At 44.2% G+C, this 71,879-nt stretch overlaps 1 protein-coding gene across 2 annotated transcripts; it reads left to right on the forward strand.

Annotated features, from left to right (window-relative positions):
- Positions 1–23,295: 23,295 nt before the first annotated feature.
- On the forward strand, positions 23,296–56,910 carry JCAD (junctional cadherin 5 associated). 2 transcript variants are annotated; one of them, XM_067291846.1, is made up of 5 exons: positions 23,315–23,331; positions 29,141–29,200; positions 36,478–36,836; positions 43,771–47,426; positions 51,333–56,910. In XM_067291846.1, the coding sequence occupies exons 3-5, from the start codon at positions 36,538–36,540 to the stop codon at positions 51,365–51,367; spliced, it is 3,990 nt and encodes a 1,329-aa protein (XP_067147947.1). In that variant the 5' UTR covers positions 23,315–23,331; positions 29,141–29,200; positions 36,478–36,537; the 3' UTR covers positions 51,368–56,910. The 2 variants fall into 2 exon arrangements, with proteins under 2 accessions (XP_067147948.1, XP_067147947.1); XM_067291847.1 differs by lacking the exon at positions 29,141–29,200 and having other exon boundaries at positions 23,296–23,331.
- Positions 56,911–71,879: the final 14,969 nt, after the last annotated feature.

Below are 71,879 nucleotides of genomic sequence, written 5' to 3' on the forward strand. Positions count from 1 at the left end.
GTTCTGTATATCATGTGCCCCTGGCTCCTAACACCACAAAGGATTTCTTCAAGCCTTGCTCATTATCTCATTTTATACTTTAAAAGAAAAGCTAAAATGCTGGTGACAAATGGCCTCGTTTATCACATTTAATTGACTGACTGTTCTTTTAAGCCTCTGAAATACACACTTTGGGCCAAAGCACTGGAAGAAGAACATGCCATTTACCCTGGTTTGCTGCCAGGTCACATTAAAAAATGTTCAGGAGGCGTTTGCTAGGCCAGTACATTGGGTGCGCTTTCTCCAGCAGTGTGTCTCCAGCTGTATAATGTGTTGCTCTCTGGAAAGGAGGTTGAGCAATTACATCGAAAATACTTTTTATCCTTTGCTAACTGCACCAACAATTTTCCTAGAAATCTGTGCATGTGCAGTATAAGGACTGTGGCCTTTGCAGGGGGTAGGACTTGGTAAAAGGTGCAAGGGTGCATGAAGTAGAAACATAATCATCCATACTTCTGGAGGCAGCCAGCCTTATGTACAGCTCTAATCACTACGGGGTTGCTTATTTTTATTATGGGAGCAGAAATCAGTTGCATTCACTGAATGAGAGACACATGGCCCCTATCCCATGCTTCCCAGCCCCTCACCTGCTTTGCCCTGCAGCATCAGAGCCCTTGTCCTGTTTCAAGCCCCTGCCTGTGCCAGCCAGCCATGGGTAGTGTGTGGCCTTGTGGGATACCACGATGGTGGGCTACAAAGATTTCTTGCAGCAGGGCCCATGCTGTGAGTGACGCAAGTGACTGCAGCACATGGGACACATCCATTATGGTTGCTCCCAGCAGCCCCATAGCAGCAGCTTTCCTCTCACTGCTCCTCACATTTCTGAAGCCCTCTTCTGCCTCTCCTTCAGGACTTGGGTGGTGGCAGCAGCAAGTAAAGGTAGGTGGCAGAGGCATACTGGGTCGCCTTCTCCTTTTCCCCCCTCTCTGCATGGAGTGGGTGCAACACAGCCCCCATGGCCTCCCCCCTGACTGGTGAGCTCTATGCAGTGCTATCTGCTGTTGGTGGATTTTTGTGTTACCCCACACTTTGCTTGTAAATTAAGTGTGATGCACTTCCATCCCAGTGGCCCTTTATGCCTGGTTTCTGCAAACTGTGACAAGTCCATCACTTACGTGACATTTTCATGAGCAAGCAACAGAAATACGATCAAAGTGAAACTGTAATGGGGAGGGTGAAACCATTAGAAAGTTGTATTTGGAAGCCATCAGCACTCCCTTGTTGGCTAGAGGAGTGGTTTGAATGAGGCTCCCTGGGGGAGGGGTCTCCCTTCATCCCAAGACTAACCAATATTTTCATTGATAGCTTGGACAATGGAAAAATAGAGCATGTTCTTGTTAAATGTAAGGTGGTTGCTGAGTCAGGTGCACATTAGAAGAATGACAAATTGGAGCTATGTATTGAAAAGAAATAGGATGCAGTTCAAGAGGGATTAATGCACAGCTTTTCTGAGAGCTGACAGTGTCAGTGACAGCGGGTGGGGAATGACTGCCTGGCAGCAGTTCAGCTACAAGGACCTGCAGGTTGTGATGGATCACAGGCTGCATGTGTATCTATAATGTCATGTTGTTGAAAAAAAATCCATTGTAGAAAATGTAAATAGGAATACAGCTTTCAAGACCTCCTTTCTCTCTGTTTAGTTCCCTCTGTTAGTGTAAAACTTCATCCAGAGACTCTTATGGATGTGGTGCTACTCCTGAAGAAAGGTACATACCAATAGAAAAATAAACAGAATGATGCAGGAAGGCAGAATTTGATTAGAGAGTAGATGGCTGAAGGGAGAAATAATGGCCTTCAGACACATAAAAGGCTGTGCAAAAAGAAAGTAAATAACCTGTTCTCTGTCCCTGCTGTAGGTAGGAACAATGCATGAAAAATTCAAAAAGAGTGATTTAAGAAAGCATTTCTAATAGTAAGGATAATGAAACACTGAAATAAATTGTTTCATGAGACTGTCGAGCTTCTGTCATTCAAGGTGTTTAAAAATAGTTATGCAGGCATCTGTAAAGACTGACTTAGGTCTGGGCAGGAGGATGGGCTGGGGAAAGCTTGAGTCCCCAGGACCATTCTGCATGTCATTTCAGCAAATTCATTGGACCACATGAGACTCCTCTTATAATGTACTAACATACACACACTCTCTGGTCTCTAACCAGTCCCCAGAATAAGGGTTGAGGCGAAGCCAAGCCCTTCTCCAGTTCAATGAGGGAAACCTGTCTTCTCCTTTCCACATCGCACCCCCAAGGCAAACCTGATGCAATGGGGACAGTGAACACTGAAATCACAAAAATCTTTCCCCCCTTCCTGCCAGCTGGTGATTTGGGAGACCAGAGCTTCTAACAGTAGCGGCAGGACCCTTTCCTTTAGAGGCATCAGGGTCTTGGTCCTTGGGAGAGCCGGTCCCCACCTTCGCTCCTCCCTTCCCACTGTGCATGCCAGCACGCACGCAGTGGACCCTGGGGCAGTGCCATTTCCGACAGACCTGCCTGCCCCTTTGCTGCTATAGCCATCCCATGTTCTGCTAACTTTTAACCCTGGGGGACTCAGAATCTCATCCTAAATAAGAGATTGACACAAATCCCACTGTCCTGATTAGCAGCCCATCTAATCCCAGTGATGTCAGTATGGTTTTGCAGGGCAGGATTTGGCCCACTGCCCTCTTAAGGGCACTGCTGAAGAGCTTTGATTTTTATTCCCCCTGCCTTCTAGTTCATCGTGGGCAGGGCGAAGGCTGCAGGTGTTATTCTGAAGAAGGAGATAGCAGTGGTATTTGAGCCATCCAGCAAAATTCACTGCCAAGTTTTCCTTATCTCAGTGGGAAAATGGGACAAAGTGGTGTTTCCTGAGGAATGCAGGAAAATCACACCATGCAGTTCCTCTTTAGCTGTGCAGCATATACATATATGAGTTTGATTATATATATACGTACATGAAACATGAAAGCAAAATCTTTGCAATATACATATATATACCTATAGAACAGATTTTGCTTTCATACTTCCTACTTCCACAGTTTCTGGGCTTAAAAGAAGGTACATACATGGGAGGGAGGAGGGAGAGGAAGAGGGAGAGTATGAGGGAGAGGAAACTGTGATTGGATACCACGGCTCTCCTCTAAGCTCCCATTTTTTACTCTGATGGAATGTAACCAGTGACTGTTTCTACTATTTAAGGAAAAAGGTTCCTATACAAAATCCTGTGGTTTTGAAGTGATCCTTTTATAGGCATAAAGAGATTTTTCCACATCCCTTTATTTGATTTCTTTTTTTACTCAGACCTGGCTACTCAAATAGATATTTGCAGAATATCATGCAGTGGAATGAGACACTTCATTCCTATTCTTGGTACTGGAGATCAAATAGCCCACCAGTTTACCACATAAAGCCACAGAGATGCAAACTGTGGACCCACAGAGAGTAGAATTCGGTCCCATGCCCATCCCAAAGGATTTTGAACTGGAAGTGCCTCATCACAGAATTTACTGTGCGGTCTGTTCTGCAGTAACCACTTACCATAATCGTAGCACTCTGATGAATTGTCGACTCTCATCTTCCTCAACAGCAGTGCATGTTAATGGCATTTGTAATCTCCTTGATTTGGGATAAGACTAACTATACGTTAACCTTGACTTAGGGCATTTATCCTAAATGGTAATTGGATAAAATGCACAATCCATGACTGGAGCAGGGATCTGAACACCCATCTTTCCTTTCCCAGGAAAAAGTGGAAAGGGAAAAACTTTCCTGGAAGTGGAAAATTTGGTATTCATATTCATTCAGGCCAAGAATAAGGTGACCAGAGGCTTCCCACATCCTGGACAACTAGTTCCCACCACCAAGGTGTGGGACAAGGAGGTGATCTGGGGTGCAAAGGGCGCTGTGGGCATGTGTGCTCCTATGGGAAGGCTCTGCCTGGCAGCATGCATGAGGTCCGGGGTCTGCCTCAGGCAGAGACGCGCGGCCCGAGGGCTGCTGCCAAACTGCAAGGCTGGCCAAACCAACAGCAGCTTAGGGGTGCAGGGAAGCAAGGCAAACCTTAGAGATTTACAAGCAAAACTATAGACACCTGACAACTACCTGAGTCCCTCTTTAGGCACTGGTGTCCCTGAGGGCATCTGGGCACAAGTGTTAAGCTGGGGATCTGAAAACAGCATTACACAACTCAGTGCCTTATAAGGACCAACTTGATCTTTAATTTATTACTACAGACTACACAAGCTGGAGGTAGCTTTTCTGTGCATAACTACAAAACAAGGGATTTACAGAGTTCCAGTAGCTGCTCAGGGCCAGATGTCTATTATCTCATCACATACATATGCTGTGCAAGGATGCTGGTGCTAATACTTCCCTTCACCACTGCAGAGACATGCCTGGTACCACCAGTTTGCACTGACATAAATAATAACCTGCTTAAGCATCTCCCTATCAAGTGCTGGGGGAAAGGGGACAGGACATATGTTCCAGATGGAAATACAACTAGAGTTCCTTCCCTCATTGGCTTTCAACTTATATAATTTTATCTTGGAGAGGATCTGAGTCGGAGCAGTTCCTCCACAAACTGCTCCATATTTGATTGCTTACACACTTACTTTTTAATGAAACTGGGGGGGGGTCAGTAATAGGAACAACAAGAAAACTACTGCAAAGCAGCAGATGATCCCAGTACGTAGTGAAAAGAATTAACTTGCTACTTCGTTCCCCCTTGACAGAAGAAGCGTGTTCACTTATTCCTGTTTTAAAATGATGCAAATGTCTGATTTCGGAAGAATAAATCCTGATTTACTCCCACACTGAATGAGTGGAAAATGCTGAAGTTTGATCCTAGTTCAGTGGTACAGGTCTTAGCTCTCAAAGATTTGCACACTTTTAACTTAAAATCATCATTTAACTGTGTATGAACCCACAATGAAAAATTATGTGATCCGGATATGCTTACAGCTCATCTAGCAGGAACGATTAAGGCCAGGCTGAAGATATATTGACAGAATGGGGATGGAAAACTAAGTGATGCCTGTCCACAGAGGGACAAATTCATAGCGCTATTACAAATTGTGGGTGGTCTATTGTACATCACTCTAGTCAATGAGAACACTAAATTCATACATGCAAACCTAATTTGAAAAAACATTATTTAAACTTAACAATGAAAGTATTGTAACCTTATCATTTGCATATATTGAGCCTCAGATCTCTGTTCCTTTCCAGTACATAGAAGTCTCTTCAAAATCCTGCAATTCAATTAAAAAAAAATGTTGTAGGCGTAATGTTAGCATAGAAGTACACAGACCACTGATGACTCTATTTTCACCCGCATAGAACATAAGGCAACCGGATGATTTATTTTCATTGGCACTACAGGCAGATAAGCTGCCATTATTATGAACAAGAAAAGAACTGGCTGGCCTGTGCTGTCAGTCAGGGAATATGCAGCCGAAAGACTACAAAATACAGTTCAGTAATTACAAACTGCTCAAATATTTATTGCTCAGGAACACCAGAATCTCTGGGCCTGCTTCTTCTCCCATTATGCTTGGAAATAATCAGAAGTGCTTCTAGTCAATGAAGTCACTGTTTTCCCTTGGAACGATGCTTATTTTTGTAAATGTTGTGGCATAGCATGGGATATTACAGCTAGACCACAACCGGATCAAAAATGCCCAACTTAAAATAAGAGCTATACAAAAAGGCTAAAAAATGAAAATCCTGTATAACCGTGCCAGCAGCATTGTTTGCTTGGTCGAAGTCAGTGTGCCTGAGCATGGCTCCTTGGATGAGATGCCACAAGCAGTTGCTCTGGGGTGTAGGGGAGATAGCGGACGCGCCTCTAGATGGCACCCAGCACTTTTAGTGCTAGCACCAGCTGTGCCACCAGTAAGGTCTCATGATTTCCTAAGGCGGAAAGGAAGGAGCCAGCACTGTCGCAGCACTTCTCACGGGGCAAGCCGGTAACTCTCGGGAAAAGGCGGGTGAGCTTCGTGGAAGGAGCGTAGGCGACTGCTGCAGCTCGGGGAGGAAGGAGGCGGGGCGGGCACGAAGCTGACTGACTATCACTAGCCCCCGAGCGCAGGCCCGCAGGGCTGGAAGGGGCCTCAAGCGGTTGCTGTTCACCCCGTTTCCCAGACAGGACCAGCCACACGTGGGTCCCACGGGTGTTTGTCAGACACGTCCTCGCACCCCGGCAGCCTACCCCAGGGCTGTCTCCTCTCACCTCTGCCTTCCCTATTGCAGTGTATGCCTGGTGCTTCATCTCCTGTCCTCCACAGGCACGGCGGACAGATTATGTTTATTTCTCATTTTGCAGCTGCTTTTTTTTTTTTAATGAGAAGACTTATCCTGTCTCACCTGTGCCTTTTCCTTACACTGGATAGCCGCAATTCTGGCTGTGTGGCAGGGGCGGTGGCTCGTCCTCTCTGCACACCCGCACCCGGCTTTCTCACTTCCCTTGGCTCTTCCTCAGGCCAGGCTTCACCGCCCAAGTACTCCTTGACCTCTCTGTGAGCTCCTCTGGCGTTGGGTTTCTGTGTTCCTCCCACTGACCGAGGGCAAGGGTCCCCCAGCCACGATAACACAACTTCCCGGTCGCCCTGAGCCTCTGCAACTGCTTCGGAAGGGCTTTCCGCTATACAGATCTCACTGTAAAACATCTTCTTCCTTTTGCTGCTGTTCTCCTAGTTTTTACAAAACAAATACTTTTTGATCACCTGGGCTTCGGAATTAAATGAACAACTTTTGATAGATATCCTTACTCTTTCTGGGTTGTGGCTAATTTATCTAGTTCATACACTTTCCTTCAAGGAGACCTTGATTATCATGTAAATTACAATTTTGCCCAGTTCCTCTGAAATCTCAAGTGGGAAATGAACATTTTTGAATTAGAGATTGCTAGAGAATTCCAGCAAGTAAAAGGATCATGAATATAAATGGATGATCTGAGATGAATATCAAATGAGTAACAGGCTAACAGCACTGTAGAATGTCTCATAGCTTTGAATTCAATTTCACAGGTCTGTGTGCACTCACAGTTGTCCTTGCACTTTTTGGACAGTAACATCCCACTTTGTATCCCCTTATACTGAAGACAAAACAAGGAAGTTCTCATGCAGCTTCAAGACCAGTAAAAAAGACCCTAAAGAAAACCAGATTACAGCTCCATATAGATATGGACATGCTTTGGGCACATCTTCACGCATTCACAGCAGGGAACAGAGCTACTCAGACTTCTGTGACTTAAAAACATTCCTGCCAAAATAAAGGATTTAATCATGGCTTTTTTAAGCCACTTGTTGCAGGAAAATGTTGCTTTTGAACAAATTTTTGAATTGATTTAAAAAATGACATCTGTAACTTTAAATTTCCAATTTTTGAAAAAAACAAAAAACACTGAAAAATTTGAATTTCATTTTTCCATTTCTGTTACCAGGTATAAGAGACTGAAAAATATCAAAGAGGGTTCTTTCCAATATGTTTTTTCCCTCTTTTTGTCCCTCTCTTTTTGATCTTTAAAGCATTGCAACCTCACAAAAGAAGTCTCCAGCTTTGGTAAACTTAAGGCGGCAGACGGAAAAGGGAAAGGCCATATTATCACTTCTCTGAAACTTTTGGAGAGATAGTAGGAAAGGAGCCAGTGGGACTGAGTTTGGGTGAGGCTACCTGCTATTCTGTTGGACTCAGTAGTGGAAAGGTAAAGAAGAGGGAAAATAGGAACTGCAAACATGGAGCTCCAAAGATGAGTATTTCAAACATTTAGTCTGGTGTGAGCTGAAGTAAAATGAAAAGTTTCCAATGAAAACAATATTTAACTCTGCTTGGGATCTTTGCCGGACAAAGAAAACCTGTTCCCTGGGGCTTTGATGAGCCCTGCTGCAGGGGACAGGACGAGGTCTCCAGGTCCTGGGGAGATGGTGGCTCTTTCTGGGGTTGGCAGAGAGGAGGCCGTGTGACACTTCTTGGATTTTAAGTCCCCCCAAAAGAATCATAGGACCAAAGCTGCATGCTCTGAATTTCAGCTGGTCTCCCCACTAAGCAAATGGGCCTGTCCTCAGCTCCACCAAGCACGGCCTCAGGGATGGCCTCGGCAGCACTGCCGTGGATGAGCCACGTGCAGAGCGTGTCCCCTCCACCCAGCTGCTCTGCCTGGCTGCCGTCACGGGCTGGGCTCCCACCCAGCAGAAGAAGGTCTGCGTTGGAAGGGGCACCTCCTATGGGACTGTCTTTACGCCCCATGAGGGGGCGGGATGCCTGACCAGGCACCTTCTTCTGGCACTGTCCTTTCCAGACCGCCTTCCCAAACAGGCTGGCCTGATCTGAGAGGGGCCTCACCGCCCCATGTCCCCCTGCCATGGCTCGCATTTTCAGGGACGTGGGGTAGGGGAAGAGCAGCCCTTAGCTGCCAGCTGTGCAGAGGAGCTGTGCCAGCAGCCGTCTCCTTCCTTGAATGCCCATGGGGCAACCTGGCCCCACAAGGTGCCTGTGTCTGGCCAGCTGCTCCCGTGTGCTTTCTCCTCTCCTTTCTGCAGCCAAAGTCTAGCAAAGGTCTGCATTTCCTTCTTCTGGCAGTTGCACATCTGTTATTGGCATTCAAAAATCAGGCCTCGGATGGTAATGTGCTTTCCATGATGAAATCTGGTCGGAAATGGTAAAGATCTGGGGGTTCCCTCAGCTGGAGAATAAGATTAGGCTTACCTGGGCTGTGAATGTCAGGCTGTCTGACCTGGAGTTAATAAATAACTCAGGACTGATGGTGATAAACGGTAAACAAGTGGCTCCACATGCCATGGAGCTTGTGAAGCTTCATTTCCTATGGGGCCGTGACCTTCATGCCCTTCACTACCTCAGCCTTCACCCTATGGCCCCCGCTGTCCGCCCCGTCATTCAGGTGCTTCCTGGGCACTTGGAAGCCTTGAAACTTTGCTGAAAATGTGACTGCTGTGGCTGTAATCCTGCCTTGTAACCCTACACTGCTGCAGTTAAAAGAAAAGAGATGGTTCAAAGCAGCAAGGTGCCCACAGTCTGCTCTTGGCTTATGCCTTCAGATGCTCCAAGGGTGGATGCGTTTCCTTTGCCAGACTATGGGCCTTGGTGACTGCAGTTTGCTGGTCGCATCCAGATGAAATGCAGCCAAGACAGCGGCAGTGTGAGATCTTACCTTGTATTGCTTTGACTCCCCTTAAAAAGGGTATGCCGCTCCTGGCAAAGACTGGTCCATTTTCTCTATCCCCCAGGCCTGGGTCTCCCTGCAGAGGCTGCCAGAACCATTATCAGTCAGACAAGACTCTCCTTGCTAAGGGACATATAACTGGAGGGAGCTGGGAACAGGGGGCGATGCTCTATTTGGAGGGATCACTGTCATGTCGTGGCTCCAGTCACACTGTCAGCTTGTCCCCGCTGAAATCCTGCTTCTCATTAGTGCCTAAGCTGATCATTAATTTGCATTTTCAGTCTATACTTGATCTTTGCTTCTGCAAATTCCTCAGCGTGACCCCCCTTGAAGTCCCTGGTGAGAGGCTGATGATTGCAGTAGCACAGCTCTGAAGTGACAACTTTTTATCCCAGCTGAAAACTGTGGCAGTGCTGAAACATGCTCCCAGGAGTGTTTCTATCTAGCAGGCAGTCATTACTGAAGTGCTCCTTCTGACTGATGTTTCAGAGCCGAGTATGTCCAATTATCACAGCCGCGATTCAACCTGCACTGCCGCTGAGGCAGCAGTGCTCCCAGAGCCACAAACCCACAGTCTGTGCTGGATCCCCCACTCTCCATCCACCTCCCTTCAAAAGCAACATGGGCACAAGCAGTTACCATGTTTGTTCATCATTTATAGTCAAAAATAAGACTACTCACTTCAGCTGCCAGAGGCTGAAAAATATGTCTTAGATCTGATTTTGTACAATTCTAGTTAGATTTTCTGTACTGTACATCGGAAACAATGAAAGGTGAAATCCCTGTAGGGAAGGATTTGTGAAATTCTGCAGGAAATTGGTATTACTGATAATTGTTTCCTGCTGAGAGGGATCTAACAGAATTTTGCAGAAAGCTGCCCATTTCAGCAATATCCACTGCAGTATACCTAGACACAAAAGTTTGTCTCTGGCATAAATATGTTTCACTGCACGTTTTCCTGTTACACATGGAATCTAATATTGCTTAATTCTACTGGGATTTTTTTCTAAAGAGACACCATAGTGTAAATGATAAATCTGTTAAATTGTAAAGGAGGTGAAATGTTGCTTTGGCCTCTGGAGCACAAAGACTTTGACTTTTAATGGTAGCTAACAAAACTTACCTTTTGAAAATGTGCAGAGAAAATTTATTGACTGTCAAAAAAAATCTCCTATCCTAAACAGGACAGTGCTGTCAGAAGGCACCAACTTTGTTTCTGAATGTTTGGCTGAGGATGAAAAAGACACTTAGAAGTAGCTCCATTTTTATATCTCATTCCCAATATTTTTAGAGTATGTCCATTATTTCTCCCTATTAAAGAAATCCCATTAAAATAAGATTATTAACAGAATAACAAACATGAAAGTCCAAGTAATACTGACTTATACCTTTATATATGGTTATGGAAATGCTTGTGCATCTCCAAGAAGAAGCATTTTTTTTCTCTAAGCCAAGATGCCCTCGGTGCATTATTATGAGCTGGAATAGTTTTAACAGAGGATGGGAGAGCTCATGCAATCTCTCCTCTTCATTCTCCCACAACATTTCCAAAAGTAGACTGATGGTACTTTCTGAATTGGATACTCTTGTCCACTGAATGTAGCTGTTTCTTATTCAGCTGCCTCTGACAGCTCTAAACTTGAAGCAATTGAGATTTCAAAATAGATAAAAGAAAACCTCTGCATGTAATTATTTCAATCAGCAAAAAACCTAGAGCATTGTAACTGTTTTATTAATACATGTGCTTTGCTGTTTCCAAACTTTGCAAAATCTGTGTATCTGGCTCTCCAAAAACATTGCTACTTGGACCTATATTGTATGGATTGCAAAGGATAATGAAATTCCTGAAAGCTCACTTGCCAGCTCTGCTCCTCTGCTAGCACCAGTAATTTGAGAAGGAATGATGGTCCCTTTGAAATATGTATTGCAATACGACTGGAGCTGATGACCAGCTAGATACATATGCACAGACAGATCTACAGGCAATTCACCCTCCTTCCTGCGGCAGCCCTCATCTTCACTCTTCTGCTGTTCTGCAGTTTTCCTGCCAATGTAGGCAGAGAAGACACCAGATCTGATCTTTGAAATCCTTTCAGAAACATGCTGTCACACCGGGATCTGCTCCTGATTGTAGCAAAGCAGCAAAGGGCTGGAGCAGGAAGAAGGTCAAGTCTCACATTTTCTTTATGTGGCTCAGTCATAGCTTTAGGAAGAATTGGGACATTTTTGCAGGATTGAAGGGTGCTGATGGCATCTGGTTTAACATGAAAAACCTTGACTGTCATCCCAAATTTACCAGGTATCAGATCAGCTCATCTGTTAGATTGTTATAGTCACTCCCTGACATCACCAGGAGTGAATGTGTTACATTGATTAAGCCTTTTACAGTCCAGCATGGATTTAGGTAAATTGCATTGACTGAAGGGCTTAATGAGAAAAACAGCTTGTTCACATAGAGCCCTACCTGACACATATATTTGAAAAGTGCAAGTGTCTGTTACATGGACCCCTAAGTGCTTTATCAGATGAGAGGAGAAAACCTGGCAAAGCTTAATGAGCTCATGGCAAAACATATGAACTCAGTTGAAAGATTTTTGTCAGATCACCCAAACAGATACTCAGACTCCAGGAAGAGGTGCTGCCATCAGAACAAATGAGTTCTGAGCACACATTTCTCAGCAATTTGTTTCTCCAAAGGGCTTGTTGGAAGGTAATTGACTTTTTCAGGTGCAAAATGAATAAACTGTAGTAGAATAGCAATTGCACTCTCTCTTTCTGTCAATCACTGCAGTCTGATAACCGGATTTCTGCAACTATTCTGAGCTCTACCTTGAGGAAGGAGACACGTGGACAGACATACTGTGCACTGCAGAAGACGAGTCAGTTAATGGAGGAATTTTATGCCATGCTAAGAATGACATTAATTTGTTCCTGTATAGCCTTATTGACGGGTTGCTGTATGACATCCCATGTCTCATGATGCAGCAGCTACCAAACTGCAGAGTCCAGATGGCACCACCTTCCTCTATAGGGCCATCAATAGCAAGGGCAACGTTAGAGGGACTTCTACCCTGGACACCTCTTAGAGAGGAAGAGAAGGGAGTGCTACAGTGGGGCAAACATATCAAGCCTGGCCAGTGTCCACCTCCTCCCTGCTGCTCTTTCCTTGACAGCGTACAGCCACCCCTGCATGATGCTCAGCTTGAATCTCCAGCTGAGGAAAGACTGGAGAACCAGCTAGCACCACCATCCCCTGTGGTGGCTATACAAACGGGGCACACCAGCACCAGCTGTGGTTTGAGCAAGAGCTGCTGCAATTGCTGAATCCAGCGCTCAGGACACCGACACAGAGCCGAGCATCTGAGCGAACCTGAACACAGTCACCTTGTGTGGGTCCTGACTGCAGAGAGGCAGGGCAGGCTGGCTGCCAAGCCCAGCTGAGCTGGCAGCACCCAGGGCCAACAGCCTCCCTTGAGCCTTGGCTCTTACAGAAGTTCTGGGAAGGGGCAGACGAAAGGGGGAACCTAAGTCCTTAGGCATGTGAATTGCTGTCTTGGATTTAGGCACCTAAGTGCTTTTCTGGACCTCATCCCAAACACTTCATTGAGTAAGTGTTGCATTAGCTTTAACAACAGTCCAGTCGGAGGATAACCAGCAACACAAATGCTCCAAGCTGCTCTTTTAATGCATCCTAGGATGTGAACAAATGATCACTGCAGAAACAGCTGTACTGGGTTATGGTGTCATTGCCCCAAGCTGTTTCCTTCATCACTCCTACAAGGAAACACCCCTCAGCAGAGTTTTCCTCCTTGGCTTCATTGCAAAACCTAGTGCACTTCAGAAAACCAGTTGAGCTAGTACCACTGGCTTTGTCTTGAAACGGATGAGCAGCTCCTACAATCAGTTCATCTGACCCTGTTAGGGAAGATGATGACTTCTTGCAGGTAGAAGGGAATAGCATCTTAAAGCAGCATTGTTGTTTCTGTAGAGATTGTTTGCCCCTTTCCTTAAATATAAAGTGGCCACTTGTAAGTAATTGAGCTACTCTCTGAGCTTGGCAACTCACTCTCAAACTTTCCTTCTAAGATGTGTTATGTAACTGCATGATTTGTGGTGCTGTTCATGACCACAATGTTCTTGTTAAATAGAAGGAGAACAGAGGCTCTTTTTAAAAAGATGGGAATTAAAGGGTAAGGCTGTGTGAGTCATTTTTCACTTTGGGCAAGTGTACTTTGACGTGAGAGGATACACGGTCACAGGTGCATGCTGCCTGCAGGGCACAAAAAAAGACAGAGGTGAAGTAAGAAGACTCAGTTCTATTTTAATTTTCTGCTCGAAGTGGATATAATTCAGTGTCACCAGTGTTGTCTGCCCGACTATAAGTTGCATGTGCACAGGAGTGTTTAATCTCATTTCTAATAGCAGTTCATTCAGAGGCTAGCTGGCTGCTTTTCTCCCAAACTTTCCTGAGTACAAACGAGGTCCTGCAAAACAGCTTGAACTAAGAATCTCCTAGGCTCAGGCTTTTGTAATACCTGTGAGCTGAAAAAAGCTGAATGTGGTTTCTGTCCTAGATCCTCTGCTAGGTTAAACTGTCCAACTCATGATGGTTCACATTAATTGAAGGTTTGACCTTCCACCTTCAGTTACTTCCACCTGAGAGCAACCCCCGACCTGGGGCACAGCTAGGAAAGTTGCACCTTTTTTTCCCTGCAGAAGCTTTGGTACTGATCACGGTGGGGGCACCACTGACAGCCTCGAGAGAAGGCAGTTGACAGGCTGGGGCATCCCTTGAGGAAGTGCAGTCTCCAGAAATTATTCACACAAGTGGTGGGCACTCTTTCACTGGACCAAACTGCCTGAGAACAGCATTACAGCATAAAGGGCAGAAGAGCTTTTGGGCAAAAACCCAGAACAGTTGTTCTGCACTGGAGACCACTACTCTATAAAGACTGTGGGTGACAACTTTGGTATTAGTGTCTAGGCTTTTAGTGTTAAGTAGTGAAATACTTAAATATGCCATTATTAATAATATAAAAAAATGTAAAGAGAAATGAGGATGTTTAAAAAGTGTGACAACCTACTCTGAGTAACAGTCACTTTAGTGACAGACAGAGGGCCAGGAGCCTGCCTTGCCCAGCAGGGTCCAGGGCCTGTGGGACCCCTCCAGTAGCGTGAGGTATCTCCACCAAGGCCAAGGAGGAGACATTGTGAGATGTTCTCCAGGGTATTTTTGCCCTCCGGGGGATGACTGTGTTTGGGCAGGGTGGCTATTCATCTGAAAAGTGTGCACAGCATAAATATCTCACCCTGCTCCTACCTTTAAACAGCCTGCCTCCCCATGAGAGGTTACTTGGCAACTCTTCATCACAGTGCTACAATATACCCAAATACAAGAGGTGAAGCTTGAGCCCATGAAAGAAAGGATGTGACGAATTAAGGCTTTCATGGTGTGTGTTTCTGATCCAAAGTACAGAAAATGCAGCAGCTGGTATAGGTGCAATTTCCACCCATGAGCCTGAAAGCCTTCGGTGAATCAGGTGGGCTGCATAAATTGTACAGGAGGCAACCTCAGATCATAAAAAGAACCTAGTAAAATGCCTGCCGACTCCTGATTAATCTGAGTCAGACTTTGCCTAATAAAAGATTTTTATTATTTTGGTGCTTGGTTCCATTTTCCCGCTAGTCCTGCATAGGAGGAGGGAAATGGAAGAATTCAATTGAACAAGAAAAGCATTTTAGCAAGAGAGCTACAAGATCTGCTTTGATTGCTCTACCCTCCAAGCAAGATTTATTTGTAGTATCAGTATCAGCTTCCACAAGATTGTTTAAAGAACTGATAGATTTCAGTGACTTTCATGTTAAAATATGGTCTCTGCATTCACACGAAGCTTTATGGTGCAGAGAGACATTCTACTGCCAGTGCTGATTCTTAGCGCAGTTGCTGTGACTTTAAAGGTTATCTAGCAAAACCATGCTTCCTTGACACAAATACCTTTCAGAAAACTGTCTCTTCTTCAGTCCTTCCAGAAGTGCTTCCAGTGGAGAAGAGTTAAGAAATGAGGATGTCAGCAGTGTGGGTGTAAGTGCATACCCTGCTGAAAAATAGTATGAGAACAAATGAGGGCATGGAGTTAAATTCAGCACCTACATACATGCACAAGGCAAGTTTATGACTGTGGGTCTAAAGACACATCCCCACTCACTCCTCCATACCTGTACACTACTGGGCGTGAGGGGGAAGGAAAACAGCTTGTCTGGTGTATCTCTCTGTGATCGGGATGCTTTATACAGCTAATTTTTTTTAATGCAGCTTTTTTTTTTCTTTTTGGATTCACACTTTAAACTGAGATGGGCCTGTACTACTCCCACAGATAACAGAACACTCCTCAGATGATTTCATAGCTTTATGTCAGGCGTTGTGAGAAGATTTTCTATTAAGACTGGATTTAAGCCATAATCCTTTGACCTGCTGGCACATTAGAGATCACGGTGACATGTCACTCCTCTCTGATAACAATTCCCAATGCTATCTCTGCCTGTCGCCATCACGGTGAGCTGCTCCGGGGCTGGGACGCCTCCCTGGCCTCCCTCCAGGGCTCTGGGATCTGGGTAATCTCCAGTGTCAAGAAGTGTTTGGATACGGAAAACTGTGACATTCTGGTCTCTATCAGCTAGATAACAAGAGCTTCCACCCACTGAGGAATTGCATTTCTAGTGCTCAGGGTTCATCAGCTAAGGGCCTGTGGGTTTTCTAACTGCTCTTTAACCCTGCATCACAGTCACATCTTCAAGGGGCTGCTCTTTGGAAGATAAACACAGCTTTTCTAGTTCAAAATTACAAGCCATTCTCACATTTTTCTCTTTAACAAAGAAGGCCTGTAATTTCAGCTACCTGGGTGAGGCTTTTTGTGGGAACATAGTGGCAAGAAGGGCTTTTGCAAACTTTTGTTGAACTTTTTGAATATACCCATTACAGATATGTTCAATTTCTGTTATGAGAAAAACCCAAATAACACACTGTAGAGAGCTTTCATTTCTAGCTATCTCTTAGAACCAGTTCATGTAGATCTGTAATATGGGAATAATATTTCAGAAGGGACAGTACTGCCCTTTGAAAAATGTGATTTATAATGTAATGTTACTGTAGCTAAAGGCTGAAATCGGTGAGTTCAAGCTAAATAGCTATTATTTAAGTCCTTGCGGAACTAATAGGAACTATAGCACAAAGCATTTATCAAAAGAGCTTTTTTACTGTGTGCCAGGGCTGTGTATTAAAATGTATCACTTAAGCAACATTCTTCCCTCCCCTTTGGGAAACAGTTATATTTGCCAAATGGCTTGCTATCGAGGCACCAATGGGAGCGACACTGAGAGCTGCGCTGGTCACCACATTGGGCAAAGTGACATTTAAGCGACCCCCCCAGGCTCTATTTTTTGATATTTGCTGTTGTAACTCTAGTTTCTTTTGCCATGAGCATATATTTTTGTTTGTTCCCTATAAACCTCAGGGCTTCAGGTATATCCTACAGCAGTGCTTTCTGCAACCTGTGTGCAGCAGACATAAATAATAATCCCTCTACCAGTATTGTATTTGCCATCCTCTAGTTAATTGATTGTACATACATGCTCAGGAAAGGGAGGAGACGTTCCTAAACTACCTTTCCTGTTCCTACATTACTTTTCATACTTTTGTCACCTTGCTTCTCATGCCTCTCCTCCCTCAGATGACCCGCTATTTCAGACTCTTTTATTCTTCCAGATAAAGACCTGTTCAGTATACGCACTATGTGTTCGTGAGTTAAATTATTTATACTGCTAAGAATGTATTTGCAGCTGTTCTGAAGATGAAGTTGCCTTTTTCAAAGTGGCTTTGTAATTAGTTTCATAACAGAGGCTAAGACTCTTTAGCTAATGCCTATGGGCAACCAGAATTTGCTCTCATCGTTCACTGTAACTCCAATAGGTCAGCACCTGAACTTGCTAGAATAAATCTGGAGTCATAACTTGACGGCACTGAGGTGTAGCCAGAATCTCTGCGAGAGGACAGGGTGCATCCTATTGCCTCGCTAGGCCTGTGCTGGATACCAGACATGACCCTGCAGGCTGCTGGGTGCTGGCTTGGAGCTGCTGAGCACTCCCAAGCAACAACGAAGTGTGCATTTCCCTGGAGCTCACTCATACCTTGCTGGGTGAGCATTCTTTTATCTTATTTGAGGCGTGTTTTTCGTTAGTACTCTTCCACACAGTGTGTGTTTCTCATTTGACCTTAATGGGTTCCACATCTCTTGCTAACCACCTATTTTTGACCAGAAAAACCAAGCTGAAATCTTGCCTGTATTTGGAAAAAGACCACCTCCTGGTTGCACGGATCTGAAATACCTATTCTCAGCGATGACATGACTTGCCAGTGTCTGCAAGACTTCATTCCTTAACGGGTTAAGCACAGATCACGAGCAGAAATGCTAACGTGGCCTTCACAATCCTTCGCCTTCATACATAGCCTTGTGGAGATCTACGGAGCTGCAATAGTGTTTGTACTGCACTTACACTTAATGTATTAAATCTACATTTCCTTCATTCGACTAACACAGGTATTAGCCTTCTGTATGGCAGTAAGCTTCCAAATTTTACACTAAGAAAAATAGTTCAGATCCAGGACCACTATTGTTTGCTACTGCATAACTGTTTCCCCTTTATCCTTCCCTCTCTTTAGGGAAGACCCTCTCCATTCCCAACACCTTGTTGGGAGGCCAGTTGAAACTCCTAATCCATCCTGAGAGCTGAACGACTGTGCAAATATTTTGATCAGGAGACTCTTCTGAAAAATTAGGCCTTAGCTGTTCTGTTCCTCGTCTGAGCAACGGGGGTAATTACTGCTATGACTTCCCATCTCTTCTGGGTGTTATGATGAGAAACTCATTAATATTTGCTGAGTACTTTGGGCCCAGACCTTGAATGAAGGAGCTATAAGGATTACTTTAACAATACTGAGCACTTCAAAAGTTTTGGAAACACTACCTAATTTTCCCAAATGTAAAGCAGCTAATTTCTAAAGGGTAATTTGTGGGCCACATCTCTTGATTTTTTCAGCAGTCTTCAATGATCAGATGTCTTCATACACACGGTATGTGTGTACATTTATTTCATGTTAACTACTCTTTTCTTTTTAGCTTTTGTCCATTTTTTTCTCCTGCCAGCATGTATCCGTGTACCATGCTTTAGGGCTCTGAGGTAATTCCAACAGAGAGGATAGCTGAGTCCTTGCATTTAGAGGGAAAACACACTCAGCTCATGCCCTGAACTACCACTCTCCTGCAGCATTGCTGTCTGTGCGTCAGTTACTGTGTCACATCTGTGTCCGAAGGAGCGAGAGTCCAGGTCTGACAAATTACCACAGCCTGTGGCCCAACACCTTTCGCAGACCCTAACTGCTGTGAATTAAATTGGCCTCACAGAATGGTCGGCACGTGGTATCAAGAACTATTTCCCATCTATTCAGCACACACCCACACCCATCCCATCCGCTTCTCTGGGACGCTTAGGAAGTGGTAAAACAGTTAAGAAACTGAATCCCCAAACGCCAGCTCAAAGCACAGCTAAAGGAGCACCAAAGAACTGACAAACAAAAACATCTCCTCTCCATGGCAATGCTTAGCATTTCCCTTGATGTAGCTATAAAATACCTCACGCTCCTATGCTCCAAATTAAAAAGAAGTGCCAATTCTATAAACAGGTGATTACTGACAGGATGGGTAATGCGACATGTTTTCTCGAAAAAGCATAATAGCTATTTTGTTTATGAATAGCATCTGTTCTAAGTAAGTTTAATATATCGTGGTTGTAACATGTGCCATATAGGATAGACATGAGGAAAAAAATAGGCATGGTTTTAAAGACACATCTGTGGCTAGTTAGTTATGGTAAACTTCAGGTATGTGGTGATTTCAGCATATGTTCTTAAATACATTCCCGGCAAGTAGAGCTAAGACAAAAACTGTCACACTATTTCAGGGAATAATTCAGGCACCTAGTCCCTTCAAACCACACCAAAATTTGAACAAAATCTCATTGATTTCACTGAAAAAAAAAACCTGACACAAGATCAGCTCCAGAACTGAGGCACAACATTTGCAACAAACTAGGTGGGAATGGCAGGAAAGCACTGGCCCTGAGCAACAAGGCTAATGATGGGACATAAAACATAAACAGAGGACTCCCAATTGGGGAGATTTTTAGCCCAAAGAGAGTTATAAAGGCATAAAGCAGCAATAACTTGCACTGAGCAGAGCAAGACTTCCCATTCACTCATTGCACAGTAATGGCAAGCAGCAGTGCAGCTGCCGAAGAGCTGGATGATGTGCAGTATGCGTGTGTGTTTTTCCTTCTCTCCTCCCTGTGTATTATTTCATCTATATTTCCTCCATCTGGACTGCTTCTCTTATGTTTGCATGTTTCTGTTTCCCATGATTTCTTTCTATAATGGCCACTAACTCAGACTTTCAGACGCTGCTCTTCATTTCCTTAGGAACTGAGCCCTGGTGGTCCTGTACTGTGGTCACCCAGACACGTGGCGCCTGCTCTACCGCATCCCACAGGGTATTTATCAGAACCTGGACTCTAAAGAGAGGAAGACTTTACCTCTTGCCTGGTTTGTGCAGCCTTTCTGCGTTCCTGACCAGATACCCTCCTCTGTCACAACCACTGTAGGGCTTTGATTTATAGTTTCTTTGCTCTTTTTCTTGTCCCCACAAGCCAAACTGTGGTCCTCTTGTCTGGAAAGAGCCAGGAGGGGGAGAGCTCCCCATGCCGGCTGCAGGACAGTGAAATTTGCAGGTAAGCAATGCTTGATCATTCTTGCACTTCTGCTCTGATCATAAAAAAGAGAAATTGCTTTCCATGCCTCCTCTGCTTGTCTTTGCCCTTCTCCTGAGGGTCACAGTTTATATTGCAGTAGCCACCCGAAGACCACGACCCCACTGATCTGGGCGTTGAGCTTAGGCAAAGTTAGAAGCAATGTCTGCCAGAAGAGTTCATGCTATAAAAAAACCAAAGGATAAGAGGAAACAGGAGCAAAGGCTCAATGCTAGGCCTTGTGGCTTTAAGGAATTCTTTAGCGACTGTACGACTCCTAACAAATCTTTGGAAATGTCTTTCTTCCAAGGGCTGCGCTTTCCTTCCCAGCCTACGAAGAATTCTCAAAAGAAGTGTGACAAAAATATCCCCAAAAGCTGAGATGCAATTGGCATATGGTTCTGAGGCGTTCGCCCCAACATTGCTCAGTAAACGATCAAAATTTCCGTCTCTGGAGTGGCAGCTCCAGCTTGTGTGTTCTCCTCTTGCCAATCCCTAAAGTCAATGCCACAGCAGCTTTCCCCCATGGAACCACCAAAGCTCCTGGAGCAAGGACTTTCTCAGCGTATTGCATAGCAAATGCCCAACAGGGAGTGGAGGCTTTCTGGCCCAGGAAGGAGGGATGTAAACAGGACTGTTTCCTGCGACCAAGGACAGCAGACAGCTCCTAGCTGAATAAAACCGCAGCCATTCAGAGGAGAAAATCATCCTGGAAATATTTTCATACAAGACACTAGAGATAGATACTAAAAAAAACCCTTTCCAGTTTGCCTATCAGAGTCAAGATATTTAAATAATCAACCTTAACCAGTGCCAGCCTGGCTTCTTTGTTGGAAACATATGCTATCATCATATCTACAAGAAGCTGTGCTGTGACAAAAATCCAGCCTTTCTACCAACTGGGTTGCAGACCACTTGTCTGCTACAAGGATGTGCCATGGACAGAGCATGGGTTTCTCTAACCAGCAAATCTAAGGAGAACTCCTCAGATAGCTGCACATATTAGGTGTAATGTGCCTGCAAGGGGCCTTGCTGAAGGCAGCGGCGTCCCCCCGATGCTAGTGGCAGGGCTCCTGTGTGCACAGCCAGGTGAGCACCAGGGATTGCAGGCTCAGAGCCTCACCACTAGAAGACGAAAGGAGAAGGTGCCAATAGAAAAGCAGGTCAATGATGATACAAAACCAGGACACTGGGAAACCTGTACTCTGGTCTGGGCTCTCCTGCGGACTACTCCAGTGACCTTGGACTAGTCATTTAACTTTGCTGCCCCTGTTTTCCCAGCTATTAACTACAGCATGTATCAAATAGGACTCAATTTATGAACATGTTTTTAAAGAGCTTTGATAGCCTAGGGTAAAAGTCAATTAAGACATGGAGAACAGTTGATGGACCCAAGCAATTGCTGAAGTAAATGATTCACAAGCATATTTTTTCAAGAGTGTCATTAAACTACATTAGATTTGCAAATTATTCCCCTTTTTTCAGAGGCTGAATAAACAATGGAGAGCAGAGAGGCGGGGAAGCAGGCATCCAATAATGCTTCAAACAAGCTCATGAATATCATCAATGAAAATAGATCCTAATTGCACCAGCTTTGGTAGTAGTATTGATAAAAGAGACAACTAGGAATGTGAACTCAAACAGGCCTGCTTGGGAACAAACTAAATCATCTTGAGCTCTTCTTGGTGAAATTGCCAGTGGATGGATTCAGAAGAACAAGGTTGTCTCTCCTGCCATTGCCCACGTGCTGCGATTCACCCTCTGGCTGCCAACGACTGGGCTCCCGGGGCCCGCAGCCCTCACTGGTGCCTGGAGGAGCGCTTTGTGGTGCGGCCTGGGCGCTAGCCCAGTCTGTCAGGCACTGTTTGCTTTAAAAGTATATCCTCTGATCGTTCTTCCTCCTTGAGGAACCCCCGTCTTCTGTTCTGCAGAATTTCCTTGTGCGGAGAAAGCTGATATTTTTCCTATTAACTGAGCAGTGTGCGCTGACTGCAGCCCTAGAGGGAGGGGGCTGGAGGTGACTGTTGGTCTTTTCAGAGAAAACCTGCCCCACGCACAAGGGTATTCCCAGCAGGGCTGCTGCTGTTGGAGGGGTGGCCGGTGCCCTGGGTCAGGCCTTGCTGTGTTATTTTTCTGGGAGGATGCGAAGCTGCAGTTGGAAGTCTGTCTGACCCAGCTTTGCAGCTAAGCGCCCGCAGAGCAGGCCTGTGTGGCCGAGACAGACGGGCTCAGGGCTTGAAGCTAACCAGATCTTCTAATACTTTGTTTATTTAGCTTGCAAGTGCACCGTGCAATGCTTTACCACTGGTGCAGGACGTGCGCTCTCTGTCGCACAAGTAAGCATGTTTATAGGGAAGGATTAGACGAGGCTCTGTGGATCCTGGCGCTGGCTGGGAGGAGTGCACATTATTTCCATAGAGGTTGGTGCCCTCGGCTTGCTCTGTGCAAGCAAAAGCTTCTCTCAGCCGGAGGGTCACGGGGCTGGGACCAAGGCACAGCTCTGCAGGGCCAGCAGAGCCCAGCTGGGGCTGGACCCCACTTCCCAAGGGAGCTCCAAGGTGTCGCTGTCCCCCAGGAACGGCCGAGGAGGGCTGGCGGCTGCGATCCCCGGCCCCAGGGAGGGGCTGGCGGGTCCCCTGGCTTGCAGGCAGGCTCCGTGCCCCCGCGCGGCCGCTGTGCCCCAGGCTCCCCTCCGAGGGACGGGGCGGGCTCCGCGGGGGCCCTTAATCAAAAAAAAAAAAAAGAAAAGAAAAGAAAAAAGGGGGGGAGGTGGGGGGAAGCTGCACGGTTTCTTCGGCGGAAAAACTGGAGCCTCTGAAAGCGGGCGGCGCGGAGGCGGGGGCCGGGCCGGGCCGGGCCGGGCGTGCCCCGCGCCCGCGCTGCGCCTAGCGCACCCCGCCGCCCCGACAAGCCGGAGGCGCCGCCCGGCCGCGCCCGGGGCCGCGAGCGCGGGAGCGGCGGGGCGGGGCGCGCCCGGCCCAGCTCGGCCCGGCTCCGGCTCCCGGCTCCCGGCTCCGGCTCCCGGCTCCCGGCTGCGCGGCGGGTCCCGCCTCGGCTGGGCTCGCTGCCGCGGGACCGCCCCGCCCCGCCCCGCCTGCCGCGGCCCCGCCCCGCCCCGCCTGCCGCGGCCCCGCCCCGCCGCGCCGCGCCGCGCCGCGGGGCCCGGCCGGGCGCTGCGCCGAGGGTCGCGGCCGCCGCAGGCTCGGCACCGCCCGCCTGCCGGGGCCGCGCAGCGCCGCCGCCGCCGCTCGCTCCTGCCGCCCGGCCCGGCCCGCCGGAGGGGTGAGTCGCGGGCAGGTAGGGGAGGAGGCGGGCGGGCGGGCGGGTGAGTGGAGAAATGTAGCGAAATCCCTAAATCTTGGCTTTTCTTGTTTGTGTCTGAGCACATGGGGGGTGCCGCTGAAGAAGACTAATCTCTCTTTATATATACATATATATATACACTCACTTATATTACATATATATATGGCTCTTTGAATTCTTGCCTGCTGTGCTACTGAATGTCTTCTCCCTTTTTCTCTTTCCTTCAATGACACAAAAGTGTCTCGTTGCAAGAGGAGGGCTTGCGGCTCGCCGCCGGGGGCAGTTCGGCAGATTTCCGTCCCCGCTCGGGTCGCTCTGCACCTGCTGGTTCCACTCACTCTTCCTCCTCCTCCTCCTCCTCCTCCTCCTCCGCGTTCCCCGTGTTCCCCGCGTCCCTGCAGGGAGAGGGGCGCTTTGCGGAGCGCCGGGGCCCGGCGAGGGCGCCGCCGTTCCCCGTTCCGCTCGGTGAAGTCCCGGGGAAACCTGAGAGCCGCTCGCTGGAGCTGCCGCCGGTACCGCGAGGGCCCCCAGCCCGCAGGCCGGGGGGCGCAGCTCCCGCGCCCCCCGGCGGCCCCCTTTGCCGGCCTGGGGTAGCAGGACGTGCTATCAGGGTCTGAAGCATCATTTGCCACTGATCGTGGTATTTATTCTTGTTGTGATATTTGCACAGCAGTCAAATAGACCTTTTGGTTTATTTCCCTTTTTTTTAAAAAAAATCCAATTACTGTTGCAAAGGAGATGAAAAAAGCTGTTATGTCAGAAGGAGAATTGTGCTGTTATGTCATTTCATAATTGTCGCAGAACTACAAATTATGGCCTTATTCTGCCACTGGATCTGTGCCAAAGGACATTTGCATCTATTAAGTTTTTCTTTTGTCAAGAGTTGAGAATAATGGCTTTTTTGTGGCATGGACCCTACATGTTAAGTTACTCTAGCTCATGTTCGTAAGTGAAAATATGATGTAACTGTTCTGAGTAGTAAATCTGATCCACACGGTCAAGACATTAAATCTTAGCTAGTGACAATGAGAATTGTGTCTCGCTGAAAAGCATTCAGCTACACTTCTTAGCACAAGCTGAAGGATTTTCTCCGTTACTTTAAAAGTCCTGATTCTGTCCAGAATGGGTGTTGCTGTTTGTGGGTAAGACATGCACAGAAAATAGCAGCCTTCCACTTTCCAACGGAAGAATATCAGGCTAATGACAGAAAAGGTTTGTGCAGTTAGGAGATGCAGGCTTCAACCACCACGGCAGCCTGAATTTGTGCCAGTTCTTACGGTCGTTAGTCTCAGAGACTATATCTGCCCACCCTGCTACGTTCCTGCAGTTCCACCATCCGCCACGGTACCGCTTTGAGGAAAAACTTTGGTCCTTCCAGTTATTCCCTCCGCACCAGGCAGCGTAGCTCAGCTGGGACGCAGCGGGCGGCAGGAGCCGCATGGGAGCAAGCGCAGGTGGCCACCTCCGGGACAGAGACGCGGGCAGGACGGCACCTCCCGGGGCGGGATGCCCTCCGAAGCTGCACGCCGCCCAGCACAGCACACAAATGCCAGCCTGGTCTGTCGCTGTGAGGCTGAGCCTCGCCTTGGCATCCTCCCTGCCTCTGGTGATGTTCAGAGTTGCTTGCTGCTACGACGCGCATTCACCAGCACGTGGAAAATACTGATCTTTCAGTCTGCCTGGCTGCGTGTATCGAGTGCCATATTACAGTAGTATATTGTTCTTTAGATGCATAATTTCACTGGCCTCTTACGACCTAAAAAGCACACAGAAAATAAACAAGGGCATATTGTTCAGTGGGAAGGATGCAGAAAATTTTTCTGCCTTAGCTGTCTGGTTAGGGGAAGATTACTTTTAAGTGTTTCTCCTGATTGCCAGAGAAACGACATGGCACAAGTGAACTTGGTTTTTGCCAAGACAGACTTATTTCTGAACTTCTCGGTCACCCTGGAACTAGTTACAAGTACATAGCAAAGTCCTGCCCAAATCTTCTATTCTAATTAATTTGGCCAGAGTCCATCCTAATTAACCTTGAGGGAGTTCAGGGGTGGGAGAGCTTGGTATGAAACAATTGTTCTCTTGTAATTTGCTTTTCACAATATGTTGACCCAAACCAAGAGCTGCATCTCTAAAATCCTCTGGGTCTCTTGCTGAAGCCATTATACCAGTTTATTTGTTTCTTAACAGATGTTGTTTTCCACTTCTTGAGTGGAAAGGGTCATCTCACTTTCTACAACCTTGTTGTTGTGCTTTGTTTCAAGAGTCAGTGGACTGGTGGCTTGCTGGGGAAGCTTACTCACTGCTTCCAGCTACAAAGGAAGGGGCTGGTCGGCCCTTCGGCAGCCTTCATGTGATCGTTAAGGTCTCTGTGTGAACTGACAGCATCTTTTCACATCTCGAGTACAGATAACCCACAGTCCTTTTGGTATTGCTGGTGCCTGCAGAGAACAGAAGTTGGCAGTAGCATCTTTGTTGTCTGAGCATATTACAGTTAGACTATTAATAGAACTTATCAGCCATAACTTGGATCATCCCAAAATGTGGGACAAGGGAAGGTGTCTTGAAATTTGGGCTAACCTTAGGAGAGGAAAAAATAGAGTTAAAGGTTGAGTGCATTTTTGAAAGTGCTAAGGGCACCCTAAAAGTCACCAAGTGGATGACAAAAAAAAAAAAAATCACTTTTGAAGTTTTAGGATGGTTCTTCTTCTCCCATGATGATGATTATCTGTTGCTTGCCTTGTTGGTCCAGGAGGGCTTGTCTGTGCTCAAGAGCTGTGCCGCTTCTGTCCAGTCCATACTTTGCATAAAGTAACACACATTTGCCCGGCACATGCAATGCATCAGCAGCATAGTGGGACTTGCTCTATAGGTTTCTTGAGTGTCTGTCTTATTTTTTCCTACACTAATGCTTTCAAATGCTACTTTGGTGTTTATTTTCTTGTAGTGCAACAGGTCAGGGGGAAATCCTGCTGAGACTACAAGGCAGGACATACAGACACAAGAAAGAAAGATCAAAGATGTCTGTAATACAGGAAGAAGCAGAGGGTCAATCCAGAAGAGAGGGCATTAGATTATACATACAAAGGGTAATATAAAGGGGATAACAGCACAGGAGAGGATGGTAATGTCTGAAAATGAGTAAACAAACAGATGCATAAGACTGTGGTGAGAATTTATTTACTGCAGCAGACACAGTCCTTATCTCTTTGAAAGAAGAGAAGGCCATACCAACCTTGGACAGCCTCTGTTCCCAGCCATATTTGTGAGCAGGAGAAAGTGTTTGTTTACGGATCTTTCCTCCTTGAATGCTGGCCCAATCAGCCCGCTGATCCTGCTGTGATTAGTAGGATGCTAATGTGTGTAATCCTTTTGATCACAGAGCCCAAGCTCTATAAGCCATGTCACTGTCACCTCAGAGAAGTTCAACTATGTGATGGATCCCTTATTAAAAATTTTTACTTCAGAAGACTGGATACAGTTATTATTGTGATCCCTTCTTTGGTTTGTACAAATGGAAAGCTTTTCTGTTTAAAATAATAATAATAATAATAATAATACAGGTAGTCCCAGCACAGGAGTAGATTATTAGCACTTTGCCTGTAGGTATTTTAAGTGGGATAATTGGCCCTTAAACTCTTAATTTTAAGGTATGAACAAAAAATGTGATTCCATTTACTTTGTTCCACCACAGCCCTGATGGATTGCTCCATACAAAAAATGTCATCAACAGCATGAAAATGTTCATTTGGATTCTAAAAATTATATTCTTCTATAGCTCCTTTTGGGGAGGGAGAGAGTTGGCTAATTATGCTTTGTTTAATAAATATACTATTTTGTTCTTCTGTTGTGACAAACAAAAGCTGTCATTTGAGGAAATACACCATATGCTGCCAATTGGTCTAAGAACTCGTTATATCTTTAGTACAGAGTAGCAGTGAGTGTTCTTTAACAATTGCTCCTTCTCTGGAAAAAAATCTGGACTGTTTTCAGAGTAGTAATGTGCTGCTCTGTCATCGGCAGACACAAGCTGTTGACATTTTGAAAAACAGCTAAAACGAGCAGCAGTATTTGGGCATGCTTGGATATTTCCTCTCTCCTTATATGCATCTGCTTCTGTCTGGTTGCTTGTGAGCCACAGTAAATGAGTGCTTAGTCGGTGCCGGATTGGTCTATGGCAAATTTAAAAATCAACCCTCTTTCAGACATAAACTGACACCCATGCACCGTCAGACATGTATTTTATCACTGTGTGAGCCTTAAAACGAAACTAGTACCCTGTACGCAAATGACCATGTTATTAAAAAAAAAAAAAAAAAAATGCAGCTCTCCAAAGCTTTTTCTTGGCAAGTTTGGGAAGGCAAACTTTGAAATATGACCCAAAACCTAACAAACCAGGGCTGTTACACCCCTGGAGAGACATAGTCACTCATTAAGGTCTGGGTCCCCAGGGGAGGAGGCTCTTTTTGCTGTCTCGTGCCACAGTGGGTCTGCTGATGCATCTGCTGATCCAGCTGCCCCTGGTAAGACAAAAGACAGGAGTAACTATCTTTTTGTAGTTAAATAAACTCTTTCTTTAACACTCGCTTCTCTTCTCCTTCCCACTTCGTAATTTTATTGGAGATGCATTGTATCATTAATTTATTTTCTGGCACATTCCTCAGTGATTTCTGTGAGGACTTTTGCTCAAAGAATGCAGAGAGGATGTGAGCTATAATTTTCACTGTCTGTGAATCACTGTATTAGAGAAAATGTGAACTCTCCTGCCCACAGGTAATGAAAGTTAAACACAAAAATCACAGATTTTTTTCGTCTCTGTGAGATGAATGAGAGACGTGCAGGCCTGGGAACACTTGTGGAGCCAACATAAAGTTGAATTATCTCCCAAAAATGACTTTAGCATGTCTTCTCTACTGGTACTCAGCAGAGATGATTATTCATTATTCATTTAGCACTAGTGTCTTTGAAGACCTCAGTATGGTGTTGGCTGTACTGCAAGCTTTCTTGGATCTTTGGCTGGTGTGTGTTCATGATCGGACACGAGTCCTCTGGTGGGACCCTGCTGTGGTGTCTCCACTCAGCTCATCTACCGGCTCTTCTCTGAGGGGGATCCTTCAGTGTGTAACATATTTCTTGTGACCTCAGGCAGAGTCGATCCCTCCCATCCCTGGCGGAGAAGCAAAGTTTCTGTTCCTACATGAGTGCTGTCTTCTACCTTGCCAGGCCTGCCTGCTCTTTATATCCTCCTTGCGTTCCCCTGGAGTGCAGAATACGTCAAGAAGGGGACTGCAGGGTAGCTCATTGGCGGCATTTTATAATACTGTTTGTTTTACTTTTGACAATAGTACGGGGGAAAAAGCCATATTGTAATTCAGGTGAGGTGTCTATTCATAAAACTGGGAATTGTGTACAGAAGGGGGTTTGATTTTCTTGGAAATGTGTTATTTTCAATGAGAAAATTGTTAAACGGTATCTCATGGATGGTATATTATCTTAGGGAGTTATGCTCCTGACCCTTGTTCTTTGCCGCACTGCGGGATCCCCAGAGGACTTTTCCTCCCAGAAGGCAATGCCCTGGTTGTCCTCAATGGTGTGTGGTTCATTGTGGAGGTACATGGCGTTGTTCATATTACAGTTCAAAGCCAGAGATCCAGGCGCGGGGAGAGGATGGAGACCAACAAAACTGCAATTGATGAGTCAAGGTGGGAAATACTCAGTACTTGAAAGTCCAGAAACTACAGGTGAGGGACATTCTGACAAAGCGATACTTTTTTTCTTTTTTTTTTTTTAGTTTGAGGAGTGGAGGAATGTCAAAATATTTCACTTCCATCCCAAATCCCTTGGTTCTGAGGTAGGATCTGCTTTATCTGCACTGTTCCTGTTAGATGTTCGTTTAGCCTCTTCTTGAAAACCACTAATGATGGAGATTCACAGTCTCCCAGGGTACCCAGTGGTTAACTATTATCATGCTTAGACAGTGTCTCCTAATATCTAACCTAAATCTCCCTTGCTGCATACTAAGCCAATCCCTTTTTTTTCCCCACATCTGCAGGGAGCAGGACAAGATTCTCTCCCTTTTAGCAGTCTGATATATTGGAAAGTTGTTATCATGTCTCATTCTCTCGCTCTCATTCCTCCTCCCTTTTCTTGCAGCTAAACAAGCCCACTTCATGTAGCCTTTTCTCAAGGGGTCATGCTTCCTAAACCTTTTATCATCCTTGCAAGCAGCTGGGGGAGAGCAGCATCTCCCTTGGTGTAGGGCCCCAAACTGATTCAGTGTTGGAGTGCTGCAAGGGGAGAGCAGCCCCCTCCCATGCCTTACATGCAGCGCTCCTGGCAGTACAGCTCCGAATGTGCTTGCCTCTTCATCCCAAGCCCTGTGGGACCATTGATGCCTTTTCTGTTTGTGGCTCTAGTCCCTGAGACTCTTTTACTGTACTGCTCCATTTTGCACTTCTGCATTGCATCCTTCTTAAGCATGGTGTTTTGCCGCTGTGTTGGATTTCAGTCATTGATTTCAGACTGGCTCTCCAATTTATTAAAATTTTATTCTAATTGTAATCCCTGAAAATGCTTGCAGCACTCCCTGCAGATTTGTAATTGTAATCTTTATTCTAACTTAAAAGTCATTAATGGAAATATTGAATAGAGCAAGACCCCAGGCAGACTCCTGACGAGTCTTTTCAGATTGACATTGAATTTACTAACTACTCCTTGAATACAAATTTGAAACATTTGTATACCCACCTTCAGTAAATTATACCTAAATTGTATTCACCTGGTTTGCATATAAGATTATCACATGCATCTATCAAATACTTCCTAGTTCCAAATGTGTGACTTCTGCTGTTGTTTTTCCCCTAGTCCCTATGCTACTTATTCCATCAAAGAAGAAAATTAAATTGATTAGACTTAATTTGTTCTTGACAAGTCTGTGTTTTCTCTGTTCTCATTACCTTTATCCTCTGGGAGTGGATGCAGCTGCTGTGCGGGGTGGAGAGCAGGGACTGGGAAGGGTGCTGCTGTTCCTGCTGTGTCACACGACTCCGTCCTTTCCCCTGCTCACTTGTGACAAATCTACATGTTATAAGTATTTACAAGTGGACTGAATAATTTGTCTGAGTAGATATCAAAGTCAGGCTGTTTGGTCTATAATACCTCAGCTCTGTCTCCTTCCCTCTTTTGTTTGAAGTTAGATAATATGTTTGCCCTTCGCCCATCCTTTGTGAGATTCTAGGAGGTATTTGCTAATGGCTCGGAGGCTGCTTTGGCTAGTTCCTTACTTCTGTTGTACATTTAATTAAGCCCTGTTGAGTTGAATACATCCAACTTTGTTAATATTCTGAAACCTCTTTGTTTCTTTTCCTGGTCTATCATCCTCATACACCGTTTGTATTAAATATCTAATATTTGATCATAGCAAACTTTATTGTTGAAGACTCTTGAAACAGTTGAATTTTATCTTTAACATTTGAATGTCATCTCTTAAGCAACTTAATGCACTGTGGTGATGATTTCTGTACTGCCTTGTAGCTCTAAATCGAGGGTACAAGCACAGCATGCCAGGTGCTGTACAAACACAGAGCATCAGAACAGTCTGATCTGACTTTATTGTCTTAAAAAAGATTAAATGATCAAGGTAAAAGTCTTATTTAATGTATTTGTTTTTGATAAGCTGTCTGGTATGTACACATGCAAAAACAGAGTGAGAAAACAGAAGAGATTACAATAGCCAAAGACTAATGTATTCTCCTGTGATGTAGCAGAGGGTTATATTTAGACTGAGCTAGTAATAACATCTAGTTTTAAAACTTCTACTACAAGAACCTGTTTTCCATTGCTGTAGTTTGTCAGGCTTTTATCACTTGATCTAAGACTTTCAGGTTGTCTCTCTCAGGCTAATTTTATTTTAATATCGTCAGCTAAACCAATTCAGCTATTTCCAAGAAAAACTAGAGGGTGGAGGAAGGGGAGAAGGAATGTTGTTTTGCCCACATTGAAAAGGAAAAAGAAAGAAAAAACAAATCTTACAAGTGTTTGATTGAGAGCTGTAGTGCCATCATGCTTGAGAACAGGACCTATGGTTGTAGGACTTGGAGAAGTCCATGCATGTTCCCAGCAGACACTTCTGATTCTAGCTGCTCCACTTTCTGAAGATTTTCTCCTCACATCCACCAGCATCCCAGCTTCTGGTGCTGACCAGCCTGCACTTGACCCACCCCACTTAGCGACGGCACTCCATGCCTTACCTGCTCCTATATGTGTGTGACCGGGCTGTGTTTGCATGGTTCCCAGAGGGGTGCTCCTGCCCAGGGCTGTGGAGGTAAAGCTGGATTTTTCCCAGTAATGACTGCTCACGGTGTCTCCAAGTAAGGGTGAGATGGAGCTTTGGACCTGGGAGCAGAGGGCAGGTATAGAGGCAGCCTCAGGGAGGAGGTTTTTCTGCTTGAAATGTAGAAGGGCCAGAAGCTGGTCTTCGGAAGGGAAAGGAATAAACTTGGGATGAGTGACATGAATCAGGGACTGGGGGGAAGAACCTGTAACTGGGAATAGGAGGGAGAGGATGCCAAGAACTGGGGAGACAGGCTGGCTAAAAGGATGGGAATGGGAGTCTGTGCAGGAATAGCAGGAGCAGGAGTGGGACCTCGGGGAGGGATGCTGGAGGGTAAGGCAGGAGGGGAGTGTGGGCCTGGCTGGCCAAGAAGCCTGGGCATTGGGAAACAAAGGCACTGAGGTACATAGAGGCGAGAAGCTAACATGCTGTGAGGAGGTAAGACGGGCCTGGCTGGACAGGAACAGCACTGATACTGGATTGATCAGGCAGAGGGACAGAGGAGAGGGAGTTAGACAAACTACTGCAACCAGCTTTTTTACACTCCCTTGTCCTCATTGTGTTGGCACCTGACTCACAACACTTGGTTTGACTTGCAGAAGTGCTGGGCACTTGCAGCAATAAGTCTGTGAGAGCATTGTTTTGAACGTACCTAGTTCAATATTAAGGCTAACTGCTTAGAACATCAGGTTGTAGACACCTCAGATTGGGCACCTAGAATGGAAAGGGGTGTTTTTTACTTTAGTCTCTCCACATAAATACTTCTGTCTGACACACTTCTGATATGAAATGGGAATAATATCATCCCACTCTACAGAACTGAGTGAAGATAAGCTAGTTTAATGTGTGATCCAGCTAAATAATACACTTTGTGATTCAGATGCCTGCTAGTAATTCTGTCTTCAGAGCTGTGTCTGGATAGCTGCTGTAGATGAAGGCTATGGAGACCAGCATCACCTACCCTATGCATCAAAGGAGGCAGGAGTCCTGCAGGACTTTTGTAGCCTGAAGTCATGTAATTACAGACTGTGGTAACTTACGCGTCCATGAAGGGTACCTTAATTTTGCCAATTCGTGTTTGTATGGTTCATTTTGCAACATGAATAATGTTCTTATAATGTTTTCTTTTCTATAAAGTTGTATAGGATTGTTTACAAAATGTTATAAACAGTTATACAGAGATGGACAGGAAGAAAGCAAGCACTTTCAGGGGTGGTATTCGAACAGTTGAAGGGTTGCCATGTTCCTGTTTATTTCAAGTAGCAGAGGGAGGGAGAGAGATGTAATGGAGAACAGCCAGCTCAGTGCCAAATTCTTTGTCGCTTCTGGTCTCCCACCAAACTACGTGGGTGCTCTGCAAGGACGATCTCAGGAATCGGGAGTAACCAAAGGAGCAAGCCTGGCAGACTTCTCTAAATGCCATCCGGTGAAGATTCCCAAATGGTATGCAAGCCATTTGAAAGCCTGGAGATAGGACCTGCTTCTGCCACTGCTGCATGTGCTGGTATTTGTTGCCACTGCCAGTAGTGATGATGGTGGTACCCACAAAAAAAATAAGAGGGCTTAGGAAGCCCTGCCACAGCTACAGGCAGTACATGAACAGAAATCAGTGTGTTTTTCCCACTGAGAATGGGCTCTAGAAGCAGCTCAGAGGAAATTCTAGAATCAAATTTCTTCACGATCCTTCAAGATTGTTAGGGGCTTTTCTTAGCAATGGGGATGAGATCCCTGGTCTTGGACAGATTATCCCTGAAACAAGGTGTTCTGATTACGTGTCTGTCCCCTGGTCCCATTGTATCCAGCTCCCCGCAGCTGCAGGTCCCCATTGTGTTTGTGCATACATGTGCTAATGCAGATGTCCGTAGTTCAGCATATGCTTGTTTCTTTGCAACTGATAGTGCTGCTGAGAAGTTTCCAGAAAAACGTTTGGCCCCTGTTTCCAGTGTAATGTGGAGTTGTACCGGCTGACTGGGACAAGTCGGAAACACTGGCAAGATAGCAGGCATCCTCAGGAAGCAAACCCTATCAGAAAACACTGATGTCATTGGCAAACAAAACAAATGAGCGCTGGGAAAACAAACTGTTTTCCAGCATTGTTGATCTTACCTCAAATTAGAAGCTCTGCACAGACTTTACTCTTTGGCCTGGTCTCATAAATTATTTAGAAGACAGCACAGCAGCAACAGTTTAGTTAGTCCTGCCAATACAATTCCTTTGATTTTATTTTTTAAACTCATTTGTTTAAGGGCAGGCAGGAAGAACGTCCCAGCACTGCTCCCTGATTTGACAGCTGGCCAGGCTCTTTGTGGATGTCGGGTGCTGCCGTGGTGGTCTCCCACAGGCTTGCTTCGGGCGAGGGCCTCTGCTCTCCCACCCAGCCCTGGGCCGGTGCCGGAGGACAGTGGCTCCTCGTGACTTTTGCAGACCCTCTTGATGGCTCGTGCATTGACACCAGCCTGGCCAGCGGGTCACCCGCAGCCCCTGGCGCAGCTCGCCGGGGCTCTCTCTGCGGGCGGTGCAGCTGGCAGGTTGCCCTTCCCTCTCCAACCGCCCTTTGCTGCAGCGGGTGGCAGAGAGGGGGTTAACAAACACACCAAGCCAGCCTGACAATAACAGCAGGAAAAGCACATTTCTTCCATGCACCTGTGAGCGCTCCAGTGGGCTTTCTGCTGTTCGTGGCAGTCACAGTGGATCTTTCTCCTTTCAGAAACTGAGCAGCTCTAGCAGCCAGATGTTCCCTTTGCTCCGGTCATACCTGGTGCTGTGCACAGTCTTGGGAGGGGGGTGTGTGTGTGGAAAAACAGCCTTTTAGGTCAGCATTCAAAAACAACCCACCAAATCTTCCTTTTCCCTTGAGAGAGAAGGGTTCCACCTCTCCTTGACTTTTGCCTAGCTGTACCTACTGCTGACTCTTATTCAGGGCACTTACTGGGAATTTGGAGTTCCTGTTCTAGGAAAGCCATACTCCTAAAATACCTTCCGCACAGAGCTTTATTTCTCAGTTTAAAGGGTGTGTTTGTGTAAAAAGGGAAGAGTCTCATTAAGCTCTGAAGACGAACTGGTCTAAACTCTAAGCAGGCTCTCAGGCTGAAAAGCCACTATTTGCAACGTTCTCAGTTACACATTAAAGAATGGCTTTGCATAAAAAACTGTGTGTTTTTCTACGCCACATCTTGAGGGCTGTTCTCAAGACAAGATCTGCCGTCTCTGCAGGCAGCACACATGAGACGTGGCCAGAAGGCGCCCAGCAGCGCCCCAGGAGCCGGTGCACACGGCATCCAGGAGACGGGCTGAGCCGACACTGGAAGGGACACTGGAGAGGCACAAAGCTGCCATAACACATAGTGTGCTGCTCTTCAACAGCTGGTTTAAATTTTATGCCCACTCGTCAACTTCTGGGTATATGTAGCTGGAGAGCTTTAATACTGATAAATGTATAGCAGCCACCTTGGTAGTTGTTCCATCTAATTTAAATTAATGCAAAAAGCAGTGAACAGAGTTCTCCCTTTCTTCTTCCTCAAAAGCACTTCAGAGCCCTGTGTGTAAAATGCACTTGCTGGTCATGATCTTTGCAGAGATGATCTCTTTTTGAGTAGCTACCAATGCTGGGCTATGTTCCCTCAGATAAGACCTACTACTCCAAAGGATGCACAATACTCACCAGGCACATTAAATGAAGTCTTTATGCAGGTAAAATCGTCTTGAGTGTTTTACACAATGAATATATTTCTTTGGTCTGTTTCACTTCTTGTTCATACACTTTTTTTTTTTTTCCTTGTAACACCAGTCAACCAAGGAGGAATGTACTAGAATCTGTTCATTATTGTGTATAATCTACAGAATAGATCATTACATTCTGGTCATTTTAAAACTATGGAAGAATGGGTATTCCATAATTGTCATAACAAGCTAGAAGAGTGGTATAGACAATAGAGATCGTTTTCAGCCAACTAATTCAGTTTGCTGAATCTTTGCTGTAGTCAGTAAAGAATTGAGGGCTGTCACTGGAATGAAAAATTTTGACTGTCCTGTGGCTTGGAAATCAATGAGACACAACAGACACAGGCATCTCAGGTTGTTTTCCGTCATTTTACAGAGTTAAATTGTGCTGTAAAAATAGAGCATACTTGAAAACTTATTTTTTTTATTATTCCAGTTGAGGATTACTGATTGCCAGCATGCCAGCCTAGGCCAAAAAAAAATCTTCTACAAAGAAGAGTGTTTAACTGGGGCATTGCATGACATTACCTGGGCTTCTCATGTGGTAGCATAATTAATTTTTGTTCTCATGCATATTTTTGTCCTTGTTCATGTGATCTTTTTTTTTTCCTGGTTGGAATATGCAGAACTGTAGGGAGAGGCTGTATTGCCCTGTAATCTAGCCCCTCCTCCTGCAGCTAGCTAAAACCCAGTACAAAGCACATCTCCCCATGACTGGAGGAAAAATTGTTTTTTAAGCAAGTGCCTGCCTCAAATTGTGTGCTTACCTCTGGTGCAAAGATTTTTTGAGATCACTTAGTGAAAACTGAAGGCTGCAATCATCACTGAATTCTTCAGTTAAATGGACTGACTCAGCAGCAGCACGGCATCTGCTCCTTGCCTGAATAAATGTAGGTGTATTGTCTAGGGAAGGTCAGCACATGATTCATCAGCATCTGCATGCACTTTTACTTAATATGTTTTATTATAGGGGTGGAAGACTGAGGCCAGGGGATGAAACTCTTAGTTTCAGCAGCCTACCAGCTGAGCAAAGATGTTTTTCCATGTTTAAAGCAGCTTTCTGTTTCTTTTTCCAGTGATGGGTCCTGCTGGAAAGAGCTTTCTGATGGCACAGCTGTGACTGACACCAGCACAGTATGTTCAGTGTCGAGGACCTCCTGATTTCTCATGGATACAAATTGTCAAAAAATCCTCCTGTTTCATATGAGAACAGATATGATGGATACCGGCATGAAATCGCAGGGAGTAGATCTGGTCAGAGAATGCTGAATGGGTTTGAGGCAGAATCAAGAGCCAGTGCTTACAGCAAGAAACCTCTGGCAAAAAGCAACTCGAGCAGCACCGAAAGCAGCCATGGGAGCCAAGGAAGGCAAGCAGGTCCTGGTTACCACCATGACCTTCAGGGTTTGTCCACTTTTCATACTTCAGAAGGGGGGTAAGTTTCAGCATCATGCCATGGCTTTGCTTTCTCTTCCTTTTGGTTCTGGCAGATAACTAAGCATGACCCTAACACCTGATACCATCTTCTTGTGATCTTTTTCTGCTCCCATACATGTGACCATCTCCATGCACTCCAAGTCCACACAAAGCAGTGGTACGTCCATTCACCTTTTGCTAGAGCGAGGCCTTTGAGAATACTGGGGTGGTGAGAAGTTGCCAGGTGTGGGAAAATTTAATTTATTAATATGGTCTATATCAGAAAGCCTTGTGGCAGGTTTGGAAAAGCTCAATTCAAGTGCAGTAAAAATGGGGCAAAAGCTCTTCCTTTCAAAAATGAATAGTTAAAAAACTTGAACACAGCTTCTTCTGTCACATACATGCCCTGATTCTTGCTGCAAATTCAGCTGTGTGCAGCTCTCTGTGGGTGTTCCTAGATACACGGAGTGTTTCTTTTTTTTTTTTAAGGCAGTTCTCATGGAGTAAGCATGAGAAGGTGCCTGTATGTTTCTTTTTAAAACAGCCCAAACCCAATGGAAGATCTTGTCATCACTTCATAAAACATGCTTGTACAACTGTGACTTGCTTAATACGGAGGACGCGCATTTGAACTGGGGCGGGCTGGGCAGGAAGAGCTGTGTGTATACAGCTCAGCCTCAGTCATTGTTTTGCAGCTATTGCAGTGCTAAATATGAACAAAGGAAGGGGGCTAAGGCCATACTGGAAGCAAGCCCAAATATGATGATGCTTTATAAGGAAAAGTCCCTTCCTCCTGCAGAAAGGGCTTGAAACTGAAAGCAGGACAAAATACCATACCCTTGGGATCTTGTCCTCATATGAAGACCTTCAGTAACACGTGGCAAAGACATGTGTCCCCCAACTGCTGGTCTCGTCTGCTCTTTCCCTTCATATCTCTTCCCCTTGCAAGCCTGTTGGCCTGGAGCAGAAATGATTGCTTGTTGCCAGCTAGAATAACAGGAAGAACAAATGTGTATGCTGTAAAGCAGCATTAGGGCAGCAAGTCCCAACCATGGTGTGTAATGGTTCTCTCTGTTCCAGGTGGGGCTCTGCCTAGTGCAGGTGGGTTAGTGCTGGAGAAGGAAGGAGAGGACACACATTTTAAAGATAATAAGGAAGATCCTTTATGGTGTTCTTTGAGTGAGGTAGACCAGAAAACAATGAAATGAGGAAAGATTTTGAAAAAGTAACAAAATGGGGAAAAAACTTTGAAGCAGGAAAATGGGGCGTACAGGGTGTGAAGGAAGAAGGTGGCACTTGGCCTTGGAGCAGAGTTTACAGTGCAGAGAAAAAGCAGTGTGAATGAAGTATGGCTGTGCAAGGCTGGAAGCAGCTGTAGTGCTGCTGCTCCCACATCCTAGGAGGCCGAGCATGCTTTGAGTGCATGTCGGCAGTGGGAAGACTGCCGCCTCTCCCATTCAATCTGCAGTGTGTCAGTGCTGCGTGGGCTTGTTCAGCTGGCCCACGCTTGAGATGTGGCAAAGGTATCTATAACTGTTAAATGTAGGCTGGGAAATACATTACAAAATAATCCTCTGTGACAGTTTAAGTGTCTCTTGCTAACCTCTCAAAATGCCAGGGGTGGAATCTGTCAGCCTACAGTGCAGTTTAATATTATATCTTGGTTTTAAAAAGCTGCTTTTCCCCATAAAATAGAAAACAAAACCTTGCACTGGAGATAACTTTGTCACCCCTTAACAAAAATAGAAACTTTTTTTCACTATTATTATTACAGCACTAATTCATAGTGACCCTATTGGGAACTCTTACAGGGTACTAGAAATTACGGAAAAAAGGAAAGCCTTTTTATCAGCCCTCCATTTTTGTCATCCGTGGATGTGCAGCATACTTCTGGTGCGGTCAGAGAGCAATCCTGGAGCTGTCCTGCTCTTACTGTAAGGAAGGGTGAGATTCTTTGGGTGAGATCGAGTCAGAATGTCTGCAAGCTCAGTGCTGCAACACCTGTGTTTAAGTTGCCAAGCTCCAGGGTGATAATCCCAGGCTCTGCCTTGATACCCTCTGAGGGTAGACCCAGGCCTCCCTTGCCCAGAGCAGGATCTGAGGCAGGAGGTGGTCATGCAAAGGTGAATTGTTTTAAAATGAAAGAGAAGAGTTTTTTGTGAGAGCCCGCTTTTGGGGGCTTAGGCCTGTTATGGGCTGGCCTGTAATGAGCTCCACCAGGGATTTTGATCTCACTCTGTCTGGTTTCTGGATTATACTGGGAAACAGGTTCCTGGTCTTAGACTGAGACAGAACTGCACGTTTCAGAGCCTTGGAGAAAATTTCGGCCAAAGAGGTGGCCTCTAGCAAGCACAGTGGTTTTTGGACTTAACAGACTTCATATTACCAGTTCCTTTTTCTAGATCAGCCTCTTAAAAGCTTCCAACTGGTAACAATTTGCAGAGAGGTTTGCTTGGGTTTTCTGTGTTTAGCAACTGCTGTAATTAATGGTACTCTGTAATTAGGCTGAACTTCAGCACCAACTTCTGTCACCCGCCTCCAGTTCATCCACTAACCAGGTCATGTGGCACAGCGTGCCGGTGCACACAGAAGGTAGTGATGCTGCCTTGCCAACCTAGCAGATGTTGGCACTGTGGCAGGAGAAAGCCAAAAGAGGTAGTCAGTAATCTGACTAGCTTCATAGACCTTGACCAGGTCCATGGGAATTTAGAGAATGACTCAGACTACTCAGCGGTGGCAATTTGCTATGCAACATTATTTGCTCAAAGTATTGGATGTCGAAGACCTACTCACCCTCCAAAAAGCCACAGAAAAAAGCAATGTTTCCCACTTCATTGTTGTCTTCACAGACAGGTTGCAGAGCTGAGCCTGTTTCGTAATGGCCAGGGGGTGACACAGAGCAGCTTTGCAGTAGCTGCGTGTGGTCACATCACACGGCGTTGCAGGTTGTAAGAGGCCCTGCTCCTATTGACTTCTTGCTCCATCCTGTTGTTCTTCAGGCAGGCTATGGTGTGTGTGGGGGGGGGGGGAGGCAGGTGGTCTGAGGGAAGTCCTTGTTTCACTGAGGGTTACGAGACTGCCCAGTAAAGGCTTTAAAGAGTTAGACGAGGCAAATAAAACAGGGAAGCTGACCCTAGGGGTAGAGATGAGAGGATCCACAGGAGAACTACCTCCTGCTTCTCTTCTGAGTGGAAGACAAAGAACAGAGGTACCCTTTGTTTAGTTTTTGCATGGGAGGAAGGGCAGATGAAGGAGGGACTAGGTTGGTAGCAAATTTAGACATAAGTAGATACTATCATTAATGAAATCACCTGCTGGAAAAATTAGAAAACTAAACTGATGTTTCAAAATATTGGGAGAGTGTATATATAATGATAGGATCCCAAACAAGAACAGAAATTGCCAGAACCATTCTCTGAAAATCATGTCCCCTTGCTGCCAAATCCTGGAAATTTCTGAACAGTGCCTTCCTGCTGGGGACAGTCCCCTCTGGTGCCAGCAGCTCGTGCATCCTGAGCACGAAGGTGCCTTGTTCTTACGGCTTACCCACTGGGAGCCAGAAACAAGACAGAAGCTTCCATGGTATTGCTGGGTAACCCAGAAGTGGCCTCATTCTACAGGGTTTTGACTTCACAGCCTGTGCCATGCTCCTGCACTTCTGTTCCCGTTACGTGGGTTGTGTAAGGTCCTGCTGGTCCAGCATCACTCCAGGGGAGCAAGGCATTTTCGACCCATTGCTCTGATAGCTGCTGCTCGGGGAAATGCAGCCAATGCAGGGCAGGGCTGATGGCCTAGTTTCTTGCAAAGGCCTAAAATTCATAGAAAACTAGCAATAGTTTATTTTAAAACAAGTTTTCATTAGATTAATTTTATATAGAACCAATTCATAGCACTTTATCACATGGCAAATGTGACATCTCTTAAAAGCAGACCTTTTAGAAAAGAGTTCATAGGGTTCACATCTTCCTAGCTGGTCCCATGGACTACTCCAGTCACAGGCACCCTGTCGGAGAGGTAGCTGTGAAGCACTTGAAGGCTGCTGTCTCTGCGTATGCATTTCTTCCTGCATCAGTGCCATTACGTCAAGGGGTAAGGCAGAAATTCACAGTGGTGAAGTATTTTGAACTTAGGATGACTCCTGGATGCTTCCCCTTCCACCTTTCCACCATTTTATAGGACTGCAAGACCCAGAAGTGACAGATACCTGGGAGGAGCTGCTGCACACCCCAGTTGCTGCCGGTCAGTGCAGTTATGCTCTGAGGCTCATGCTTGTCCGAAGGGCTGCCTGCTGGCTCACGTGCTGGGTGCAGGTGCGTGGGTAGTCCACTTGCTGCTCCGGAGAGGGGTCCAAGGAGTCTTCAGCCTGGAGTCAAGTGAGAGAGTCCCTGAGGAGACTGCAGTATCCCCTTCCTGCTGCACAGTGTATTGGCTTCCTCTCCAGCAGCTTACCAGGCCCAGGAAACAGGCTGCCCATGTAACCACCTCTAGCGCCTGAGCCCGCGGTTGGAGAGATTCTCTGCTCTGTGAATATATCGTAGGAAAGACAAGGTTTTAAATGCCCTCTTTTAAATGTCCTATCTACTCTCGCTTTGCACTCATGACATGGTACAGGCCACAGGGCGGTTTATATCATGTTTAGAAGTTTATTACTGTAGCCTAGTTATTAATCTTTTAATCTTTTAAAGGAACTGTAATCCTTTAAACAGCTTTAAAATATGGAGGAACATGCTTTCTGTAACTGAAGCTAGACCATCCTAACTTACGGCTAATTTAGTAGAATGAAGATTTGAACTTGGGTTTTGTTTGTTTTTTAAAAAAAGCAAACTAACCAAAACTCTTCTGTTTTTAGTGGCTTCCTAGGAAAGAATCAAGTAATGCTTATCTATTACCAATTTCCTATTAAACCCTTTAAACAGCCAGCCCATTTCATTCCTCTACTTATTGCAAATCTCAATATTATTGTTTGCCATACCTCCTTTCCTCAATATTTTTTATATTTGGCTGGATAAGAATTTGTTTTCACTTCATATTTAGTTTGGAGGTTTTTTTGTTTGTTTGTTTGTTGTGGATTAACCTTTGCAACAATTGTGATAGTTTCTCCATCAATGGAAGTTTTGAGATTGAGATTTTTACATGCTTCTCTATAAGACATGCTGCCATTGAAACAGGCCTGATTTCAGGAAAGTCTGATGGCACGTGTTAAGCAGGATGTCAAGCTAAGTAATTATAATGGACTTTTCTGATCTTGTAATCTATGTCTCTTAGTTTCTGGGGTTTTTATAGACCCTTTTACAATGACTGATAAAATCACACCAGATAATTTGTGCTCCTAGTAGATCTGGCAGAACAGAAAGAACAATCTCTCCATTCCCTCTTTGCTATTGCTAGACCCTGTTTCTCACCTCTTTTTGTAAACATGGATATAAATGGTGCCATAACAGCACGGGAACAAGATGAAAAGGTAGATTTGATAATCTCAGAAGGCAGCATTTGTTCAGTTGCATGCTTCTGCATGCTGAGAGGCATAGAAATGTTCATCATTACCACAATCAGCTTTCCAATATAGGAGGTGTCCTGTTATATCTCATTGATAATGACGACTTTTATTACTTCCTGGGGTTCACCAACTGAACTGTACTTTGTGTTTCAGAGATAGAATGTTTTGTTCAGATGTTAAGTCTTAATCCAGTGGATTTAATAGGAACAAGATGCACCTTATCCCAGTTTGTTTTTTAAGCTTTCATATTCACAGGATGAAGTTAATACACTTTAAAAAAATTATTGAATAGTGCTGTGAATCTGGATTGCTTAGTTTTGATTCTGAATTTTGAACTGTGTTATGCTTTCATAAAGTAGTATTTAAATAAATGATTGTTTTTTAGTAAAAAAGCCAGATGAAACTGTTTTTATATCTTTGGACTGAGGGAAGAGGAAGAAATTCTTGGGCTCTATCTACATACTTGTCCTATTTATGTCAATTTTGATTTTTCTTTCCAGTCTTATGCTGGTGACAGCTACGTTGTGTAATGGCAGTTATATTTGGTCACCTTAGGTACAAGAATAGCAGAAAACGGTTCAAATAGAAGATTATTTACATAGAAAGGTACCAATTTCATTCAGCAGTAATATATAAAATAATTTACAGTCTGTTCAGAACATATGAAGAACCTATTCTATTCATGTAAATCTGTGTTCTGAATTTTTTATCTGCAATAAAATTTACTGTCTTTCATATTTCAGTGATGCATTGTTGGAGTTAATCCCTCTTTAAAAATGTTATACTTCTCTTAAGGTATTTCAGATTTTAAATATTGGCTCCATCTTATTCAGAACTGTACTAGTACATAACCATGGTTGTGGTATGTATCATTTTATTCCAACACTTTAAAGAAATTTGTTTCCTCAGAAGGAAACAAGCATCAAAGCAGGAGATGACATGTTCAGGTTCAGCCCTTGTACTAGGATGCAAATCATACTTCTTGCAGAACATACCTTATGAATTAGCCCTCTACCTGTTCTCTCTATCCTCTGCTTTTTAGCTTTAAATTCTTATTAAACTTCTCTACCACAGTAGTCCCCTTGAAGTCAATAGATTTCGATGTAACAGAGCGCAGAAATCAGTTCAACGTAATCATTTCTATTTTACTAGTGTCCGTTGAGGAGGGCTGTACATGTTTGCACAGCACATAACTGTGTGTATTTTATTTCTCCTCTTAACAGCTTTGCATAGCTAACAACATGCAAGCAGAGTATAGGTTCCTTCGCCATTCCTTTGCTCATGTTAATGACTGACTTTTAAATCCTCTCATTAAAATCATAATGTCTTCTGGTTGTGAACAGATTACAGAAACCCCATTGGCATAACTCAACATTTGACCTCCTAATAGAATTACCCATAAGGGAAAGAAAGGACATCTGTATAAATTGCCTGTGACACTGTATTTCTTTTTCAGGATTGATGACAGGCCTCAATTAACATGGTCTTCCCAGCCCAAGACGGATAAAGATCTTGCGTACTGGAGAAGAAGAGGACAAGATTTTAGTGTGTTACTGGGCTACTCCCACAAAGGAGGCTCTGAAATGAAAGGACCGTCCCCAGCGCATGGGGCACACAGGCATGCTAAAGAAAGTCAGCTCAGGGTAGGAGCAGGCCCAGAGTTTGCAAGAAGTGGTTTGCAGGAGAGCTGTAAAGCGCCTGGTGACTGCAAATGGCAAAGTTTAAGAATGGACAGCTGGCACCAACCAAAAAAAATAGGAAGGCAAATGTCAGATGGTGACAGGGAGAAACTGCTTCAAGATCTGTACTCATTGACCCTGGGAGACAATGTACTGAGCGCCCATAACAAAGGGAAATCACAGTCATTGCCAAGAGTTCTTTCACCAGAAAGCCTGAGGTGTGTGGAAATGCCCTCCCTGACGAACAGTAACAGTTCTCGCAGTGGAACTAAAACACCTTCGTATCCCCCAAACAGACTAACTTTGGAATCAACGAAACACCAAGAAACAGGAGGCCATTTCCTACCACTGGCAAAACCCAAGTATGGAAGGCCTCTGAAACCTCCGTCCTATGAACTGCAGCGGCAAACCAGGACACCTGCAGAAACCAGTGCTTTTCAGGACCACTATCAAAAAGAGGAACCTGTTTCATATTTAGCCAAAGTTAATGAGCCAAGGCAAGATGGTTGCATTCAAGACTCTGGTTTGGAGCCCCCAGTCTATGTACCTCCTCCATCTTACAAATCCCCACCTCACCAAAGTGTGACCCCACATTCCCTCAATGAAGTGCCTAACAGTGATGTGTACACTAACAGTGATCAACAGAATACTGCAGAAAGGGCTGTCACCTGCCAACGACCAGCCACAAATGCTTTTGAAACAGTGAGTGAACCTTGCAAAGACAACCATCTTTCTCACAGAAAGCAAAGCCATGCTAGGCGCCCTGCTGACTACCTGCCTTCTGTTCAGTATATTCCCTTTGATGATCCTCGAATACGACATATTAAAATTGCACCACCAGAAGGTCTCCAGGACAACACTAAATACACTGAAAATGCATGTAGTCCCAGTTCCAGTACTTTGCAAGATAGAGATCTTGAAGTACAGTACAACAGTGCCTTTTTGGATGCATCAAACTTATCTAATTCTGTAAAGGGAGAAAGAACTTCTGACAGCTCCACCCACAGTAACAGATGGTTGGCACCATCCATCCGAGATCAGGAAAATTGTGCCTTGTCTGACCAAAGAGACAGTTGTTGCACAACTAACCACAGTCCCCATAACGAAGCCAGTGCAGAGTACACAAAAGGCAAACCTTCTGTAAGAAATTCACATATGGACAGCACCTGTGAGACTGTTACAAAAGTGAAAAAGTTTGAACCTGGGACTGGGATACAGAGCAAAAAGAGTTCAAAGAAAAAAGTGAATGAAACTATATTTTGTTTGGTCTCCATCCCAGTTAAATCAGAACCAAATCTGCCAGATACAGATAGGAACAACAACATCACCCTGAGCCCTGATAAGAACGGGTTTGATAACAATGGGGCTTTGCAAGAACAAAGTCTCTTAAGTATGTCTTCAACGGACTTGGAGTTACAAGCACTTACAGGAAACATGACCAATAAAAATGAGTTACAAAAACAAGAGCTGTGGAGACCAGAAGAGTTCAAACAAATGAATGACCTCAGATTTATTCAGCCTACAAAACACAGAGAGCTCAAATACTCTGGCTCCTGGCCAGGCGATCAGTACAAAGACCAGCAGACGCAGACCAGTTTCACTGAAGAACCTAAAAGCCCACAATTTTTCCATGGTACAAAGCCTGGGCAACCCAGTAGTAGTAAATTGCTAACTCCAAAGCTCATAGGATGCACAGCATCCAAGATAGGGTCAAAACAGACAGGGTTACCTTCTGATGAGAGAAACAGCACACAGAGTGCTTACATCATGAAAGGTCAGATGTACCTCAGTCAATCTAGCAACAGTGCATTTTCAAGGACTGCCATCTCTGTCCTTCAGGCTCCTTTGCCAAAGGCACATCAGAGCCAGCCTTCTGGGCCCAGCAGAAATGTGCCTGCCTGGGAAAGGGAAACTAGCCTGGTTTCCAAGGGTGATGTAGTTAAGGGAGAAGCAAGCGCTCCCTGCAACAGTAAAGAGCTGTTTGGCCAGTTCCTTTTGAAACCTGTAAGTCGCCGCCCTTGGGATGCAATAAGTCAGCTAGAAAGTTTTAACAAGGAACTGCAAGGACAGGAAGAGAGCACAAGTAGTGAAGAAGACTCAGAAAGTGCTGCAGCTTCTCCACAAGAATGTGGCCTTACAAAGAGAAGGGCATCCAGAAACGAGAAGTCAAACCGGGAACCAAGACATGGTGGGCAGCTGGAAACCATTGTTTCTGTGTTTAAGTCAGGAAGAGTTAAAAGCAAGTCTGAAAGCTGGAGTATGGGGACAGAGTATGGTGATCAGCAGAGCTGTGTTGGATCACAAAGCTCTTTGCAGCCAAGAGAGAGCAGTGAAGTAGTCAGGCCAGCAGATGGAAGTCTGATAACAGAAATGAGAAAAGAGGAAGCCAAGAGCAGAACAAACAAACAGCTAGTTAGTGCAGGCCCTCTCAAGAGAGTTTTGACCAGTAGCCCAAGCAGTTCATGTCACAGTAATCCTTTCAATAACACTGACTTAAAGGAGATGAATGAATATCAAAATTACATAGACTTTGTTAAACCGAACAAAGGTGCAACTCCCAGAAATGATACAGTATTAGAGAGAGGCACAATAGTGCACTTATCGTTAACAAAAAGGAACCAAGGGCACTCTGAGCCGGATTTGAGGTCAGTGGGCCTTGATACAACCCCAGGACCTAGCGTTAACAATTCTGATCATTCTTCAAATGCAAATGCAGTGGAAATCCCTCCAAATGAGTCATTGCAGGCAAGAGCTGCAAGGATTTTAGGCATAGAGATAGCAGTGGAATCTCTCCTTCCTGATGAAAGAGTTGGACTCCACTCAGGCACTAGCCCTGCTAATGATGCCCAGGACTTTGAATCATCAGTGGGCAGCACAGTAAGTGGCAAAGAAGGAAAAAAAGATAGTTCTTACGAAGGAAGACGAAAGTGTGGCTGGACAGAGAGTGTGCTCTTTGTTGGAGAGAGAGGCCGATCTTTATACCCTGATGAATGCCAGACTGCTGACCAAGAAGCTAGTGCTAAAACTGAGATAACTGAGCAAGCTTTTGAACAACCTGCAAGTCCCAGCCAAGGTGAGGACCAAAACTTGTCTTGCAAGTCAGCTGCGTATCAGCATTCAGAAAAGAGAGTGAGAAGCACCTCAAAAGTGATAGAGACACTCCAAGGCAAACTCACTTCTCCACCTAGCAGGACTGCCATGGATCGCTTAGTACGAATGAAGGAAGTTGACTCTGTGTCGCGGATGAGACGTCTGAGCATTAAGAGTGCAGACTCCGGAGAGGACGTGGATGAGGAGAAGCTGTCAAGGGTACAAGAGGAGAGGGGAAGCAAATCAGCAAGCTCAGGGCGTGTTTCCAAGCGTGTTATCTCTCTCAGTGAAAATGGATATTTAGGTGGAATGGACAAGAAGATTGACAGAGATTTTTGTTTAGGTAAGACCTCATTATTTGAGATCCAAGTGGGTACTGTTTTATTATGTAATGGGCATGATCATTTTTTTCTATGGTCACATAATTCCACTCAAATAGTAACAGACTGTGGTGGTACTACCCGCATCTGGTTGTCATCCCGTTTGTTTTCCACATGGAAGAGATAACATGAGTGTTCTCTAACCCATGTTAGGAAAAGTTACTGTAAAACTTAACTTTTGATACTGAAACTCATTCACAGAGACTGGAGCATTCCCCAAGGTCTTATCCCTGTCTAATTGTTTCAGAGAACTGCCTGCTTCAAAAAGCAGAGTTCAGAGATGGTCACTGTTGTGCCAGTGTTTGAGAACACATGGTGATATAATCATAGCCTCTCCCTGAATACCCAGTTTTCCCTCTCTAATACTTAAATGGACACATACTATACATACTTTTTCACTGAGCACCTTTTTCTTTTTTTTCTTTTTTGTTCCTCATCCCTCAAAAGCATATAAACTTACGTAGCCCATATGCATCCCCAGTGTAACTTGAGCTGTTCTCTCTGAAACAGTTTTCATATGATATTGTGTTGAACCACTAAAAACAAGTTGTTGTCATAGATTTATGTAAAAAGATAAATCTCCCAGGCCACCTGTCCAGTACATTAAATTAATTCGAGTGAGCAAATGTATGGTGTGAAAGTTGTTAAATTAGTATTAATCTCCTTGCTTTTCCCAGCCTCTCTGTAACAGCTGACACTGTACCTTGAAATTCACACTAGTTATTCATTAAACCCCATCAATATAAATCTGTTTACAGATTTCCAGTACAGAGGCACTGAAATTAAATCAAGCATACTTTAAAGTGGATTTATTTATTTCTCCCAAAGAGAAATGATTGTATGAATTTTAAGTATTGACTCCCATTTTCTTGCAACCTTTCCCTTCATGACCTTTTCTGCACCCCACAGCTGTGTATGTCTTTCTGCTCTGAACTGTATTCTCTAGACCAGATTTTCCAAACAGGCAAATTCAGCTTCCTTGTACCCATCAGGTCTAGTATGCTCCACATGTATCTCATATGCTTTCCTCTCTTGAGGTTTCTGCTGGAGAATAACTGTTGTGGTGACAATGACTTCAGGGATGTATCAAAACAGATTGTGTGCATTTTACTGGAGACTAGTACTTGGAGTTATTCTGCAGTAAATTAGGTCTAAATTTATCCCTCTTACTGACAATGCCAAGCTTGTATTCTGCAGTGTGTTCCCATTGGAACAGCTCCCTTGCAATCATGACAGCCTTCCCCATGATGGGATAGTATGGCTTGTCCTTCTGGCTGCACGCATACTGTACCACAAGTAACAACATGCACTTGCACAGGGCATGAAGGAAACTCCTCTGCTGGCTTCCTCATGTCCAAAAAGACCTGATTTGTTCATAGCCACAAGATCTTCACCTTTAGCTTAAAGGGCAGGACTGAAGATCCATGTTTGTAGAAGGGCCTGATGTTGTGTCTCTCTCTGTTAACTTCCACCTGACTTCCAAAATAGCTCACTGGTACCATTGGAAGCCAAAATGACAACTAATCCTGGAAAACCACTGTATTTATTGCTTTTAAAGAGAAAATGTCGCTAAAGTCCATTCTGCTTGGAGTAAGATAGAGTGATAGTCTTATAATCACAGTCGGGGCCCATCACAGAGGCTAGAGGCCTTAGCAGAAACAGCGTTTTACCTGTTTCTGCTTGGCAGATGAACAATCATCTCTAAGTGTAAGAGCTCTGCTGAAACTCAACACAAGAAGCTGATCTTACTATGCAAATACTGTCATTAGAAGAACATGCCCAAATGTTCACAAATGCAGTGAATATCTTTTCTTCTTTGCTATTTGAGGACTCTTTTTGTGAAACTACTGATCTAGCTTTTTGTTTCTGTAGAAAGCATTTCAAATGAGCTTAACTAAATTTTGAATACGTGCTTGTGTACCAGTGCTAGAACTCTAATGTTGCGCCTCTAGAAATGTGGCATGGCCAGAATTCTTCTTGACAGTCTGGCCCTTCTGTGTCCTCAGTTTAGATGTTGAAGGTGTTAGGTAAGCTTTGAAGGAATAAACTGAACCATGCAGATTCTCCATGTGTTGTGACCTGTTCTCACGCTTACCTTCCCACCCCTGCCAACCACACACACCCAGAAACAGTGAGCACCTGCAATTCTGAGGTGAACTACTAGTGTGAGTGTGTCTGAAAATTGGGCCATAGAGGCCTTAGGAAATCAGGTTTCTGAAATGTGAATCCATTTCTATTTTTAGGTCAACCTCATGCAGAACAGTTCAGAATTTTTGTACATTCTTGTAGTTTAGATGGAAAAACATTTAAATTGTAAAAGTATTACTGCTTTAGAGGGATCTTCCCACTCAGTGCATTAAGCTTAGAAAGCAGCAGTGCTGTCCTGTAGTATGCCCTCAACACTATTTTTCTCTTGGTTTTTTTGCATTCATGTAGTGTCTGTCCTTGAAGTTTGGAAATACCAGAAGAGGCTGCATGGCGATAAGCAGTTCTGAAAAGATAGGTGTTGCTGGCACAGACTTTTTTCTTGGCTGGCCTCACAATTTGAGGAGACCTGGGAAGAGAAAGGATAAAGGATCCAGCACCAGTAATTCAGCCACTAGGGATAAATCCATAAACTGTTTCTTGGCCAGCCTCCCCTTGATATAATCTGGATGCTGCAGACGGACATTTGCACATAGGAGTAAAATTTTCACTGTGAGAGTTTTTATGCTTATTTGAATAAAGACAGTCACTCATATCTGCATAAAAGTCCTCAGGGTGAACATTTTACTCCTAAGTGTGATATTTATGTGTGCAACTATTTTCATGCTCAACTGTTCAAATGAAAGTGCTATGGGAATTCAGCCTGTGGGAGGGACCTTTAAGGTTAGCATTATAAAATTATATAAGAATCGCAAGTAGCACACGGTAGCACAGGCTGCAGTGCAAGTTTGTCCAGGCCCTTGCACGTTTACAGGCTCCTCTGTTGATAGCTCTGGTTCTTCTACTCCATGATTGCGTTGCATTCCAAGGTGCCTAGAGGAAGGCAGATGTGCGTGACAATGGAGGGCAGGCAGATCTCACAAGGCTAAACCCTTTTGCTGCAATCATATCACAAAGTCCCAAGCACGGAAGAAAATGCTCATATATGCTCACATCATGGCAAATGTCTAGATAAATCCAATAAAGAAATCTGATAGAGAAGTGTCTTCTGGGGTTCAGGAAAAGAAAAGTGAAGTGTGATCAGTGTGGTGAACTGTCAAGGGGTGCGCTTAAAATTTAGAAAAATGCCTGTAAGCCAGGCCTATGCTTTACTGAATAAGGTTCAAACCATGCACTGCAGTTTTGCAGACTGAAGGGAGACAGCCTAACTATACTGATGTAACACAGCCATGCTTTCCAGTATTCCACTGAATTATTCTCAAACGGAGGAGGACCTGCAATTGAATTAAAAGGTCCTGATGACTGAGCTGTATCATGACTTCTTCAAGTAGCCTTAAACACCATGCTAGGAAGCTTGCAGAATTTACCTGCCCTTAGTGTTCTGTCCTAAGAGAGCAAACTTTGTCTCTCACCGTCCCTCTCAAAGCATCTGAAAATTAGAAGTAATTGTTTAGTAGACAGTGAGCTTGTTCCTACCTACTCAAGGATTCCCTAATTATATCTCCATGCATTTGATCTGAGTAGCTCCCAGTTACACTGATATGAGTACAGAATTTGGGTCAGGAATGTACTATGTATATGTAGGGCTGTCAGTCCAATATTAGCTTCTTTTTAAAAAATAAATATTAGGAAAAAAGATGTCTCATTTCCCAGGCTTGCTGCACATATTAACATTGAATAGATTTCAGAATACGTTTTTAATACTGTTTTCTTGTCCTTTTCAGATACGTATGACCCCACCAAAGTTGAAAAGGTGTGAGATGAATGGAGATGAGAACAGAGAGACTTCTGCTCTACTAAGAATGTTTCACCAATTTTTGCTGGGTGCTTTTTGTTTGTTTTTTTTTTTGACGCTTGGATATTGCCTCCATTTGTGGTGTTCATGGTGTACTGATGATGCCTTTACCAATGCCACTAGGAATTAGCTATTCATATTCAAACTGTTGTGGAGACCACAGAAAAATCTGACTTCTACATTGGAACCATCTGGCTTTGTAGCATTAAGATTTAATGCCTACAATTGGCAAAGAGTTTTCATCTGAACTGTGTTTCAGTCTTCAGGCAGGGATGGTGAAATGCATGAAGCAAGGCTTTTGAGTTTTCTCTTTGGTGTAAATGTAAACGTGGGAGATTAGCGAAATGATTTTTAAAAGAATGTGAATATATAAGCTAAACTTCTTAGTCTCTGAAGTCTAAACTTTGTTTAACTTAAGAGATTTTTGGCCATATGTAGAAAGTGCTGCTGCACTGAATGGGGGAAAGAATGCGAGACAATGGTAGTGAAGATTGATTGTGAAATTATTTCTGACTTCCAGAGTTTGAAATTACTTGGATTAAATACTTATTTGCCACCTAAAGAGAAAAAAAGCAAAAACCCCCAAGCTTCTAAAAGATGAAGACTTTTGTAGTACTGTGTACAGAATATGTAATTACAGTAGCTGGCAACTAGTGTTTCAAACCAATGCAAAGTATACCACTGGCTGTTTTGCACTCAGTATTACCTATTTTTGTTTTGCTGTTTAGAAATTCTTTATATGACAGAATAGTAGCTGGTTTAAAATAGCCCATTTTAACAAAGTAACTATATTTCTTGTTACAGAATACTATCTATTTTTCTACGATGTAAACAATTGCTAACAAGTGGCAAGTATAAAGAAGTATTATTATTATTATTATTATTATATTTTAAGAAGACTTATCCCTCTGAGTGAAGGTGACCCAAGCAGATTTCACTTGTGTATCTTAATACACACTCCATACTGCCACATATTCAGTAGTGCTATCTTATTTTGTTGAGAAAAGAGCCATCTATGTATGTATGTATGTGTGTCCTACAGGGTTAATTTCTATTTTTTCCCCACTCAACCCTTGGATCGTTCTTCCTGGAGCAACTTTCTGAAACACAGCTGAGAACCGTCTGGGCTGGTGTTCCTGCCATAACATTCCAATGACTGTAATTACCAAAAAGTGGGTATGGATCTTTGTCTCAGTGTCTCTGAGCAGCTCAGATAAAATACCTGGTTTCTTTCTTTCACTTTGCTTCTTTTTACATATTGTGGTTTTGGATTAGGCCAGTATATAAAAACAAATAAACCTGTGTTAAATTCTTCCCTGAAGCCAGCTGATGTTTCTGGGGAGGACTTTAGATGGTTTTTCTGAGGTATTTAAATACATGGCTTTAAATGTATATTATCTGCACACACAAATGCATGAATTACAGATTTTTATTATAAAGCCCATGCATTCTGCTGTTCGATATTGAATTAGCCTCCAGAGTATCTGTGTCTTTAAAGCCTTTATGTCCACTCCTGTGTGGTTTTTTTGTAAGTATTTCTGTTTGCTAACATTCTTCTGATGATTTATTCATGTACTTCACTGGTCTCTTCTACTGGCCTTTTTTGTTTTTGTAGCATAATTTTATTTTTAAAATTCTTTTAAATTCCTAAAATACTGTTTTTTTCCCTAAGTCTGTAATTTGGAAAAACAAGGGGAAAAACACTCATTCTGTGCTTTGGCAGCAAGAATTTCTTGTCTGTAACACATGATTCTGTTAAATATGGACTATTTAAAGCTTGTTTAAAAAGAGAATGTGGTGTATAATTTGTTTTATTAACTCTTGTGCATGCTCCCTAGCAATACTTGTTGACAAACTGTTCCCATCAATCTTACTATATCCACCTTTCTTTTAAAATCCAGCTTCCTCACCAGCATCTGCGTAGGACATGTGGGGGTAGTAAATGGCTACAAAACAGGTTTCCCCCCATAGATCTCTCCACAAAGATCCACTTATTAAAATGAATTGCTTCCATTCTCATCATCCCACTTACTAGTAAAACTGAGATGCCTGGCAATAACTTCTCTTAATTTACCCTTAATTTCTGGAGAACTTTAAATTGTCATGTATCACCAGTACTGCTACTTTAGTTCATTTCTCTGTGAAACAACAGGTTTTTGTGCATCTTTTTTTCTTCTGATGAGGAGGGGCTTAATTGATTTTGGAACATGCCTGTTTCATCAGTCATGTCAAGTGATTACTTTTCCAATGCACGCAAAAAGCCAAGATCTTAAAAAAAGAAATAAGCAGAATTATTGAAGGGGAGGTTTTATTGCCTAAGAGTAAGAAATTAAAATCTAGAAAGTCAGTTAGGAAGCCTTACTGTGCAGTAGTTTGTGACTGACCAATAGATGAAAGACTAGAGGTAGTACTGCTATTTGTATAGCAACACTAGTTATTTCTTTTCCTACTGTGATACATACATCTAAGAAATACATAAAATACAGTTTCATGAATAATTGTGGCTCAGTGTTTCTACAGTACCTGTGTCATAATAAAGATGTCAGGTATCTCACTGGGCTGGTGAGTACCATAGGTGGTCACCTTTCCAGAAGCCTTCTGCCGGTTGCAAATACCAGTCAATGGAAAGCTCCTCTTATAGTAAATGTAATTAAAAAAAAAAAAACAAAAAACTAAATGGTGACTTCAGTGCCTGTCTCAATGGGTATATAAAACTATCATGGCAATAGTTGTCACTGGTAATGGCAATCTCAGAGGGCTCAGGGGTAAGTGGGCATGGAAGAAGAGGATGTGGCAGTCTGTTTCCTGCGCCTCCTCCAATGCAGGAATATGACTACAGAGCAGCAGTGGAAACTGCACGTTTATCTTTATTCTCAGGAGGAAGAGCAGAGCTGGTTCCTCAAAAATCACATTATTACCAGATGTTGTATAGCCAGTTTGCCATACTGCTGTAACTAGGAGAGTTCAGGTTGGATAACAAGATGTCAAAGTGGTTGTTTGGGTAGATGTTACTTTCACAAGCATTCCCAGAAATTCATGCAAAGAACCAGTGCCTGCTTTATACATTTTAAAAGTGTTTAAACAGGGAGACTCCTGTGGAGCTGGGTAGCTAAATAAGACCTGCCATCTCCTTCCATGTACCCTGCTGAAATCCAGAATGGATAGTCAATCTGAAGGGTTAGTGAAAGTAACAGCACTTCATGTCAGTGCTAAGGTATCAACTCTGGTGCCAGGACAATAAACAATGAATCCAAAGTGTCAGGCCCGTGTCTTCTGTTGGAGAAAGAAGAGTAAGCAGTGAGCTTCAGGGGGCTACTGAGCTTTACTCGCCCATGTTAACAAAGAAAGGCAGGTCACTTTGGACTCCCAGGGGAGAAGTGTGAAGAAGACTCTCAGGGATTCCCCTAAGGAGAATGTCATTTTTGGAAGGTAAAAGTGCTCCCTCATGTGGTTCCCCTGAGTATAAATTGGAAGTTGTTTCCATGAAGAGTCACTATCTACTGATCCCACTACAGCTCTTGCTGGAGTGATTTTGAATTGGGTAGGAGAAAGCGTGGTTTGAGCAGAGCTTTTGGGTATGTCTTTCAAATCCCACTGGATTCATGGCTAAATAGAGATGGGTTGGGAAAGGCAAAGGAGGGACATTCCTTTTAATGGCTAAAGATCATTGGTAATTGAAATGCCCAACAATATGCTTAAATAAGCATTAGTAGTCAGTTAATAACAAAAAAAAGCTTTCCTAGAGATAAGAAGTATTGAAGTATTTCATACAACAGATTTTACCAGCAGGTTAGTCTTTACTGCAGACAACTGTGTCCTGTACTGAAACCATCAAGATTCCTTGACAGGACATGGAATAATGCAAGAACGTTGGGAGTAAATATTCTATATACTTAAACACCTAATAACTCCTGGAAAAAAAACATGTGAGATTGTTTACAGTATATGTTTGAAGTGTTCAAGGAATAAAAGCAATCTGTCAAGTGTGCACCCCTTGAAAATAACCAGTCCTACCAGGCTTATTTATATATAAATATTTGAATCTAGTAAAATGTTCCTGTTTGCTTAATATCATAAATCAATATTAGGATCTATGGTCAATGTTCTGTTGCTTTTGGCGCATGGACAGCCAACTGAATGTTAGTTTTATAGTACTGGAACTCCCTTTTGGGTTAAAACATTGACATTTTCTTCTCTGCCTCTTTTTGTGGGAAAAAATTAGTGGGATAAAAGTAAAAGTGAAATGTTCTTGCATTTCAAATGGCAGAAGTTCTTGCACTGTTGCTCAGGTTCAAGATCTAACAGAGGCAAGTATATCTGAGAACCAAGTCTTTCGTTGGCAGAAGCCATTCACTTAAATACATGAAAGAAAACTATAGGGTAACCTATGTTAAATTGAATGGAAAAGATTGGTAGCTTGTTGGCCTTTTGAATATTTTCTGTAAAGCACTCCTCTTGCAGGGCATTGGTATTTTCTAGGTTAAGGATCAAATGCTCCCCCTATTTTCCTACCACTGGCAATAATGCCATGATATTGCAGTCTTAATTTATTGGAGGGAGATTTACTTACATGAGTAGTCCACTAAGTATATTCGGACTATACAGAAGAGTAACACTTTAAAGGATCAAGCTGGAGATTTCATGAGATGACGATTATATCATTGAAACTATTAGAAAAGTTGGGCAATTTTGATTTAATTCTCTTATTCCAACTAGCATGAAAATGTTCAGTGAACCTCCCTCTGGGAACTAAATGAAAGCTGTTTACCATCAGCTCTATTTTTAAAGAAAAAAAAAAGTTTCAAACAAAGAAAAAGGGAAATCCTGATATCAATAGCAAAGTCCAAAACCACAATGCTATCTCCCACCCATGCTGAAAAATATGTTTGCAATATGGCCTGCAGAGCTGCACAGCAGGGAGAGGGTGAAGGGAACTTAAGTCAGAATTGACCGACACATGGCTGAGATTAGAAATAAAAATGGAATTTCCCAGCCAAGAGAAACCGCAATAACATACAGATTATAAAATGAAGGAGGAACTTTCCACCCTCAACAGCAGCAATCACAGCCTTCTTTCTAGCTCTGGACTGGCAGAGAAAATAATTAGAACCATTCCAAAAGCTATTCCTAAGCTGGAAGGAAAACAAGGAAATGTATGTGCTAGACAGTATATACCAGTTTTCTTGAGTCTTTGTCCTCATACAATGCAGGTAATTCTCCACACTGACTTTCAAGATACTGTGGCCTATCCTCAAAGCCAATACTAGCTCATTGACCTGGATTTCTACTTTAGGTAGTCCAAGGGCAGAGATAGAGGGATAGAGGCAGGAAGTAGGGGTAAGCAGTTGCAGTAGTATTTATATGATATCACAGGATGAATGTGTTTTAAGAATTTCTTTGTATTTTTTCTGCACAATACAAATAATGTATTTCTGTGCTTACATGTAAACTGGAGGGGTGCTGGTGTCCAACAAGGAGACATTCTCCAAATAAAGATTTTGCATGGATACGCTCCTCTGTGGATTTGTTATTAGTGTGGGGCAAAATGGAACATGTGTCCTGGTGTTTGCATTACCTTGGAGAAAGGTAAGTGAATCAATGAAGTGTTAAAAGGCTGCAGTATTCTCCAGGGGACTGCTACTTCACTACACTAAAGCCTCACACTGGTAGTCCTGTTACACCATCAGGTACAGAAATTGTCTTGCATCTTTCATGTGTTCATTTAAAAAAAAAATACTTTCCACATCCAGTCTTTCCCAATTCTTCACAGACCCTAGGTCATGTTTCCAAGTTGTGTACTGTCTGTTTTCTACCTTTAGGGTATGTATGTTCTGCGTCTGTGCAAGAGTCTGGTCCTCCTTTACTGCCTGGCAACCAGCCATTTGCACTAGCTAAAGCTACTATTTCAGAGCATTTTCCACTCCCTTTGCACAAGTTGAAATGGCACTGGGATAGTATAGCTTGGCTATATTGGACTAAAGAATAGCAAGCTCTGTGTCTGTGCTGATAGGACCTTGAGAAAGTTAAGCATTAACATATAAAAAAAAACCCTAACCATTTTAGACAGAAGTGTAGGCCATGCTAATGGCTGGAGCATGCAGGTCTGTCTTCTGTCTTTGGCTCATAAGCAGGTGAGGGCTCACTGTCACACTCACATGTATGTGGTGGAGAGCAGTGGGTGCATCCCGGAACTCCTCATGTGTCACCAGTAAACCTGTGGAACAAGAGACCAGAAGAATTGGGGGATGCTGCACATAGAAATCACTGCGGCAGTTTTGCTCTCCTTTTCCTTCCAACATTCAGCCAATCACTGCGGCAGTTTTGCTCTCCTTTTCCTTCCAACATTCAGCCAATCTGATCTTACTATACCCTCTGCTTCCCCACCTTGTTGAGGTATAAAAGCCTGTAGTCCAACATAATCTCATCTTCCACCCAATTTTATTCTAGAAACCATTCTTCCTAATTTTTCCCCAGGTAGGACAAGGAAGGCATACAATTCTTTCCAATTGCTGACAGGTTTTTGTTTCTACTCTTCACCTTAGTGTTACTCTCTGCATTAATGCACAAATATTGTTTACTGCTTTTTCAGTAGTAGCCATATACAACATAACTGAACCATTTACTATCAGCTACACTGGGAAGAAGCATCCAGAGTGCCTAGGGACCAAATTGCCCTGTCACACAGAGATCTGATCCTTCAAAGCAAGGAGCAGAGGCTGGAAGTGTGTTGGGGAGCTTACACAGCTCAGTGGGAAAGGTGAAGACATGACGCACAGGCCTTTCTGTGTTTGCTCCCACCCACCACCACACACCCTCTCTGGAAACAGAAGGGCAGCAGTATCAAGGCTGATATTGGCCCACAATGGCCTCAGCCATCTGCCATCAGGGCCAGTTCAGGCAATGGGAGCAGTGAGCAGTCAAGGCTTTGGAAAGTCCTGAATGGTTGTTATCTTGAGCAGACAAGGAAGATCACCCAACTCAGCACATATCTTTTCTCCTGTTACTGCCCACCACTTAACTAAATTATGATTATCCCCAGTCACAGCAAAGGGTTCAGCACACAGTACCAACCACACGCTCAAGCGCAGGGGCTGGTCTACATCCTATAGGGGAGCATTGTCCATGCTCTCACCAGGCAAATGTATAAGTGCTCAGGGCCACCCCAGCCTGCAAAGCAAGTCAGATGGAAACACAGGAAAGATTAAGGAAGAGAGGACTATGTGTTTCCAGCCGCTGCAGCTGACAAGCCCTCACTTGTAGGGGTTCTTGCTCAATCAGCCAAAAATCCTTCAAGCTGCAGGGCTTCCCCGCACCCTCTCTCCAACACTAGTTTGAGAGTCACCAGCTAACTCACACGGGGCCCACACAGCCCCGACCCTTTGCTCATCAGATAAGACCTTTTGCTCATATCTTACTCTACACACACCTCATCTTTATCTCTCTCACTGACCTCTTCTAGCCCTAAAGCACATTTGACCTTTTCTGGGTAACAATGGTATCTGGACCCAGTCTCAATAAAGGTGGATTATCTCTCTCTCTTTCTCTGTTCTGCTCTGAATCTTCCCTTTCTTGGGGGAAAGAAAAACAGGCCTGTGGGAATCCCTTAGCACAGTTTATCCAGTGACAAGTGCTAAAGCCAGCCTGCAGGAATGTCATACCTCAGGGGGTGTGGTGCAGAAAGGAAGGGTGGTTGATCAGGGAGCCAGCTCTTTTGTTTTACCCCTTGAAAAAAGAATATTTTTCATAACTATAATCAAGATCAAAGCAAGTGTTCACCAAAACCAACAGGAATAAAGCCCTTAAATCCCTTTGAGGGTGCAGGTCAGCAAAATACACTTGAGTTTTGCAGCACTCTACTTAATAATGGACTAGCTGTATCTTGCTTTGTCATTAATTTAACAGCCAGTCCTTGGGAAGTACTGGGTGGAGAGATGTTGCCCTAGGTGGGGAGTTATAGCTTCTCCTTTCACCCCTTCCCTACTCCATTTAGCCTGTGGAGTATTTAGGGTACTTTTTGCATACTGCCCCATGTACAGCCTTTAGCCTCAGTTTCACTACAGCAGCAAGAACAAGCAGGAATCTGAAATCAACTGAACAAATAGCACAGCGACCCAGCCAACTCATGTCATTTGAAGCGGCAGGGTTATGATATTTTGTGGGCAGGAAGGCTTGTCATTTGTCCCAGTTTCTCATTATTATTATAACATAATGTTTAGAGTATAAAGGAAGTCCTCTGTTCTCCCAGTGGTGGGTCACACTATAAATATCCCAGATGGCACAGGACAAGAAGGTCTGTAAAACTCAGGATGTAGGTCACAGGATGGCTGTCTGCTTTCTGTCTGGGAGAACATGATAATAAACCCTTGCAAAGAACCCTGATAACACCACATGAAAGAAGTACAAACACCGCAGAGGAGATCTTTAGCTGCTGTAAAATGTCACATCTCTCTTCACTTTGTGATATGCTGCTTTTCTTATTTCCTTCCCTTCCCAGCCTCCTCCTGAGCGCACAAGGCTGAAAAGCATCCACAAAACTTTTCCTTCTGCATTACCTTTCAGCTCCTTCTCCCTCTAAGTACAGACACACCTGAATGTACCTGCAACACCCTTCCTCCCCTAAGCAGTTCTTGTACAAACCAGTTACTTCAACCAAAGTCCCCCTGAGGTATATCAGTACCATGTCGAAAATACAGGCACCTTTCCCTTGCCCCCAAGAATCACCGGCACTTCAGGGAGGTGAATCAGGACTGTCAGAGGACTGTGCTAGATTTTTAACAAAAACACTCGTTATGTAAAAAACATCTTTTTTTTCCCCCCTAGAGAAGTGAAAGACAAAATTCTTGAACGTTGTCAACTCTTTTTAATAATATAAGAGGCTGTTCATGGAAAACACTGTGCCTTTTATTCCTGCATACTTTTACATTTTTTATATCAAACAATTATTGGCTATGTTAGTGGTATTCTAATAACCAGCCAGATGATGATTTTGATAACAAGTTTAGAGGGAGAATTTGGGGGGAGGGGAATAATAAAATAATTATGGATATATTTAAAACTGTTTGGGATATATTTAAAACTGTTTGAAATGCCAAGAAAACCTTTCTTTTCCACAAGCCATTTTTGATCTGCTTAGACCCCCAGTCTCTTCCCCCCCGGAAATTTCATCCCACAACCACCAAAGCCTGGTGTGCACACAGCTCTGTGCAGCAGCATAATTATTCCAGCTGAAGTCATAATTTAGTGGTTGGTAAATGCTGGTGACTACATTTATATCCATACAATTGTGTCCACCACTGAGAAATTATATTAACTATACCAGTGAAACAGTATAGTTTTGTAATAGTGGTCCACATTTCAGCCAGACAGTGTTGCAAGGTGTAACTCATGCCTTCTAAGGCAAGGAGATGCATTAATCTCTTTTTCACGCCTTCCCCTTGAGACAGGAATTGCCTTCTGCTGCTGAATCAGCAGGATATGCCCTATGACATGGACTTTAGCCATCTGAAGAGCTGTTAACAGCTCTGAAAATCATATCCTATCCCAGAACCTCCCTCCAAGCAGTGTGTGAAAGAGAGGGAGAGAGCAGATTAAGCAGTGTGGGAGAGGGAACCTGAGACCCTGATAGACCCAGCTGTTATCTGTGATGACCTGCATCCTGTGCCATGCTCCACCTTGCTGCAGGCAGGGGAGGTGTTTGAACTCCAGGACCCTTTCTCGGTGCAACCCCTATCTGACAAACACACAGCAGGCAGCTGGAAGAAAGAAGCAAAGTTCAACCCATCCCCAGTGACTCAGTTTCTAAGACTTCTAAACAACTTCCTAAAATTCTGCCTTAAAAAATTTGTTTTTTTTTTAGGCCATGTCTGTACATTTGAGCCATATAAATAGTTGAAGGAGTTCATCATAGCAATGGGGCTGTGAGGCACGGAGGTTGATCAACGACAGAAAACAAAAATCTCAATTACATAAAGACAGTGCTGTAAAAAACCCAAGCCCCTTTCAGCACAGTCACTTGTTTAAAATGGCTACAGCTGATCTCTGATTTCCTGTCAGCCCATGGACCTAACCTGAGCTGTTTTGCTTGCTTGCTTATCCCCCTTTACAGGAGGTTGGTAACAACCACTCCTGCTCTGACGCTTGGGTTTGACTGTACTATTCAGTGGAAATTTGTGGGAAGAAGGTGGCAGACCTTCCTCAACAAGAAACTGCCAAGTCAAAAAAACTGAAGGATGCTTCCTCATTGCTGAGGATGAGGACATCAGGATGTCCAGAGAGGAAGCAGCGGCATTTCCGGGCACGGCGGGAGGCTGCGCTGTCGCGGGGCAGCTGCCATTTTGTGACGTGGGGCTGCAGGTTTCTCCTTGGGGAAAGGCTGCTGGACTGGCTCCCGCGGTTGGTTTTCCTTTCTGGAAAAAAAAAGAAATCCCCCTAGTGAAAAATTATTACTCCACTTTTTTTTCCTCTGTGTTCTTTACATACAGGAAAACATGACAAGAGTAAAGAGGTACTAGCTTTTCTATCTTCGAGGCTACTGCCCGTAACATGGCAGCCCCACTCTGAAGTGCACCTACCACTGCCTGTGAGGAGGGACAGAGCCGTTTTCCCTCAGGAAAAACACAGGCTTTTCAGAGAGGGGTAAACAGCCAATTAAGGGAAAAAGAAAAAAGAAGAGAAGAGGAGAAGCAGAGACCCCAGGTGTTACCCCTGCTGCCAGGAGCATTTCGTAAAGCAGCCGGGCCAGAGCACACCCGGCCTCCTCCGGCGTCCAGCGCTCCGCAGGGCTGGCCCCGGGGCGGGCGGTCGCCAGGGCCGGGCGCCCCGCGGAGCCGGACCCCGCCGCCGCCGGCGGGAAGCCTCGGCAGCAGCGCCACCTGCGGGCGCCGCCTGGCCTCGCCGCCGCCGAGCTCCCCGGCAAAGGCGGCGGGGACGGCGGCGCCGGGACGCTGCGGCTGCGGGCGCCGGGACGCTGCGGCTGCGGGCCCCGGGGAGCTCACCGGCCGCACTGCTTCTTCCGCGGGCCCCTGCTCCCTCCCGCGCTCGCCTGCGCTGCCCTGCACCGAGGTGCTTCAGCGCGCCCAGGCCTGCGGTGACTCCCCGCTCCGTGTCACCCTCTGAATCCCGCAGGGCCTCCCGAATGCCTTCGCTCTGGCTCCTCACGGCTAGCCTGCCCGAGCGTCTCGGCCCTGACGGCCCGAGCCCACGCTGAGGATCATTCGCCCCTGTAAACGCCTTGAGCCGGTTCGTGTTCAGCCTGGCCTTGGGGGTCAGTGGGTGAAGAGGAAGAGAGCGCAGAGAGGGGAGGAGCTGTTTGTTTGCCAGGGACCTTATAAATAAGATTAAAGGAGCTTCTGAGACAGCTGAAACATGAACAGGCTGTGATGTGGCAGTAGAATTTAGCAGGAACATACAGGGGTGGGTTGGGTTTGGGTGGGAGCAAGGTGGGCTCCAAGTGCTGTTGTACTGGAGCCTGGACAAGGAGCAGGATGGGTCAGTGGAGGTCAGGATGAGGACGGGGAAAATACTGGGAGGAGGCCAGGTAGCTTAAACAAGGTGGCTTGCTGCTCTGGCTGGTGCTGTGACACACTGTTTATTAGAAGCATTTTCTGGCAGGTGCAGAAAGAGGCAAAAAAGTTTTGATTTTAGAAACTCTTCTGCTGGAGCTCCAGCTTCCTTGAATTTACCTATGAGGCATGAATCAATACACCTCAGTCCCGAAACCGATTTCCCTGTGACTTTCCTTAGGACTACTGGAACATGTACCTGACCTCATCAATTCCCTTCAGGTCTATATAGGCACCACTTACAGCACCTGAATCAACATTTCTCCTATTAGATGGCCAGTCTATCTACTAGCATCTACCAGTTCACTCTTCTAGCATGCCTAAGACATGTGATTTCTACTTTAGCAACTTCCCCAAAGATGTGGAGACCCAAAACCACACTATGAGAGAATTTCCCAGTAGTAGGAAGTGGTCAACAAAATGTATGTGAAATTACTCAGCAGTGTCACCACATTCACTAGCCACCACTGACCTTTTGCAACATATGTCTCTAGTTCGTCGACTTCTGCTCTTGGTTCTGAACACACCACCACTACACCCAATTTGGCCAAAGCAATATCATCAACATCTGAATCTTCAATAAACCCCTTCAGAGCGTCCCACTTTCATTCTATAGCCATCCTTCCTTTCTGCCCTCAGTGTCATGCCTGGCTTGTTCTCATTTACCCCTAAGTACCTTGAAGTCCAGCCAAAAACCTCCATTTTTAATTCCTTCTTCTTTCTAAACTGGGATTCTAGTTAACTGAGACAATTAACCTCATGCATAAAATCTAACACACCTAAGATGCTGGAGATGCTAAGACTTGAACCAGTTACCTACATGATTATTCCAGCTGGTGGGCTATACAGACACAATTTCTCCTATTCTTGCTGAATTATTTTTGCAAAGTAGGACACTTGTGGCAGAGAAGACTGAGATGCAACCCAGAACCTCAGAAAATAAGACCCAATACATGGCAGCCAGAGTCTCTGCTCTGCCTTGTTCAGACCCAGACTATGAGGTTGGATTTCCATACTCCAGACTGCTGGACTCTTTTGACAAGGGAGGGTCTCTTATTTTCAGTGAATATTTCAAAAGACCTGGGTTTATTCCAGTGGTGATTCTCATAAAGGCAGCAAAGCAGTAGGAGGCTGTTTTCAAAGTTGAATTAACCACAGCCTATTCCCACTTTCCATACCCTAGCAACCAGAGCTCTTTAGCTGTTTTCTTGCCAGCCATCCTATACCCTAGTCCCAAAAATGTAACCCATGTTCCAATTTGCATTTGATATTACAACTGAATAATCCAGTCCCAGTTCTGTGGTTTCCAGACCCAACATAGGCAAATTGGACATTTCACTTTTGTATGGAAAATAGCTAGAAGGCAGTGAGTAAAAAGAAAGCCTGTGGAGGATGGCTTTGTTTTTCATTACTGATTGTGTCAAGATGGCTAAAGAATAGCTGGAAAGGGATGAAGAATGTTAGCTTGATGCTGGAAGAGAAAAACTGTGTCTTGGCATTTTCTTTCACAGGGAGTTGGGTCCCAGGACAGCTGGGAACACCCACTGAACTGAGCAATTAATTGTCCAGCTCCTCTGTAATCTCACCCATCACTGATATGTTTTTCTCAAAGTTTAAAAGACATTTTGCCAGAATAACCCCATTTCGCCTGAAATCCATCTAAATCCCAAGCTTAAGATAGGTTTCTTCCAACCTTTGCACTCAGTAAACCTCTCTGTTTTGGGGAAGATGACATTTATATCGAAACATGTCACTACATGAGCTAGGAGGAGCAAAAAGGGAACTTTCAGAAGTTCAGTGATATGACGATAATTTTTTACTCTTGATTCTGATGTAACTTGCTTGATGAATTTGGCAATAAGCTTTGTGGGCTTTCTATGTCTGTAAAATGGATGTAGTTCACCCACCCTCTTCAGAAGCATTTTCATGATCCAAAGGTAGGAAAAGGCTATACTAGCCCAACATCTTTATGCATGTGTTTTCCATTCTTTCTCATCTTTATTTTGTTAAAAAGGTATTTTTCCAGCTCTCTATACATCTTCTCCTTCCTGTCCTGGGAGATGGGTAGGTGCCTTAGCCCATGTCCTTCTCTGGTGTCACAAAAATCAAGCAGTGCCTTCACATTACCTATGCTGTGTCAGACATGGCTTATTAGACATTCCCTTGACATTGCCAGCCCCTTGCAAATCACAGATCACCAAGAAACACCGGACATGGCATACCTGTTTCTAACTATACCGATCCCTCTTGGTGTCACAAACTAGAGGAGGGAGATGAAGATCAAGCACTTTAGATCTGCCTGGGTGCAAAGAATCCACATACCTGTTGCCCAGTGTCCTCCCTCTGTCTCCCTGCCTCTCCTCACTCTCTAATACTGCCTGTGATAAGGCAGGGAATTCAGTGAAAAAGCACATAGGAGAGGGGGAAAATCTGTAGTCATGACTGCATGACCAAAAACTGAGAAATAAAAATAAAAGGGTTCAAGTCCTGTGAATAGGAACTCCTCTTGTTCCAAGTAAGTCTTAGATCATGCTTTCCTCTGCAACTCTCCAGAAGCATTTATCTGACTCTTCTGAGCTGACCAAACTGGGAGCACAGGCTGCCCAACAGGAAAATGCCTGCCAGTCACCACCTCTGAACAAACATCTCTCAAATAGGTTTTACGTCACAAAAAAAGACAAAAGAAAGAGAGCATCCGACCTGAGATATGTGTATCTGAAAGAACTAAGTAGCTCCCTTCAAGCACTTTGACCTGGAAGGGGGTGACCCTGTCTCCAGGGACAGTGACCACAAGGGCCCCCCTTGCGCAAACAAGTCTTCCTGTCCGCTTGTGGCAGAGGCCGGTTGAAGCCCGACAGCTGAGAATCTCACCCTCTGGCACCACGGTGCCCAGCACCTGCAGGCTGATTCCTCCGAGAGCCAGGCAGCTGCTTTCCGCCATCTCTAAAGGGCACAGACTTTCTGTTACACAGAGTTTTTCTGTGTGGATTTATTTGCATAAAATGAAAATTCTTTAAACCCAGGTCCTTCTTTTTTAAGATCAAAAGCCTAGTGCCCTTCACTCCAGCTGTGTCTGTCTTTTAATATATAAGCCAGTATTATTTTAAGGATCTATGTCAAGTGGCTTCAGGGAGCTCTTCTCTCCTGCAATGCAAGAGGCTTTAGCGAAAACAGACATCAGTGAAAAATAAATCCAAAAGAACAGAGACAAGCATAAAGCAAAGAGCCAGAAACATGATTTGGGATGCTAAATATTCAAGCATATCTGTCTAACTTCAGGTATCTAAATCAGAACCTTTTTTGAGTCACTGTCTTGGGTCCCACATTTTAGCCCTTAGAAAGAGAAAAACAGATAAAGACAGGCAATGTTCATGCAGAAATACTCAGTGTCAAACTGATGCTTTACCTTTTTTTCTACATAGGGTTTTCGGAAAACTAGAACTAAGGTTTTTTTCAAGTAGCTATTTGTAGGAAGAAAGAAGCTGATATGTGGGAATATTTGTTATCACCTTGGTTTAATAAGTGATTATTTTTAGTCCAGCAATTATGTTGTTAGTATGGAATAGAAATCTAGTGATTCAGTCTGAGCAGAAACTCACATGAATCAAGAGATGCTGTCACTTTTGGGCTGTGGATTTAGTTCAGTGCAACTCTTCGTGTCAGTCTAATCTCATTTAATGTCTTTAGGAAAACTTAGGGGAATCTCTGAGATCCTCCTAGGTCTTTATGAAATCCTAGTTCTCAGCTTAATAGCTTTGAACCCTATGTGGAAAAACTCTTTTATAAATCTTACAATACTGCAATGTTGTCACATGATATTTTGAAGAAATCTAGCAGCTCTTCCTGTAATTTGAGTTGAACAGGTTCCCCTGTTACAAGACCCCAGTCTTACTTGTTTGTAATTTTGCTAAACTTTTAAACCTGTTTGGGCTGAGATTTTCTATGCCAGACTTCCATCTCAGGCTTTATTTTGGGGAAAATGTCAACAAGTTGAGCTACTTCCACAATCCAAGGTAAAGATGAAAAACAGTGCTTTGTTCATGTCCTAAAATTCTTGAGGCCTTTTTTTTGGCGGGGTGGGAGGGGTGGGGAGGGAGGAATGTGACAATTCTCATAGTCCTTGGAACAGGCTTGCAGTGTGGCAGAAAAGTGTCTGTAGTGCAGAGCATGGGCCAAGAGAACAGCCTTCAAAACACCACAGCGATCTTTACTGTACATTTACAGACTGCGACTTTAAAATCTCCCAGAGTCCATCCTCTCTGGGCACAAATGAAAGGGGTGCGCACATTGTGGCAAGGAAGCCCAGGGATAAAAAGGACCATACCGCCCCGGGAAGTTGGATTCTCCCTCTCCTTCTGCTCCTGCGTGACACCAGGCAGATAATTCAGGCAGTCTTTTCAGAGCCTGTTACTGACACTGAAAGCCAGTGGGAGCTGCGCTTTGAGAAGATGAGATGCTGTGCTTACAAATGCTGAAAAATCAGGTGCAAGACACTTCAAACCGAGCACTCAATTTTATAGCAAGCTTTGGCTGTCATGATTTACGTAGGTGAGTAAAGTGTGGCATCTTCACTCACAGAAAGGCTTATCTCATAGTCTGGCTTGAAAATTAATTAATTATTTTCTGTGGAGTTCAGACACTGCAGCGATGACTGCCACAGACAGGTAACCTGGCTGTGTCATTCAGAGTGCTAGAGTAGAGCATAATGACCTTATTTCTGGTACAGCCTAGCTTTTGAATACTTGACTTGGCAATGTTTGTATTGTTCTTTTAACAGAGGTTTTATGGGCAATAATATGACTCTGACAGGCTGGAATTCCAATTATTAGGCAGGCTTATTAATCTCTTTCAAACTGTACAGCTCAAATGAGGAAAAAGCCCAACCCTGAAATTGGGTTGTCAAATACGATTGATCTAGAGCTAGGGTTTTCAGCCATGGTCTGTATATTCCTGGAACTACTCCTATGGGGATTGTTCAAGTTAACTGCTTGTTGTCAGCCAGCTTGTATTTGAAAATCTGGGGTCTTCCCTCCTGCTACACATTCTTTAGAGGTTTGCAAATGAAAAAGTCTTGAAAACCATGGGTTTGAAAGATGCATCAAGGCTGCTTTTTCTTCGTCTTCGATTGCTAGTGGTTTGCCAGTGGGGTGTGACTGGATATATATGTATCTAAGTATTGCCATGTGATTAGAACAGAATGAACTTCTGGGACTAAAGGTTGTATTTGATGATTCCTTTTCTTTGTGATTTGACCACAAGCAGGTTATGACCATTTAGAACATTTTTGCTTGATCAAAATTACTGAGTGGATAAATTCGTGGTCAAAAAGCAGTTTTGGAGCAGTCTGTAGCTAGTATTCAGTATTTGGACACTGTTGAATGAATGCTTGACTCATAAGGGTGTTTTTGTTCCTTGTCCTCCCATTGGGCAAGTCAAACTCAGCTTCAGGTTTTGTGCAGGATCACTCCCATTGAACAAGTCCAAAATTGCCCTTTTCTGTGAACATTTTCAATGTTACTTAAAAAATTGCTGCACACGAACAATAGACCCTGTCAAATCCAATGTGTACTCGAACACCTGCAGGGCCTCTGAAAACCAGCTCCTGATTGCTAGAGAAACATGAACAGCTTAAATTAAAGGCAGTAAATGCCTCACCTCACACTTTCTTTTTATTAAAATACCTACCAACATTTTGGTCTCTATGATACTCCTGTAGTAAGTGAATCAGTTTTAAAGATGTGAGTGAATGTTTCCAGAAAATGCTTTGTATGCACAAGACCTGGACAGGGAAATTGCTTTGACTGTGTACTGGACACCCTCTGAAAGAGCTGTGTGTCAGTTGTAGGTCACTATAGCATATCAAATATTGCAAGAGCAGAATAACTATAACTTAATCTCGTAAATCAAAACATACAGCAATTTCCCTTGTTGACTACTACAAGTCTTTTAACTCCTAGGTGGAGGAGATTTTGAGCAGCTCCCAAGGAGATAATGCTAGACAGTGGATTATTTATTAGGTTTGTCAATTACAAGATTGTCTTTTACTTATTTTGAGAGACAAAATCCATACAAATTAGAAACCACCATAAATTTTTGATAAAATAATCTAGCTGCTCTTTTAATCACAGGAATCTAATGGATTCAATAAAGAAACAGGATATTTTACTCAGTTTTGTTGCACTCTAACATAAAGGCTAATGGACATGAACTGTTTTAAATACAGGGAAAGGGCCTAAAATGGTCTTGATCTGTCCTCAAAACTTTCCTGTCTGGATCCAGCCACTGTGTCGCTCCTGCCTTATAGATGCCGCTGTAGCTAACTATGCTGTTTGTATTCTGCCACATGGGCAACTTGGATTTGAATGTTGCCATTAGGTTTAATCAGAACATGCGGAGGGACTTCATCTGTGTATCAGGCCCAGTCATCCTGGCTCCCTTTGTAGTCAATGGAAAGAGAGGGGCACTTTGGAGGCATGGTTTGTTAGGTATCTATTATAGGATGAGACATGACATGCCCAAGACTCCACTAACCATATTAGCTAGGTCTTTATTAGCTAAACATTTTTCAGACCAAACCCAGACATTTAGCATGTCTCTCCAAGGTCACTTGCACTATAGCTGCAGCTACCTCCACCACCCAAGCTCGGCTGTACTTGTAAGTGTGGCTGGAAAGTCAAGCCAAATATTGAAAGAACTATGACAGCTACAGGTTCTTGGCACTCAGCCAAGCAGTTCTCCATGATGGAAGGAGAGGCTACATTTAGGAAGCAGAGGCTACATTTAGGAGGGAGTGAGCTGTGGGAGCTGGGGTCGTTCTGCTCCCTTCCACCTTCCCAGGAGCTGCCAGAGCTCATGGGACAGTAGCAGCGAGCCGAGGGGTGCACAGTGCACTGCAGCACCCCAGCACTGTCACGTCTTGCTTCACATCTCCCAGGACGCCAGCAGATAGCAGGAGGTTGCATTCCTTTTTCCCCTGATCCGTGTCTCATTTCCACACTAAACTATCCATACTCCAACAGCCTTGCTCACATGCACTTCTTCCCATAACTCAGAGTTTTTTCTTTCCTCTGTAAATCACACGCATAATGCACTATGGAGCCCCATTTATGAAAACAAGATCTATAACAAAACCCTCCTAACACCAGTAAATCTTCTTTTAATGAATTGGGCCTGTAGCTTCAATTATGAAGCTGAGCTGTGACGGCTGCTGAGTGAGCCCTGCCAACAACAACACTGAGGCAGATCACTGTCATAAGGGTGTTAGGAGAGTTTCAGGAGAGGCTTGGACGCTCCCTCTTTCCCTTCAAGCACTTTCACATCTGCACTGCATTATATCCCTGTCCAGATGACTTCGCTGGAATCTCCAGTTCTTGGGAGTATTTACATTATCAGAAAAGAAACCACTAATTCATTTGTTCAGTCTTCCACATAAATATACCCATAGCCCAGTGTGAAACAGCTCACATTTATCCATTTTGCTTTGTTTTCAAATGGGCCTATCCTGGATTTTCAGTTTTACAGTGTGTATAAAGAATTAAACTCTTTAATTAGATTGTAAACCCTTTGGATTGTATTTTTGCCCTGTTTTTGTGCACTGCATACCATCACAGACTGCTCTCCTTCAGCATTATTAGAGATAAATAGAACTTTTTACTACAGTATCCCAAAGGACCCAGACAGGCTGCTTATGGCGAGGGGCAGAGCTAGCGACTCCCACATGTACAGCGATGGGGGAAGGCTTGAGAAGTTGTTTCTGACTCCCCACACTGGGGTAGTATGTCTGGGCCATCCATAAGAAAGGGTGTTGTAGGAGTCCAGTTTTCCCTGTCTCTGAGAGTGAGAAATTGCCAGCGGACACTGAGGCAGGAGATGCTCTTATGCTTGGATACAGAGAAAGGGCCAAAGCGCAAAGCAAATGCTCATCCTCAAGCCTCCCTGCCCTCCTTGGTGAGCAGGGCAACAATAAAGGCACCGGGCAGGAGGGACCCAATCAGATGCTCTGAGGTGGACTTTGGGGCTGGTCACCTCACTTTTCAGGGCCTCAGGTGTCTGTCTTTAATATGGAGAGCAGGATGATTTTCACCCTGTTGGGGTGATGATTTTTCTCCTGTTGGCAAAAATGGCAAGCTTTGCCAAACAAGTCACCTTTCTTTCTACCTGCTTTATTTGTTGGCCTAAAGGAATAGCTCTCGATTCATCTCAGTGCTGGTGTAAATATTCAGTACTGTGGAGGACCTGTCTTTGGCTCCTTTTTATTTTTAGAGTGTCTATGCTTGTCCTGTTTTCTGCCTGTTTCTGCAGCAAGCTGAATCATGTTGACTGAGTGATGGGAGATCCCTTGATGGAGAAAGGGAAGAAAAAATATTAAAGCAATAAATTTCACTTATTGGATGGCTTGGCCTGGAGACATCTAGTCCTGTGAAGTACTTCGTTGTGTTCTACCTGGAAATGTTCACTGGTATAAGCAGAGATGGTGCAGCACGTAGTCACTCTTGTGTACTCTGAGGTGGACCCTAGGGGAATGTACACTGCAGAGCAGTGGAGTGATGTCTGGACTGATGACAAAAACAGCTGCTTACCTACGTTATTAAGGAGACATCACTGAGCAATGAGGAAAACTACTAAAGCTTTTATGCGTTGCAAATGTGCCTATATGGTATGTATGCTTTTAAGTAGGTGCATCTCCTTCCTCTAAGTTATGTGGTTTGTTAGAACTGGTCAAGAAGAAAAGATACTCAAAAGTACCAAAACTTCCATCAGAATTAGCTGAAATTGGGCTTCTACACAATTTTATTGACACAGCTTTGTTAATTCTTTTTCTGTGGAAGTTCCTGCCTGGGACAGGAGTTATAATTTGGGAAAAGTTCAGATAAATTTGGGGAATATTTCTCTGCAGGTTTTGAGGTTTTCTTCAG

Source organism: Apteryx mantelli, chromosome 2 (assembly GCF_036417845.1).
Source record: "Apteryx mantelli isolate bAptMan1 chromosome 2, bAptMan1.hap1, whole genome shotgun sequence".
NCBI lineage: Eukaryota > Metazoa > Chordata > Aves > Apterygiformes > Apterygidae > Apteryx > Apteryx mantelli.

What these genes read in the sequence shown, in the direction of transcription:
- JCAD (XM_067291847.1), top strand. Translation starts at nt 36,538, where the DNA reads ATGTTCAGTGTCGAGGACCTCCTGATTTCTCATGGATACAAATTGTCA. An exon ending in TTTCATACTTCAGAAGGGGG is followed by an intron (nt 36,837 to 43,770) that starts GTAAGTTTCAGC and finishes TTTCTTTTTCAG; the next exon opens with GATTGATGACAGGCCTCAAT. An exon ending in TGACAGAGATTTTTGTTTAG is followed by an intron (nt 47,427 to 51,332) that starts GTAAGACCTCAT and finishes TGTCCTTTTCAG; the next exon opens with ATACGTATGACCCCACCAAA.